The sequence below is a fragment of the Manduca sexta genome, chromosome 4, assembly GCF_014839805.1.
Source record: "Manduca sexta isolate Smith_Timp_Sample1 chromosome 4, JHU_Msex_v1.0, whole genome shotgun sequence".
NCBI classification, from domain to species: domain Eukaryota; kingdom Metazoa; phylum Arthropoda; class Insecta; order Lepidoptera; family Sphingidae; genus Manduca; species Manduca sexta.
Genome location: NC_051118.1, coordinates 3811418 through 3872418, shown reverse-complemented (window position 1 = coordinate 3872418; position 61001 = coordinate 3811418). Strand labels below are relative to the sequence as shown.

At 36.2% G+C, this 61001-nt stretch overlaps 2 protein-coding genes and 1 long non-coding RNA gene across 3 annotated transcripts; 2 read left to right on the top strand and 1 right to left on the bottom strand.

Annotated features, from left to right (window-relative positions):
* Nucleotides 1–12334: 12334 nt before the first annotated feature.
* On the top strand, nucleotides 12335–14544 carry LOC115454785. Its single transcript, XM_030183499.2, has one exon. The coding sequence runs from the start codon at nucleotides 13037–13039 to the stop codon at nucleotides 14216–14218; it is 1182 nt and encodes a 393-aa protein (XP_030039359.2). The 5' UTR covers nucleotides 12335–13036; the 3' UTR covers nucleotides 14219–14544.
* A 467-nt stretch (nucleotides 14545–15011) lies between these two features.
* LOC119190340 lies at nucleotides 15012–17221 on the top strand. The gene is made up of 7 exons (XM_037442098.1): nucleotides 15012–15016; nucleotides 15112–15313; nucleotides 15411–15596; nucleotides 15685–15798; nucleotides 16099–16215; nucleotides 16569–16650; nucleotides 16733–17221. The coding sequence occupies exons 1-7, from the start codon at nucleotides 15012–15014 to the stop codon at nucleotides 16963–16965; spliced, it is 939 nt and encodes a 312-aa protein (XP_037297995.1). The 3' UTR covers nucleotides 16966–17221.
* Nucleotides 17222–20295: 3074 nt separating this feature from the next.
* Nucleotides 20296–25782, bottom strand: LOC119189899. The gene is made up of 2 exons (XR_005112665.1): nucleotides 20489–25782; nucleotides 20296–20385 (listed from the first exon to the last, which is right to left on the bottom strand). It is a non-coding gene; the product is annotated as an uncharacterized LOC119189899 (long non-coding RNA).
* Nucleotides 25783–61001: the final 35219 nt, after the last annotated feature.

Genomic DNA, 61001 nt, shown 5'->3' with positions numbered 1-61001 from the left:
CATCGATGATAACTGCCGAAACTGTCTTATGTGCAATATCCGCAACCTGCAAATCTGCACTAACGGCCGAAATTGCCCTAATTGCAATATCGGCAATCTTCAATTCTGCAATATCTGCGAAATCGGCATCAACCACCACCGCACCTCCGTCGTCAGTTCACGAGCAACATCCGACGCGAGTACAAGCGCGCAAATACGGAACTGAACTCCTATACTAACACCAATCACCATGCTTATAACAATATTCAGTGTGTCTAAACAATTTATTTCAGATACTGGTAGTCACTGATGGTGATTTGTTATGTTTTATTGTGTTTATGTGTTAAAGAAGTGCCGACTCTTACCAGCTGGGTGAAAACACTTGAAGGTTTAAAACTTATTGTTGAATATTTGTGGTCACAAGGAATAAACTCCTTACTTTTAAGAAATATTAATCAAGACCCACGTGAATTTTTTTTTGGTGCAATAGCGCATGTCTATAATAATTTAATGCCCAATGCACAAGCATTTGAAAATGTTTTTAAAACTTTGTTAATTAATAATATAACATCTTCGCATTCGCCTCAAGGAAATTGCGCAAAGGATGACAGCATTTGTCTACATTCATTAAAATCCTTTATTCCGAATGAAGCAACCAGCAGCAATAATGGTAAAGAGATAAGGCACATTAATGAATATCACTTAAATATTCAATTAACAAATATAGAAGAAATTTTAAAAGGTCATTCTCGAGTTGATGAAGGGAAATGCGCTGCTATAGCATATTGCAGTGGGTGGGTGGCCACTAAGGCCAAAAAAATATTTTTTAAAAAATGTATCCATTGCAAAAATAATTATATAAGTGAAACAATAGAGGATTTTCAAAAATATAAATATTAAAAAAAGAATATTGTGGCAAAAAATGGTTGTGGTACCCCACCCGAGCATTATTTGATTTTTTTGCCCATGTAGAACACATAACTTTAGAGGTATTGAAAAATGATGCCAATAGAGAAAATATTGTACAATATATAAATTTAATAGTTTCTGTACACAAAGACTTTAATTTTATTATATACATTGAGCATAAAACTAATTTAAAAAAGTATTTGATGAATAAAAGTGTTGTTTTCTTTGTTATGAATTGGTGTAAAGAAATCAGCAATGTTTTAACTGGCAAGAGCTTTTATAATTTAATTACCTACAGGCTCGAGAACATTACCATAAAAGAAATGGTAATGGTAATGGAAACCCGACCGCTAGCATCCCCATTCCGAAATCCTCACGAAGAAATACATTTTTTTTTCAATTTAGGTCAAGACTTCACTACAAATGGTCCTACACCTGTCTGTTGAGTAGACAATCTTGCAACAGGTGTCTTTTTTATTATACTGGTAGTCATTCCAATACTGAAATAAGAACAAATCAGTTATAGTCTAATTTCATAAAGCTTGGATGGTACATAGAACTGATTAAGTAATATTTTAATAATGATGCACATGGAATGGGTTTGGGATTAAATCGAGGATCGAACCCGAACTCTCCTCATGTACTAGACTTACAGATAATTGTTAAAAACATGTTCACAACTATGAGGCGAGCATTAAAAAAACAGTTAAACCACTTGAAATATTTCTTTCAACAGAACAACGTTATTATTAGGAAATTTTAGCATCAAAATGTACTTTAAAATAACTATCACAATGGGAATTAAGAGAAGTAACCACATTCTCCCATATTCTTTGGTGCATGCGCAGTGACCGTGCCAGTTGGTCGACAGACGTAAAAAGAGGTGCGTGCTTTTATTTTGATATACATATTCAGGTATTTATTAATGTGATAAACACTGATAATCTATCCTCGGAATTTTGATATAAAGCTGCTAATGAAGCAAACGTACTTTGAAGCGTTACCAAGGCATTGAAGAGGTTTCAGTAAGAAAAATGAGCACTGCCTTATGATTTAGAATTAAAACATTACACTTATATTATTGAATTGTTAGAATAAAGTTATAGACTAAACGTTTATCAAACTGGAAAATGTGCATGATCTTAAACTTAAATTATCTTTTAAAGGATGGATTAATTCCGACTTATTTGTAGAATGGTTAAATATTTTTATCACTGCCATACCGTCCGAACGTCCTGTAGTCCTGCTAATAGACAATTTGCACACATTGGAGCACAAGTTCTTAAAGTTGCGAAAGATAATCAAGTTTACGTATTTACTTTCTCAGCTCATTGCACGCATCTATTACAGCCACTTCCTACACACAGCCAAACCTACACCATACATGTCTACGTTGGATTTAGCAGTATATATTGGCAGGTTAAAGTAAAGACGGAAGATAAATATAAGATTGTTTTATTACGCCATTTGGAATATTGTGCTTCAAACGGATGCCGTTTAGCCTTCGGAATACACCACCTACGTTTTCTCGCGCTTCTAAATCTCTAATCGATCGCATCGATTCCGCAAGGAAGTGTTATAGGCTGTCTTTTGTTTTTAATTTATATAAACGATCTTCCAAAAATCTTAGACTGGCCATGTGTCCTATTCGCGGACGATATCTCTCTTCTTACTTCATGTAAATCCCATGGAAACCTAAATGAAAAAATCTGCAATATACTCACAAAGACTGAAAACTGGATGACATCACACAACTTACAACTGAACTACCAAAAAACAAAATTAATCACTTTCCACCCACCACAAAAACAACCACTAAACATTGACATCAGTTACAAGGGTACTACATTAGAATTAGTAAAAAATGCTACACTATTAGGTTTGGACATAGATTCACATATAAATTGGAAGCAACATATTCAAAAAATTAAATCAAAAATTTCAAAATTCGCTTATGCTTTATACGAAATAAAAAAGACAACCGACGTAAAGACTGCTCTGTCTTCTTACTATGCATATGCATATTCGTGGCTCTCTTATGGTGTGATACTATGGGGAAACAGTACTGACGCACAAATTCTCTTCACGCTTCAAAAAAATTTAATCAGAATAATAGTTAATATTAAACAAACTGATAGCTGCAAACCTTATTTTAAAACTCACCGTATCCTCACGCTTACATCCATCTATATATTAGAAATTTCGAAATTCGTACACCAACACCCAAATTTTTTCCCAACAAGAGGGGAAATAAACTCCTCAATGAACTTGCGCTACAAAAACAGACTAAACTTACCATTCTCTAGGTTACACATGCATTCCTCTAGTCCCTATGTTATGGCTATAAAAATATTTAATAAGTTGCCTAAAAGTATTAAAGAAGAAACCAAAACTAGTCTATTTATTAATAAATTAAAAAAATTCCTATATTATAAATGTTATTATAAGATAACTGAATATTTCAATGGTGATAATATATTATAATAATTAGTTATATCACCCATACGATAATATTATAATACAACATAGTAAATAAAACGCTACCAATACAAATATATCTTTTAAAAGAAAAAGTGTAAGTTTGAAAATAATATGTATAATATATTTAATAATAATATTATAGTACACATACACACACGCGCGCACACACACTTACTCACACACACATATATTAAAACACTAAAATTTACATAATCAATAAAAAAGTCTAGTTGTATAAAATATAATAAAAAAAAAAATATATAATAATATGTACATGCATATAACAAATAGCTATTATAAGTATTTAATTATATAGTTTCTCTCTCTCTTGAAACTTTGCCGTGCCCGACAGGGTCCACGATTATGACACGTGTATTAAAATGTAACATCTTATGTATAAAATGATTGTGGAGTGCAATAAACTTTGAATTTGAATTTGAATTAATCTATGCAGTAAGCCGTAATCTTACACCTAGTTTTGAGTTCATCGAAAAATCGAGGAGCTGAGGAAGCAATACCAGAGAAGTAACGGATTCCACGGTTCTGGAACACCTGTGGCGTCCAAGGAGGTACACTCGCATTCAAATTCAAAAAGGCGATTGTAGCCAATAAAATATCAATTAGATTTAACAACATCGAATTTTTCGAAAATCCTAACAAGAAAAAGATAACTAAGAAAAAATCACTCATTGTCGGTCGATATCGAAGAGTGGAGGTATTTTGTACATCAGATCAAAGAGATGGTGTTGGCGACGCGCCGACCCCGTCAGCTGCGTGCCCGGCCCCTTCGATGTGAATAATAGTGACAAGTGCGCGTGAGACATATGGCACGTGTCTACCCTCTCTCGATGATAGGGACATCATACGGACGATATAACTTAGTGAACAGTGTTAGTGAGTAAGGTAATTTGTAAATATTTTGTCTTCTTTTTGTCATAACTTATCGTAGATTTGATGTATAGCGAATATTATAATGTTTTTAGATAGTGCTCATTGTGCCCTTTTAATTGATATATAACATGTACCTGTGTGATTTATATTTAATTAAATAATCGCCGAAAATGCCAAATGCCATAGTAAAAATTGTGTAGAAATTGAGTCAATAGGTCGCGGCTCTCTACGGTATAGCCGCGACCCAGGTTAGCTAAATCGTATAACGGGATTGTTATGGGTTCAAGAAAGCAAAGATCACTGAAAAGTGAAGACTCCTGAAAACTGAAGACTCCTGAAAATTGAAGACTCCTCAAGACGGAAGCATACCCGAGAAGAGTTATAAGGACGGGGTGGTTTAGGGAAAATAGGGTGGCATTTGGCATCGCATTTACGATCTATAATTATTATTTCTTATTTGCCGCCTCCCTATATTACACTGCACCTGCCGCTGTTCAGGTGTTACGTGCAGGCACACACCCACACCTACATACATACAGTTACACGCCTTTAAGAGGCACCACAGCGACTTGGGAAGAAACAACGGGCTGGGCCTAAAAGCCACCGAGTGTTAACATGCAGCTCCCCGAAGGTTTACCCCTTGCAGCCCTCTTTGATGCGCTGACCAACGAGCGCATCAACATTCCCACCAATTCGTGGAACAGCGGCCACAAACTGCAGTCCCTCCAGCCCGGGTCTATCAACGACCACCGGGCGCTAACCAAATTCTTAAATAGCAAAGGCTATCATTACTACACCTTTGCGCTCCCAGACGAGCGCCTTTACAGGTATATCATCAGAGGCATACCTACACAGATGTCAACCGTAGAGGTTCAACAAGGCTTCAAGGCCAAGGGCATTTCAGTCCTAGAAGTCCACCGGATGCACCGTTAATCCTGCGCGTCACGACCGGGCACTGAGTACGAGATGGTCCTGGGAGTACTAGGTTCCCCCGAAGACGTAGTCATTATACGAGATCCGCGATATCTCGGGTCTCAGCGGCTTCACCGTCGAGACACCTCATAAGAAAAATCAGGTAGGGCAGTGTCACAACTGTCAGAAATACGGCCACAATTCGCGTGGCTGTCTTTCTGACAGTTGTGACACTGCTCTGCCTTCCCGCCAGGTGCGTCAAGTGCCTCGGCGAGCACGGCACGTCTGAGTGCCCGCGTCCCAAGGATAGGATCCAGTGCACGGAGCCGCCTTCGTGCACAAACTGCCGGCAATCTGGTCTTCCGGCCAATTACCGGGGGTGCCCACGGGCACCCAAATTCACGTCTCAATTTAAGGCTCATAGAGCCAACCAGGCCCCTCCGGCAAAGGCCCTTCAGGCCGAGAAGTTCGTTTTGGCCCCTGCCCCGGTGCGTAATCCGTGGTTTCCCAAAAAAAAAGCCTCCGACAAAGTGTGGCACAACGGCTTTCTTTTCACGCTTTACACTCTCAATGTGCCCACACAGCTAGTGAACATCATACGAGACTTTTTGTCGAACTCAACTTCATTTCATGACGCATGGTACCTAATAAACGTCTACGAACTGCTGTACTTCTTCATTTTGGATTATTCTGGGTTTTGGTTGGTTTGGATCATAAATGCCTACAATCCATAGTTGCTTTACCAACAATGAGGCATTAGCAACAAACGTTTTCCGGCGTATTTTTACCCAGCGTCGTTACCAACATCTCGCGAGGCCATAGCGTTTCGTCGACGAGGACCCCGTCGTCCAGGCAATGGAATCTACCATTAGCGACAGCACTCCAAGCGTTAATTTAAAATCATTTGAGCGCTTTTTGAAGCGTAATAATACCGACTAAGGGGTCAGATTCTAAAGAGGTATTCTGAGCATGTATGTTAGCATAGCAGGATAAGAAAAGGATTACCACCTTGTCTACCTGGCATGGTTCGGCTACTGGCGCATCTCTTATAGCAATAATATTTATGACACCTCCCCCCCCTTCCCTCGTAATAGAATTTTACGCACTTCAATAACATTTTAAAAAATAAATTAAATCTCTTACAATTGAGGTATACAAAATTAAAACCTAGATTTAACTTTCATGCAGAAACAGCAAAAATATTTTTGAAAAATATAACATTTTGCGGCGGCGGCGGCGATACCTAGTTGGGTGTAGAACGGACTGCCGAGACGAATGTCCGCAGGTTCAAATCCCAAGGGCACACACCTCTGACTTTTCTAAAAAATCATGTGTGTATTCTTTGTGAATTTATCGTTCGCTTTAACGGTGAAGGAAAACATCGTGAGGAAACCTGCACATCTGAGAAGTTCTCTATAGGAATTTCGAAGGTGTGTGAAGTCTACCAATCCGCACTAGGCCAGCGTGGTGGACTAAGGCCTAATCCCTCTCAGTAGTAGAGGAGGCCCGTGCTCAGCAGTGGGCAAGTATATAATACAGGGCTGATATTATTATAACATTTTGAGTACATATGGAAAGTTATTAAAAGAGTCACAATTACTTTTGACTGGTAATTCATTGAGAGGTCGTCGATACACTGACGCAGAAAAAGTCTTTACTTTGTCATTATACAGGGTGCCCAGTAATGAATGGATAACCTTGAAATGTAGTATAGTAGAAACATACGGCCATTCAGGAAAAATACGAAATAAAAAACATCATAAGTAGTATCTGAGATATAATTTTTTTTTAGAGTCGTAATGCGTAGTTGGACAAGTTGAATTTTAAAGTTTTTTTTAGAAAATCCAGTATTTTTTTCTTATAGCTTATATTTTTTGTGATTGTTTAGATTGGATCCAACAACGTCAACCAATATCGTTGCCCACGAACTTGGACATAGCATTGGAAAGTTTGGTTTACAATAAATACTGCCGAATTATATCCGTACCATTACACGCCGGTACACGTTATCGGAGGAGATCCTGTCAGGAGATTGGATTTTTGCAGATTCATGCTCAAAGCGGATTTAGAAGACCCATATTTTTAAAAAATATCTTGTGGACAAATGTGTTGGAGTTCGATAAAGACGATAAAAGAAATTACCACAACGCTCATTACTGGACTCCAAAAAATCGGGGTAATCCCAATAAGAAACGGCAACAAGGATTACAAGGATGATTCAGTTTAAATGTATGGATGGGAATCATATCTAACCATTTGATTAGGCTTTTCTTTCTCCCTGAAAATTAAATCGGAAAAAACTATGAAAACTTTTTAAGACAAGATTTACTCGTAATATTAGAAGACATGCCACTCAACCTCATTCGAGAAATGTGGTATCAACATTACGGGTGCCCTGCACACTACGGGAGAAGTGTCAGAGAATGGTTAGTTAATAGTTTCCCTAACAAGTGGATCGGAAGAGGTGGACCCGTACCGTGGTCAGCAAGGAGTCCAGACTTGACCCCCATGGATTTTTATGTATGGGGGGCATACGAAGACTTTAATCTACAGTGAACCAAACCCAATCGCCACTGTTGATGTATTAAGACAAAGAATTATTGATGCAGCCAAAAAAATGAGACGCACTCAAACAACTCGCTTAGTAAATATAGATTGGATTAAGAAGCAGAATGATAGTATGTGTGCGAAACAGATGTGGAACATGGACTATAGGACGGGGTCCTACCAAAATCCTGTGGACCATCTGGCTCAACAAACGGTATCCTCCGTAATTGTCAAAGTAACTACATGTTTGAACTATGTATAATTACGGTAGAAGTATATTCACTTTTTGGCCGATGACGAAGAACGAAATAGAGGGTCTACTTCGAAACACGAACATCGAAACGTCGTTCCGAAACATAGCATTAACATTTTATTATTAAAATGTTATTGACTCGCCTTCGAGGAATGATCTTTTGCATTGCAAAGACAATTATTGTGTAACAAAATGCATTTTTTTATAATTTGATCTATTATAAAAATAATCATTACTTACAATTAACGTACCGATAATGGTAAGTTAACCGAAAATGTTTTTGACTATTTTCCAAAACATTTCAGCTCAAGATGACTGCCACGAGCGTGCAGATTGAGGCACTTTTAGAGTTTTTGGGTGAAAACTCCTATATCGCTCTAGGGCTAGTGCATAGCCTGGAGGGGCGGGCTAAAGCTAAAGGCTTGTGGAAGACATTAACATCCCAACTTAATAGCAAGGGGGGTGCTGTGAAAATGGTGCAGCAGTGGAAAAAGGTAATATGCTTACTAGAATATCAATAGGATGCACTTTACAATTATTTATTTATTCAAATTTGAAAATATAACAACATAACAGCTAAGCCAAGACAGCGTTATACTAAATTCTAGACTAGTCAACACTTAACAAGATCACAAAATCAATACTTGTAGAAAAATAATTAACCAAATGAAGATTATATCTATTACACTATGTATTGTAATTAATTAATTAAAATCGCAATCTGTCTTTAACACAGTTTTGGGGAACTTCTATGAGTTTAGGCAGGGAATGCATGCATGAACACCCATTGATACCTATCAACATAGCACGTGTATGCATAGCATAACTTAACTGCTTAAGTGTGGACTGACGGAAGTATTTGGCTAAAAAGGCCAACAGTGCGGCTAGGTCAGCTGGTGCCACTGGGGATGGGCCGCCAACTGCAGACTTATTATCGGGTAACGACAAAAAAGTCAATAACGGGGCAGGCTTTTGTGAGCCCTACATACCCACATGTGGAAAGCCAGCTTTTCCTCAGGTAAGGCTTTTGCTTTGTGATTTTAATAATATAATATGCCTTAATTCAGTGAAACTTTGTTTTGGAGTTGTTATAGATTAACTCATTAAAATAAATTCTAATAACAACATGTCTCATTTTGAGACAAACAACCCAGTCATTTACATCACCTAAACAAAATGTGTGTCTACAAATTTACAGCCAGCTGAATAACCTGAGCACCCCACACCTCTATGCACAGAAAGCCCCACACTAAGCTTCCCATACGAAGAGGTAGAGAAAGCACAGGTCAACCTTCAAGCTTCTCCCCCAGTGGTTCCTTCCTGGACCAAGCACCAGCACCAGTTTTCCAGGTAAAATTTATTGAATCTTCGTGTGATTTTTTATTATTTTTCATTCCAGTATTAATAAGAACCATATATGTTGTTTATGTACGCTGTGTTAGGATCTAAACAATTAACATTTTTCTTGTGATTTCATCAAACAGTTTCAAGGAGAGTATGACGACGAGTGCGTCCAGCGACACAGACGGACCTCCGTAATCGCGTTCTTCGCCTTGAAACTGAGGAAAAGGAGGTACTGGAGGGGATGCTGAGCGAGATGAGTGAAATAAATGTAAATTTAAAGAAACTTATAGAAAAATTATATAAATGTAGTTTTATTTTCTGGTGACAAATTATATTTTTACTTGTGGTAGGTGTCTCATATGTGACAGTCCGCGTGGGTGGTACAACCACAATGTCTATTTCTGCTGCCCGCAGTGTATAGTTACTGAATAGTGATTGCGGATCCGTCGTCGAATCCGTCATTGGATCCAGAACACTTCGTAGTAACAAAACGTACGATCCGTCATCCGAAACTACGGATTTCGTTTTTCAAAGTAGACCCTCAGTTCTGCAGGCTGATTGATAATATTGCAACAGTTATCAACAATTATTTAAAAAAAAAACCAGGCACAAATAGTATTAAAAAAGATTTAATAAAAAACTGTGAAAAAATTAATTATGACTGTCTGACGGAGTGTGAAACTCATTGTGAAAGTAATAAAAGAAAGCATTCAAAGCACAATAACAATATGCCTAAAATGGTTTTCATTTTGAAAAATCGAGAGTTTGTTAAGGAAGACTCAAAACAATCACTTCCAAAAAATAAAAAATATTTAAAAATGTTGTTTTATATATCTGTGGTATTTATAAATGAAAACTCCAACAAAAATTGTATAACTATGCGCATTTAATGTGTGAAATTGTGGTTAATGTATAATATAGATTTATATTTCATGGGTATCGTATAGATTCTATATTATGATGCCCATAAAATATAGCATACATAGGAATAGTTTATTTTTTGAAAAACATGGAGTATGGAAATAATTATCAAAATATGAACGATTTTGGAGCTATCGTGTAAACAAACACCACCGATTTTTATTTATGCACATTTTTTATAAGTACCTATTATAGTAGGTAGGAATCACGAATTTTTTATTTCCCGCACTATTTAATACTTAGTTCACAATGGCATAAACTACCGCGCTAGTGTTCACCCGTGTAAGCGCGTTGAATGTATGTAGCTGTCACTCTTCTCGTGAAAGGAGCTAGGAAGTATTTAACATTTTTCAAGCACTTATTGTACTTATAAACTAATAATAACTTTTCGCAGTAGTATAACGCTCATAGATATTATTAATATGAGTAAAACTTCCCTACATTAATAAAACATAAATTTTCATTAGTTACAAAAGTCTTAGAACAAGTATACACAAGAAATAAAAACAAACCGATTTTAATACTTACGGCCTCGGATGACCCAATGGAGAACGCGACCGCGATCGTGGCCTGCGTCCCCCTCGACCTCCACTCTACGGTAGGCAATAACATTTCTAGTTTCTGACGCTAAATTTCGACGACGGGACGAGATCCCCTACATAATGGCGAGAGGGCGAAGGCTCTGCTACAAGCTGGGCAACGCCTACATCCGCTTCTTCGGCAACAAGGGAAGGTTGCAGGAAATGCCAGCCGACCAAGTTGAGACGGCGCCTACATCCGGGACCTCCAGCGACCCCTCCGCTGCAAAGCAGAAGGTGCGCGCTGGGAAGGACCTGGTGATGGCAGCGTCTGTGTCCACGGCTAACCAGCCAAACTCCGCCGAAAGGCAGAGTGCGGTTGGAGGACCAATGGTAACCCTACACTCCTCCGCCGAAAGGCAGAGGCAGGATGGGATGTCAGTTTGCTCGCTGACTACCACCGACGGAGACGCCAGTTATGGCGATCTGGAGGAGGCTGTCGCGCATCTGGCTGACCAGGACATTCCGTTGGGAACGGATGAGGAAGTGAGCAGCCCTCTTCGCTCCTCATCGCCTCACTAACTTAATACAAGCCAACCTCCAGCATAAACAAGCTGCAGCGGCCACCCTGCGTAGAGCATTGGAGGTAAACAACAGGACCATCGCCCTTATCGAGGAGCCGTGGATAAGGAAGGACAGAATCTGCGGTCTGAGCAACATCGGAGGTAAGATCCTACTCGATACCACCGTCAATAACCCACGCACCTGCATCTACGTACCCAAATCAATTGACGCAGTTATAATTAATGAGTTCTGTTCCAGAGACCTGACCACAGTCAGGCTCCGGAGCAGCTGTCCTAGCATCCTGGAGGTAATACTAGCGTCCGCCTATCTTCCGGGCGACGCGGATATACCGACGGTTGAGCTAGTGAACCTAATCAGACACTCCGAAGACAAGAAGCTTGAGCTGTAGTGCTATTCTGTAAAAAACCAAACTCGAATTCGTAACTCATTTAGAATTCACTCTCACTTCGAAAGTCACTTCAAGTGAGAACTTTTTGGTATTCTGTAACATAAAGCGAGCCCGCGTGAAGTGAAGTGAGTTCCGAAATCTCGGGTGAGATCGTGCGATAACAACTATAGTAGGGCCAATTTAATAGATCACATTTGACACTTCATTAAAATTCAACAACGTAACCTTGTAATGAGGGCACACAATATTATTTATTTTTTTAACGTTACAATTTCATAATTGCTTCACTTTTTTTTTGATTAAAAATACACATTTATTGTAATAATGACAAAAAAATACAAATTTACGATTTACTTTGACTGATAAACCAGTCTAAACATAATAAACAATAATTCGTAAACGTAACGGAACGTCGTTACAAGGTTACGTCGGTGAACCCTTTTTCCTTTTAAACACTAGGGATGTATCCAAAGAATCGAATGATTGATCAGGCGATATGTTGAATTGATTCACTGATTAATTGTGAAGGAATATTGAACCAGTAATTATAACCACATTATGATTATAATAAATGTATTATTCTTTTAAAAGAAAATACAAAAATATTAATATAGAAACAAAATCATTTATGTCAATTTTAAATCCGAAAAAAAAAATCAAAATTGTAAATCCTAAATGGGTACCACATTGTTCGGCCAGGTGTTTTTCAGAGCCGCTAGTAGATCAAATGCAGCTACGATCAATGTAGCAAGTGATAGTCTGCTACATTATATGTGAAATTATTACATTGATCGCTGCAAGAAGTTAGATATATTTCGTCAAAATATTTATCACTTTAAAACATATATCAAAAATTATAAACGCCTTAAATTTAAATTGATTTATTAATTAAAATTTTGTGATAGTATTTGAATATTGCGCGAGGACTTTATCGGTGCACAAATAAAAAAATGTTATTATGTACACTGTATATTAGATGACAAAGTATCTTTGTACATTATTTCTGTGGCTAATAAATAAAATAAAATAAACTTTTAGGTCAAAGAACCCGTGGATGTTCTTGGCAACACTGATCTTGTCTTGGCAACATTAATCCTGTTTATGACGCCATGACGCCATTACATGACGCAGTCTTTTGTCATTGTGCGAAGTAACTGTGCGTTTTTGAATTACTCCCTGTTATTTTCTTCTGACCCGGCTTTTCTTATTGGACTGATTACTCTGACGTTTACCTGGCTATAATTTGGACTTCGATTGCTTAACGATTTGTATCGACTGTTATTCTTGTGTTGTTCTACTTGTTTTACGATGTCAAAACGAGGGAAAACGCTTAACAGTCAATCTCGCGAACAAGTGGTGAAATTGTTCGAATATTTCGAACGTGAATCTGTCAACGGTGGACCTCTTTTACCTGTGTCACAACCTAGAGATCGCGTTGCTGAAGCATTAGGAATAGGGAAGAGGACAGTAACCCAAATTCTTAAAGAGAAACATGGATCATCAGGTACTGAAGAAAATACGTTAAGTACGCCGAAGAAAAGAAAGAGAGACAAGAAAGTTGTTGACATTGATAATTTTGATGCCGCGGCAATCCGTAATCACATTTATGGATATTACTCAAGGAAAGAATATCCTACACGGAAAAACCTAATGAGTTCATTAAAAGAGGTGGGCTTATTTTTTGGCGGTAAATCGTCATTATCAAAGATTTTGAGGTCCATTGGATTTAGATATAAAAAATCTGACAAGCGAAAAATCCTGCTGGAACGCTACGACATAATTTTAAAAAGATTAACATTCTTACGTCAAGTAAAAACAATTACAGCTTGGGACAATGTTGTATTTATTGATGAAACATGGTTGAATGCGAACCATACGGTTTCCCAGACATGGACCGATGATACAGCGGCTTCCACCTCAAAAGTTCCGTTAGGAAAAGGAGCCCGTCTTATTATATGTCACGCGGGCTCAGCTTCTCAAGGATTTATTCCAGACTGCCTCCTCGCATTTGCGTCTAAATCTACAAGTGATTACCATGAGGAAATGAACTTTGAGGTTTTTAAAGAGTGGTTTGCAAAACTGCTTGCTAACTTAGAAAACCCATCAACAATTATAATGGATAATGCACCGTATCATTCTGTACAAGTTGATAAACCGCCAACTCAAGCAACTAAAAAGCAAGAAATTGTCTCGTGGCTGGAAAGAAATGGTGTGGAAGCAAACCCAACTTTATTAAAAGTTGAGTTATTGAATTTGGTCAAAGCAACTAAGCCGTCCAAGCCTCGCTATGTAATCGACGAACTAGCCCTAGAGCATGGACACGAAGTAATTCGATTGCCTCCCTACCACTGCCAGTATAACGCTATCGAGCTTATTTGGGCACAAATAAAGGGTCATGCAGCGCGTAATAATACGGAACCACCCTTTAGTACTGCAAAATTACTAACTTTGTTACAAAATGCATGTGCAGAAGTAACCACAGAAGACTGAAGAAAAGTCGTTGAAAAAACTAAGAACACATTTTTAAATGATTTTGAACGAGACGTGAGAATAGACCACATTATTGAAAATGAATTTATAATATCTCTGAGCGAGGACAGTAGCCATAATGATGATAACGCTAGTTATAACTCTAATAGCTCAACTGAATAAATATTTTTTGTTTAAATACGTACTTGTCTTATTTTCATTTCTAAATTTCCGAGAGAAAATAATAATGAGACAGGGATTTGACTGTAATTTTTTTATTTGATTTTCAATGGAACATATTTAAAATAACAGTACCTGTAAGTACTTTTTCACAATAACTACAATCAATTCACAGATGTTTGAAGTTCGTATCGATTCAATTCATTTTATCGATATTTTTAAGCAAGCCATCTCACTAATACTGACAAATGTCAAATGTGATCTATTAAATTGGCCCTACTATAGTGTCGGCCTCTCAACGTTATGCATATTTGTCAACTTTATGGACAGCATTTTTATCATAAATATTGGAAGAACAAATCATTTAATTATATTTTAATGTAAGATATGTATTCATTGTTGTATTTAACATGTATATAAAATTTTACTCTTTCTTTTATAAAATGGGATTTATTACGTTGGCTGACCACAGTCTTCCTTTGCCTGTTTAAAGAAAAAAAGAACCCGTGATTGTGGAGTCCTGTCAAAACAAAGTTTTAAGTACCTAGTTTCAAATTTGAATACATTTCGTTCGCTTGTGTAAAATTTCTGTTGCTGCGATAAATATTATTACATTACTATTTTGATTAATACAATGGAGTAAGTATTGGCTTTATTAATTATTAAATGACTAGAATTCAAATGTAAAGTCTTTAGAATTCATGAAATTAATTTAATTAATGTTATTATTTTAGATCTTTTGGACGTGTTTCGCATCCTTCGTTGGCTCAAGTAGAAGCTCTAGTGCAATATTTAGAAGAAAGACCGCAGTTGGCTAAAGGATTTTTAAGAAACCCGTCTGCCAAGGCTCAAGCCCGTAAAGAATGGGAAATGATTACGTCCAAATTAAACAGTATTGGAGGAGGCACCATCAAAAGTGTACAAAAATGGATAAAGGTATGTAGATTTTTTATACCTTCACTAACCACTTAACATTTTAATCTTTGCTTGGGTTAGCGACCTTTTTTTACACTGAGTTTTTTTCTTTCTCTAGTACTGGGCTGACAAAAAAAGCGCAATAAAAAAAAAAGCTGCACTTAGAGCTGCCGCTAGACGTAGGACTGGTGGTGGAAATGTGGAGGTGCTAGAATTAAATGGAATTGAAGAGAGGATAGTTGCATTAATGGGTGGTGGTGGATTTGCTACTGGAGATGTGCATCTCCAGATACCAGTGTTTGATGTGAGCTAACTTACTTTTGCCTATAAAAATATGTTGTTCATACTTTTAAAAAAAATTATGACTAAGTGTACCTATTATAATATTGCAGGAGCCAACATCCGATGCAGATGACAGTCCTTCAATTTTAGTTGGATTTTCAGAGCAAAATAATGAACCAAATACTAATGTGGCTCATGAATGTCCAAGTACATCATTTAATTTGGTAAAAAAAATAGATACTTAATTAATTACTTATACCTATATTATAATAGGGCTAATGAATTATTATAAGTTAATATAATTATAGTATATAGATATGAAAAATGCAAATTTCATATTCATTAAAATCTAAATTTGTGAATATATTCAAAGGGTTCAAGCAGTATGTTTAAAGTATTCGATCTCGGATCCCAATTTATTATTTTCCACTTCATAAAAACATGTTATATTTTTTTTTGGTGAAGCTACTTATTTTTAATAATACCCATGTGTATTAATTAATATTCACAAATATCTGTTTCAGGATACTCCTGTATATAGCGTAGAAATGCCAAATGTGCACCGGGAATTGTCACCACAGCACTTAGACCAACCACACCATCAACCCGCTGCTGCATCACAAGCATGTGAACTCAGAGAGGTATCTCCCTCATAATATTGATTTTATAATTTTTAAAGGTATGGTTAAATATTGTGCAATGTGATATAAATCTTTTGTTGCCTCCTTGTTAAAATGACAGCTTATATGGGCTGTGCACCAGTGGAGCCTAGATTTTCTGATCACGATGCTTAAAACAGGATCCATCAGACAGTAGATATTAAGCAGGCACGGAAAACTGAGTCAAATTACATTCAAATTATGCTTAAAAAGTATTTTGCCCAATTCAAATATTTGATGTAAGGGAATATGAAATATAAGAAGTTAATATATTGTTATGACAGGTAATCAAAATACATTTACATAATAGAAAAATAATTATATTGCCATTTTAGCTATCAACTAGAGCTCCCGCCAGTCCACTTGCTGCAGGTGATAGGGATAACTTGCCACATAACACTGCCAGTGTAGGTTCAAGTAAGTAACTGCATTTTTATTTTCATCACCAAAAGTGATGATTTTTATCAAATAGGTACCTAATGTAATTCCTTCTTTTCAGCTCCTAGACGACGAAGATTTCGCGTTAGACGGTCACCTCCGTCTCAGCGACGTTCCCAATTTGTTAGTATATCCGAAATTTTTTTGAGGATAGAAGAACAACGAGTGGATCTTGAACGTCGCATAGTGGCGGTATTAGAAAGTCACATTGAGACGGGGCGTTTGATGGCCCAAGCAAATCTTGCTCTAGGAGAAGGACTTAAGGCTGTGGCAGAAATATTAAATAAAAAATGAAAAACATTTTTATCTTATTTTTATTAAAAATACTTTTTATACAATGGTATTGTGGCTGCTTAGGCGGCGTAGTAGTACTATGGTAGCACTGGCGCATAGAGATTTCGGAATCGATCCCCGGTCGAGTAAAGTAAAAGAATGTGTTTTGCCACACAACCATAACAGTGATCCATACTAATGTTAATCATATACTAATATTAAAATACTTGTTATAACACCATACCACAAACACACACATTCACCATACTAATTTATTGCTAATATCTGTTGTAAGTGTTATAAATAATTAATAAAGTTAAGTAGAAGATGTTTTACTGACACAAGTGTTTATTTGGAAGTAAGGTAACTAGGCAAGAAAAACAAATAAATATCTATAAAAATAGAACACAAAAAAATAACAGAGCTACAACAAAGGTTACATTCTACAATATCAATATATGTTTATAAATTAAAATGAAATTATACAGGTTTGCCTGAAATATATTATAGTTTTAAACCCGATAAGTGGCATTGTTGTCAAGATCTAAAAATATTACAGGATCTCTGAAGGCAAGAATTTTTGTACATGTATAGACCATGTGTGAAAGTTAAAAAAGAATTAAACCATTCTACTTTGCCATAATGTATTAATTAAACGAATTCTACAATTGGCGCCTATTGCATGTTCTAACTCTTGATGCAGATTAAAGGGTCTTTCCATATGCATAGACCTCTCCATCTGCACTTCTGCTTCATTTAACATTGGCGAAGGTAATCCTGCACGGTTGCATATGTTATAGAGCACACAACAGGCGATAACAATTTTTGCAACTGTGTCTGGATGATATTGTAAAACACGATGAACCTGAAGACACCTAAAACGGGCTTTTAGAACTCCTATTGTTCTTTCTACGGAATTTCGAGCCGAAGCGTGAAGTTTATTGTAATATGCTTCAGGGGTGTCTTCAGTCACGCCACTGACTGGAGTCATTAAATGGGCACGTTGGGGATAGCCAGAATCTCACGAAAAAAACAAGATAAACTATTATTTTCAATAAAAAAAATAATATATTATTCAGAAGTAACGGTCCATAAAAATATCTTCCGATTTTGCTGCATAATGTTAAACTGTAAGTGTCCAAAATCTTATGTTTATAAACAACATTTAATATAACTTATTTCTTCAATCTATTGTTTAACTCAGTACTCAGCAACGCCAATGTAAGTTTTAATAATTTGATAATTCATGATGGTATTTTTTTAAATTATTATTATTAAGGATATGCTTACCCAATAAATATACTACTTCACCAGAATTTGTTAATGTTTCTAAATGATCCCTTATAACAGAATTATTAAAAATAAAGCTATCGTGACTTGCTCCGCCGAATGTTGCATCTACATGTTGAATGTTGAGGTCGGCGTCATTGATCTGTAAATTTAAATTATGAATCTATTATATTCAAAGTTTGGAACGTAACTGAATGTAATTTTGCTTATTTTTAAGACTAAATTCTTTTCTACAAGTTTGAATAGGTATGTCAAATTATTATAACTAAATAAAAAATAAGATCTCAAATTTTAAGTGTCTTATGTAACACGCTAAAAAAGGTCCTCCAAAACTCCGCGCGAGGCCCCTGTAAACCGAGTCTTCGGGCGGTTGCCCGTTTCGCCACCAATAAGGCTAAGGCTGCTTCTGGATAGAAATGATATAATAAAAGTTTAAAACTTGCCAACATAATATTCCTTGCATGGCAATAGTATCGTTCTTCGTGTTCACGCGGCCTCAACATACAATAAAAGTGCCATCTACGCACCCTATTACACCAGGAATATGGAATTTTTCATAAAACCTGTAATGTATCAAAGTTTACATTTTAGTAAGTTGTTTCAATTACTGAGATTGAAAAGGAAACTTTACAGTTACTTACATACCTTTCAGTTATTTTCTGTCTCTCCGATGAATTTTGAGGAAATCTAATATATTTTTTTACTATAACTGGATGATTCATAGCCTCAACGATTTCCTTGATACACCGGGACACTGATGTTTGAGATAAGAAAGTAGATATACTTAGTCTGGCCATAAATACTGTTACACTTAATTATAAAAAAATATTACATTTGAATTTCGAATCTGTCATTTTTATACGATTGTTCATTGTGTTTTCTCATTTTGGCGCCAATACATTGTAAAATATTTTGCGATATTAAAATGGTGTGGGGTGATAAAGAGAACCGAATCGCTGTGATAGCATTACACAAAGTAGGTATGGAGCCAAATGCAATTTTTAAAACTCTCCATACACTTGGTATTAGTAAAATGTTTGTGTACCGGGCTATTAATAGGTACAATGAGACCTCCTCTGTTTGTGACAGAAAAAGATCTGGCCGTCCACGTAGTGTTCGTACGAAAAAGGTGGTCAAAGCAGTAAGGGAAAGAATTCGAAGAAATCCTGTCCGAAAGCAAAAGATTTTATCTCGGGAAATGAAGATAGCACCTAGAACCATGTCGCGTATTTTAAAAGATGACTTAGGACTTGCAGCCTATAAGAGACGCACTGGCCATTTCTTAACTGATAATTTAAAGAAGAATAGGGTGGTAAAATCGAAACAACTACTGAAGCGGTACGCAAAGGGAGGTCACAGAAAAATTTTGTTTACGGATGAGAAAATTTTTACAATTGAGCAACATTTTAACAAACAAAATGACCGTATTTATGCTCAAAGCTCTAAGGAAGCTTCCCAATTAGTCGACAGAGTGCAACGTGGACATTATCCGACTTCAGTGATGGTTTGGTGGGGTGTTAGCTATGAAGGAGTGACTGAGCCATATTTTTGTGAAAAAGGTATCAAAACATCGGCACAAGTGTATCAAGATACCATTCTTGAGAAGGTAGTTAAGCCCCTTAACATCACCATGTTCAATAACCAAGTATGGTCCTTCCAGCAAGACTCGGCGCCGGGTCATAAAGCTCGGTCCACGCAGTCTTGGTTGGAATCGAACGTTTCGGACTTCATCAGAGCTGAAGACTGGCCGTCGTCTAGTCCCGATCTTAATCCGCTGGATTATGATTTGTGGTCAGTTTTAGAGAGTACAGCTTGCTCTAAACGCCATGATAATTTGGAGTCCCTAAAACAATCTATACGATTGGCAGTGAAGAATTTTCCCATGGAAAGAGTGCGTGCTTCTATTGATAACTGGCCTCATCGTTTAAAGGACTGTATTGCAGCCAATGGAGACCACTTCGAATAAGCTTTTTATATTTTTAATTGTTTTATATTTATGTATTAAACTGACACACTGTAAAAGTAATAAATGTTATTTGCAGTTAACAATTTTCTTTTTTCTTTATTACAATATTTATGGCAAGACTAGGTATTTCTCCCTAATATTTTTTGGTAACTGCCGTTCGCCAAAAACGATAATGTGCAAAGGATCTAAAAAATACAGACTGATATCAAGACCTATATAGTAATTTCTACAAACATTCGAAATTAAAATAAGTTAAAATGTGCTAAGTAAACTTAAGTATCCATTTACCTTGCACCTTATTGTAAGTCCTTTCCCGTGACGCTTAGTTGTGTTTAACAAAGGACTTAGTTCATTTTCTAAACCTTTAATTAAATCCTCCGTTAGTCTATAGATGTGCACAAATTCGTCATCGCGATTTACAAGTGGTAAATTTCTGATAATTTGAGCTTGGCGACGGCTGGTACTCACTTCTAATTCGTGGGCTTCTTTCAACATACTTAACAAAAGAAATGATCGAGCCATCTACAAAGTTAATAAATGTAAAATTTTAAAAATATAGTGCGTGTTATCTTTTTATAGACGTATTCAATAATTTCACTTACATTTTAAGGAAATAACTTATTTAAATTCTTTTTAAAATACCTTAATCACAATTTATATAGTTCTCACTTTTCTTTTCGCTAGCAAATGATTAACTTTTGATTTGACATTTAAATTCTAAAGTGACTATCGAAATCTTTGCTGCCGAATACCGTTTAACGTCAAATAAGTAAGATCTCACTTAAAAATAGTTCACCTCACCGTCATTTTCACCTTGTAACGTTAGTAGTAGATTTCACTCGTGTTGAGACTTCCAAGTAGCGTTTTCACCGCGGATTCAGAAGTGAGTAATACTGTGAGATGTTACAGAATAGCATAGCTGATCATCTCGGCGGACGCGAACGCTCATCATACTATCTGGGGCAGCGGCGCTTCCAATAAAAGTGGTGATGACTTGGTTGAATTTTTATTCTCCACTAATCTTAGGCTTATAAACAGAGGGTCCGAACCCACCTTTGTAACTTCCAGATACCAAACTATTATAGACATAACACTGTCAACGGATAATATTTCGGAAAAAATATCAGATTGGCAGGTATCTAACGAACTATCCAACTCGGATCACAGATGGATAAGATACAAACTGAACGTGGACACTAAGAAGCCCGAACCTTGGCGCAACCCTAAAATAACTGATAGCGTATGGTTCGGAAAACTGGTGTCAGCAAGCCCGAACCTCAAACACGTCCCCGAGGAATATTGCGGGCCGGCTGACATAGAGAAACACGTAAATAAACTGACAGAAACACTAATAGACGCATTTCAAAAAAGCTGTCCGCTCACGGGACACACTCCGAGGACTGCCAATCGCAGCGGCTGGTGGAGTCCTCAACTCGAGAAATTGAGATGCAAACTACGCAAACTGTTTAAAAGAGCAAAAAACACAAGGAAAGCAGAAGACTGGGATGCGTACAAGGCAACCCAGGCAGCATACAAGAAATGCATCCGGGTACGGAAGCGCGAATGCTGGCGAACTTTCCGTACTAACATCGAATCAAACACACAGGCAGTTAGGGTGAGAAAAATCGTATCCAAAGACCCAGATCGCAACCTAGGCTCCCTGAAGAAACCAAATAACAGCTATACAACAACTGACACAGAAATGTGCGAGCTGTTACTTAACACACACTTTCCAGGTTGCTCCGTAACGGAGAACACCACATGGGAGGAGGAGGACCAACAAAAATTTAAACAAGCAACTAGTGACCCCATCTCTACTGCCCAGCGAGTAATCACGTTGGAAAAAGTCCTATGGGCAATAAACAGCTTCTCTGCCTATAAAGCGGCTGGTCTTGACGGCATCTTCCCAGGACTTCTACAGTGGAGCAAAAGCACAATTGCTCCACATCTAGTTAAGATCTACCGAGGATGCCTAATACACTGCTACACCCCCCATAAATGGAGAGAAGTAAAAGTAGTATTTATACCTAAACCAGGTAAGAGCGACTATACACAACCAAAATTGTATAGAGTCATAGACCAATCAGCCTCATTCCTTCCTTCTTAAGGCAATGGAGAGATTATGTGATCGAGATCTCCGAGATGAGGCTCTAACTTACCACCCTCTACATCACCAACAACACGCCTACTCCTCTGGCAAATCAACCGAATCAACGCTTCACAATGTCATTACGACAATAGAGAGCGCACTATCAACTCAATCTTCAGCGCTTGCAGCCTTCATTGACATCGAAGGAGCTTTTGACAAGACGCAGTTTAACAGCATAAGCCGTGCACTGCTCAACTATGGTGCTGACCCATGCACAGTCAACTGGATAGGTAACATGTTAAGGAAAAGAGCGGTGCAGGTGACAGTCAATGGCAGAGTCCGAGCCATTGTATCGAAAGGCTGTCCACAGGGGGGAGTAATATCGCCACTCCTGTGGAACCTCGTAGTGGATGACCTAATTAGGTCACTAAACGAGGCAGGCTTCCACACTGTAGGCTATGCAGACGATGTAGCGATCCTTATTAAGGGAAAATTCGTAGGCGTCCTATGCGATCTCATGAAGGGGCCTAACGGTAAACCCATCGAAAATCGAACTCGTATTGTTCACGAGAAAGCGCACTACAGAAAATTTTCGCTTACCTCAATTACAAGGCACTACGTTATCTCTTACAAAAGAGGTGAAATACCTAGGTGTTATTTTGGATGATAAACTGTTATGGAATAAACATCTGGACCACAAACTAGAAAAGGCCTGTATCACATTCTGGCAGTGTAAAAGACTTCTCGGCAAAACTTAGGGCGTACAACCTAAAATTGCCAGATGGCTATATACTGCGGGGGTACGACCAATCACCACCTATGGAGCTGTAGTCTGGTGGCCCAGAACTAAACCATCCACAGCCAGAAACAAACTGCAGCAATTTCAGAGATTAGCGTGTACAGCTATAACGGGCTGCATGAAAACTACACCCACAGCTGCTTTAGATGTCCTGTTGGGACTGCCGCCCCTGGATCTGTTTATCCAACAAGAGGCAGCCTCAGCAGCAGTCAGGTTAAAGACACTCAACCTCTGGGGTACAGCAATAGGTGCCCACGCCGAAATTCTGGAAGAGGCCATCAACTACAAACCACTGATGGCCGCTCCCAACGACAGGGTACCCAAACAATATATCTTCGGAAAAAACTAACACCGTTAGGCTGACCGAAGAACAGCATGACTGGTCTGGCACACACGAACTGCGAATATACACCGATGGGTCTAAGACCAGGACACGATCGGGGGCAGGTGTGTTCTCACCAGAAATTAACATCAAGATAATAATGGCCTTAGGCGCACACAGTTCCATCTACCAATGTGAATGTGTCGCCATCACGGAGGCAGCCAAAGCAGTGGAAAAGCGGGGCCTTATAGGCCACAAAATACGTATTGTATCCGATAGCGCTGCTGTATTACGAGCCCTTGATAGCAAGACCATTCAATCAGGGCTCATACTAGAGTGCTACCAAACACTGGAGGGTATAGGAAAACATAACTCAGTTACCCTACAGTGGATCAAAGGGCACAGTGGCTCTCTAGGAAATGACGCAGCTGACGAGCTGGCAAAAAGAGAATCGTACCAGACCTTATTGGGTCCCGAACCAATCATGTCGCTCCCCTTTTACCAGCTGAGAACATGGCTGCGTCACAGAAAACATAAACTACACGCGGATCAATGGGCGAGTATCAGTACATGCAGACAATCCCGGGAAACCGTGCCACACCCGGATCCTCGTCTGACTAAGCGCCTTTTATCTTTGGACAGGGCATCCCTACGCATAGTGGTAGGTACCATTACTGGACATTGCCCACTAAAAAAACATTTATATGTTCTAGGTATGACCGACAGCCCCCTATGTAGGGGATGCCTGTCGGCCGACGAAACAGCTTACCACGTCATCCTGGAATGTGAAGGAGTAGCTGCGCAACGGGCAAAAATCCTCGATTCGCCGGGGTCACTCCGAGAAGCCTGTGGAGACACCAGGAGGACCCTGCGCTTCTGGAAGGAGTTAGGCTGGCTTGCTTTGTAGCCGGCATGCACGTCACGCACAATGGCCCGACTTTTTTACGGGCTAAGTGCGGAAAAAGGAGCCCATAACCATACCATACCATACAAAGTATACACAAGAAATAAAAACAAACCGATTTTAATACTTACGGCCTCGGATGACCCAATGGAGAACGCGACCGCGATCGTGGCCTGCGTCCCCCTCGACCTCCACTCTACGGTAGGCAATAACCTTTCAAGTTTCTGACGCTAAATTTTTCAGATACAGATGTCGGTAGGAGTGAGTAGTTTGGTGTCGAGAGACCAAGATCTCGGTTGGTCTTTATACGAATCAGTTAGAGCTAATACTAGAGGCGTGAGATCCATTGTCTTCTTATTTTCAATTTTTGATATTTTTTAGGGGATTTTAGGTTTATCTCTAATTTTGATCTCTGCAACTTTTCTTTGTTTTTTTTTTCTTTCCAGTATACCCTGATAAGTCTCAAATTAATGCATAAAAATATATTTTAACACGCACCCGCACAAGCGACATGTCCGCGACCTGGGCGAAAGTGACGTGCCCACCCGGGTCAAAGAAATCCTCTCCAGTTGCGTCGAGCGACGTCGCGTCGTCGTCTTAGTTGACCCTATTATTATATTACATGTCGTGAAGTGCCAAGCTAATAATATATCTAAACGTTCTCATTTCTTTCTTAACGAACTTGGCAGAATTTTATTTTGCTATTTCATAAATTTATCTAATATTCGTTTGTTGTTGGAATTTCTTTAAGATTTTGTCATAAACTTAAAAGTGGATAGCTATTTTGAGTTGTGTTGGCATTATTTATGATTACAGTTCGGTTTTATCGATCGATCTCAATTCCGAAAGGTCGCATCCCATCTTGATCGCGCGCGGATTATACCATTGATCCAAAATAATGAAGTTAAACATGAAATGAACATTTGTAAAAGAGTGTCTTTCTTATTAAAAAAGAACCACCAATACAGACACCAAAAATACAAAAAGAAAACAAAATGAAACAAATTCTTCTAGCGAAAATGACGATGACAATCTAGCTGACTCGTGTGATAAAGAAAATGATAATTATTTAAAAATAAACCAAGACCGACCTTTACTAAAAAGACAAACTATTTACAGTTCAAATAGTGAAGATGGAAACAATCTAACCATAAAATTAAAGGAAAGAATACTAAAGATTTGCCTGTAAATAAAACTATAAGAGATAGACAGGATAACGCCAAAGATACAAATAAAGATAACTACATTGAATGTTTTGAAAGCTATAAAAATACGAAGTCGCAATCCGACTGTATTCAATGTGTAATGACTGGCTACATGAAACCTGTACACTTTTAAAAAATTATTGCGTGAGATGTGGAAAAATAAAAACACAATCAGGCTAAATTCCAATTAAATTGGAATAACTAATAATTATTATTTGAGATAATTAGAGAATTAGAATAGATAATTAAAAATAGAATAAGTGAAAGAATAAATAAAACATTGAAAATTATAAGTGAATTATTGTGTTCTTTTTAATATAAAAATGTATAATTGTGCAATGTGGATGTTAGCATTTATAATATTAATGTTTTACAACAACAATTTATTAAGAATTGTAATTTTGTTGTAAATTTAATTAAAAAATATGATTATGGATGTTGAAACATAAGAATTTATATTTTAGTTTAACAAGCGTTTTAAATTTTTAATTATGATTACCTATTTGTGTGATATTATAATTATTTTTCAATAATAGCAATTACAAGATTTTAAAAAACATTATATAGGTACTTTTCATTATTATGACTCATGTTCGTTGGAAACAATTGCTGTTTTAAAATTAGAACTACTTAACAATTGGTTTGGTTTTTTCGTCTACTCGGTATAAAGGACACCTATCCTGCTCTGCAGGCATCTATCCTCCTCAGTATTTTCATAGTGGGGCAACTATCCTTATAAGTAGGCAACTATCCTCAAAATCTGTATTTGAATTGTTAAAAAAAAAATAAAAGTTATTCATCACAAAGGATTGAAGCTAGCTAAATAAATAAAAATTATTCGTCATTGTGAATGTTTCCCATTTTTAGACTTAAAAAAACGTTGGGCGACATAGTCATCATAGAACTTGAAGACGACAACGTGACGTCTTCCGACGAATCTGATCTGATCTGCTACTTGGAGTCAAATACGCATGCCGCTTTCGCCCAGGCTGCAGGCATGTCGCCTGTGCGGGTGCGTGGGCATGCTTGTGGTCGTGGCCAGGTACGCGGCCGTGGGCGACGTCGTTCGTCGGGTTGGTGACGAAAGCTTGCAGACAAAACTTCGAGACAACCGGTTCGCCCGTCAATAATAATCAAACTGGGCGGCCACATAGCAGGAGGAGCAAAGCGACCGTGGCGCAAGTAAACGAGTCTGTTAGGGGACACGATCTAAGATTGTCTACGCGATAGCGTTCAGATGCTTTGAAGATACTCCGAACGACTTTGCGTCGAAACAAATACATACGCAGATGAAATCTGAGCTGGTGCAATTGGTCAACCTTTCTGAAGTTAATTAACCTACAACAAAACAGAATTGTTTTACCATACAAATAGATCTAAGTTCCGAGTTGTCTAGCACCATAAATCAATTCATACTTCATTAAATAAAACAAATTAATTAGTACTCCAGCTCACCTCACTCTTAATATACCTCACGATACGGAACATCATGCAATATGAACATATTTATAACCCTATCCACATCAACCATCACTACCGTGTAATGAATAAAAAATAAAAACTCACAGCCTAGTGAAAGGTAGATTAATTAATCGTAATAGATTAAATCCTAGTGCAACTATCCCTCGTAATAGAATTTTACGCACTCCAATAACATTTTAAAAAATAAATTAAATCACTTGCCATTGAGGTATACAAAATTAAAGACTAGATTTGACTTTCATGGAGGCACGACAAAGATGTTTTTGAAAAATATAACATTCTGAGTACATATGGGAAATTATGAAAAGATTCACAATTACTTTTGACTAGTTATTCATTGAAAAGTAGTCGTTACACAGAAGCAGAAAAAGTCTTTGCTTTGTCATTATATAGAGTGCCCAGTAATAAATAGTAGAATATATTATGGCAGTTTAGAAAACAATGCGAAATAAAATATATCACAATGTTGATATATAAGTTTTCGCAATCAAAACAAAAACCAGAGCTTGGGAGGAAGTCCACAAAAAGTAAAATCTTGCCAAGTATTTTTTTTTTCATTTCAACGATCACTTGTCTTGTAATATAATCATCATCATCATCTGTTCGAGGTTTAATGAGTAAAATAGACGACAAAAACGCCCACTCAATCAAATCAACTACAATGGAATCAACTACATCAATCAACTACAATGGAAATCGATGAAAATTCATGCTCTGAAGACAATGAGCTCATTTAAAAAAGAAAGTTACAAAACTGGTGGAGGTGGCAGACCAACAACTCCCAGTGATAAAGTTGTTACAGTAATAATTGATCTATTGATGTATTGTATGTATTTTTTAATTTTTGCTGCTCCATAGTGCCACGCATGTGGAGTTTTTTTTTTTTTTTTTAATAATGAGTTAATACTGTAACATAATATTTTATGTTATCACAGACCAAAACCAAAACAATATATTCCAACATAAAGCTGTACCATACACTGCTGGTGCAGATTGCCGTTTTTTGATATTCAATTTGAACTGCAAAGATTGTGATAATTGTACAAAAGCAGTATTATTTCAGTGGTTTCACAAATTATTCGTTTAAGAGAATATAGTTCTAATGTAGATAAGTTATATTATTGAATAGATGATGCCATCTCAGGGCCGGCCCGCCCTTATAGGCAAACTAGGCAACTGCCTAGGGCGCTCGTATTTGGGGGGCGGCATAGCAATGCGAGCGGCATCACCACTGAGCACGCGGATCGATCAAAAATGGTTCAATCAATCGTACGTACGCGCGACAGACGTGCGGCGCGACGCGCATCGCAACTCGCGGAGCGCGCCGCCGCCGTCCCGTTCCCCGCCGCACCCCACGCATGCCATCGCCGCCAGGCGCCAGTCGCCGCCGCGCCGCCCGCGCACTCTTAACTATCTCATGTGTTCTCCGTCAACTCTATGCGCTAAGTGAATTCCTCGGACTCTCATTGTGAATAATAATAATTGCAATCACCTACAGGCTACAAGTAAGTAATTCGTGAAGGTATTATTTTATTTAGAATAATAATTAAGTTTTTATTAATATAATTTATGTCTAATGTCCATACAGTAGGCATGCATTTTTCGAGTGTAATGACATCTGAAAGATGTATTCGCTTAGCGAGTATTATGAAATCTTTAGATCCTACATCTTGAGTGGAGAGAGTTTAAATTGAACCTACTTAGATGGGTTACACACGTTATCACACGTACCACTTCCAAAAAGTGCAGTGCTTAAATGAAACGGACGGTGTAGTCGGGGTGGGTTTTTTAATTAAATGCGCTTTTGTATCACGGTAAAATTTTTTATTTTTCGCTTAACACAAGTAACATAACTGTAGGTACTTCAAAACTCTCCATTACTCTTACGTCAATCTCTCAGCCAATCACAGATTGGTTATGGCCGGCGCATTTCGGATACGCGCTACGGTGAATAACGCGTAGGCGGGACACCTCGGCCTTTGCGCTCATGGCGCCTAGATGTATCCGGTATAACGGATAATTGTTGAAACTGATATTACACAAATGTCTTTTTTTTTCTGTTCCAGTCATTTCTTGAGACATGGCAGATGACAAAAAAAAAATGTCTGGAGCACAATTTCGTAAGAGAAAATTAGAGAAACAATTATCGTTAGCAAAGCAAGCAGACTCGTTCAAGAAGTATCTTCGTCCAAATCTTCAAGAACCGCAACCATCAGGCAGCAATACAAATGATGATATGAAAGAAGACATAACCAATCCCACCACAGGAAGCTGTACTACAGAAGGTCCCGCTTTATTTTCAGCAAAATAAAATACTCCACAACAGCGTGAAATAACCAAACAACCACAACCATGCAAAAGTACAAATGATGATATGGGAGAAGACACTAATAATCCTCCCACAGAAAGTTGTCTCATTTTAAACTTCAGTGACCCTGCAACATGGGATGTCTCTACTGATCATCTGCGGCAAATCCTCGTCAAACACGGGCCAGATCAAGTGAAAAATATCGAGTTCCCATTAGATAACCAGCGAAGAAAGTTTTCTACAGTGTATTATAAGAGAAAACTAGTCAATGGTGAACGTGTGCCTCGTTCATGGCTGCAATATTCAGCTTCAAAGGATTCTGTGTTCTGTTTCTGTTGTAAGCTATTTTCTACAGATGAAAAATCCGCTCTATGCAACAAAGGTGCGAATGACTGGAAGAATATTTCATATATATTATCAAATCACGAGAAAAGTAGTAGCCATTTAGCAAACTACCAACAGTGGAAAGAGTTAGAGCTTCGGTTGAGGACTAATAAAACAATCGATGAGGAAAATTTACGTTTGATAAGGGACGAGGAAAAATACTGGCAACAGGTTCTCGAAAGGTTGATTGCTTTAGTGAGAGTTCTAGGAAGCCAAAACTTACCTTTTCGTGGAACGCATGATGAACTATTTACTCCTGGCAATGGATTTTTTTGAAAATGGTTGAATATCTAGCTTTATTTGATCCTATAATGAATGAACATCTTAGAAAAGCGAGTAACAAAGATATTCATGTTCATTACCTCGGAAAAAATATCCAAAATGAACTGATCAGTGTTTTGGCTAAAGCTGTCCAGGAGAAAATACTGGCGTATATTAACTCAGCTAAATATTATTCAATAATTCTAGATTGTACACCTGACGTTAGTCATGTTGAACAAATGACCATCATCGTTCGAATTGTCAAATTGATTACTGATGAACGTAAATGTGAAATCAAAGAATATTTTTTAGGATTTGTCCCTCTTGCAGACACCACCGGTGCTGGCTTAACTGAAAAAATTCTTGATCAGTTAAATGAGATGTCTCTCTCATTAGAAAATTTACGTGGGCAAGGGTATGACAACGGAAGTAACATGAAAGGTAAGCACAGTGGTGTTCAAAAAGGATTTTAGATATAAATCCACGTGCTTTTTTTTTGTACCCCTGCAGTTCACACACGCTAAATCTTGTTGTGAATGATGCTGCAAAATGTTGTCTGGCAGCGACATCCTTTTTCAACTTGGTCGAAAAAATATATGTATATTTCTCTGCCTCAACCCATCGTTGGGAAGTCCTATTGCGTCATGTGCCTAGTTTGACACTGAAACCATTGAGCGATACAAGATGGGAAAGTAGGATTGATGCATTGCGTCCATTACGTTACCAATTAGCTGATGTGCATGATGCACTTGTGGACATTTATGAAGATCATACTCTGATTGGTGCATCTGGAAATCAAACTCGAATTGAGGCTCAGTCTATTGCTAAAAAAATTGCGGATTTTAAGTTTGTTGCTTCATTTGTCGTGTGGTATAATATTTTGTTCGAAATTAATTTGACTAGCAAAGTTCTTCAATCCCAGGAATCTAACCTTTACAAATGCTCTTCTAAAAACGAAAACATTTCTTGAAAGCTGCAGAAGTGATTTGGGATTAGAAAAAATGCTAGTAGAAGCTAAACAAATATCAGAAGAAATGAATATTGAAGCATCATTCGCATCAGAAACGAAGCCAGTGCGCCTAAGAAAAAAGAAAAGACAGTTAAGCTATGAAGCGGAAGATGAGCCAATATGTGATGCGAAAGACCAGTTCAAAATAAATTTTTATTTTGCTGTGCTAGATACCGCAGTAAATTCAGTTGATGAGAGATTTAATCAGCTAAAAAATATTAGTCATGTGTTTGGATTTCTCTACAACGTTCATGAGATGCAAAATAAAACTTCCAAAGTTGTTCTGGAACACTGCATAAAGTTGGAAGAATCTCTTAGTGATGGAAACTCTAAGGATGTTGATGCAACTGAGTTATGCAGTGAATTACAAGCTATTGCAAGAAGAGTACCAAATAACACTGCGCCACAAGACGTTTTAAATTATATTTGTGCAAATGGGCTTCTAGATAGCGTACCTAATTTAGTAACAGCAATAAGGGTATTGCTCACACTTCCCGTGTCTGTGGCCAGTGGAGAGCGCAGTTTTTCTAAACTTAAACTGATTAAAACATATCTACGGTCCACAATGACTCAAGAAAGGCTTGTGGGGTTATCGACTCTATCTATAGAGCAAGAAATTGCTGAAACAATTGATTTAAAAGAAATGGTTTCTACATTTGCAAGAATGAAGGCAAGAAAAATTCATTTTTCATAAATTAATGTCTACAGCCTAGCAACAGAATCGTGTCATAAGACTATGCTCTAATTATTTGATTAAAAAATACACTTATAATCTGCTTTGCTTTAATTACCTGAACCCATGCCAGTACCTAGTAAAAATGTTTTTTGATCTTTGAATATGCTATTTCCGGGTTATTCAAAAGTACAGAATTCGCAGTTTTGTTTCTGCGGAGTTTTGTTTTGTCACTCTTTAATCGGTGTACCTAGTATTTTTTTTGTTGTGTTTTTTATGGGCGTCGTTCCAATGTTTTGCCTAGGGCGCCAAGTTTCGTTGAGCCGGCGCTGTGCCATCTACTTGCAGTGTTAATGTTTATTCTGATTTAATAGGTGATTTAAACAAGTAAATTGATACTACTTGGAACAATTGTAATATTCACAAAACAGCTCTTATTAAAGCTTTTTGGTAATACATAATTAGAATGCAATAAGATGTAACGTATTGCCGAATGTTTTCATATAAATCTAGAACACTTAAGGCTTAACTTATACAGGGTGTCCAGTTATTCAGGTCCAGGTTTTCAGTCATTTTAATAATTATTCGTTTAAGAGAACATAGTTCTAAATTAATAAAAATAGGTAAATCACGTAGAACTTCTATAGTGACTCACCTGTATAATTGCTTTTCCCGTAATAATCTTTTTCTGTAAAATGCACAGCTCATAATCGTGCTGAGCTACTAGCTTTGAAATTTTTTATAAGTAACGCAGATTCCCGTTGCTTTTTACGTTTACTTTCCTTTGGAAATAAATGTACTCCCGTGTTTTTACAATTCAATGCACTGCATTGAGCCATTTTCAACAAAAGTATATATATTAAGAAGCACAAATATAAATTGTTTATATATTTCCATACGATTTGACGTTTGTTTTGTCAAGCCAAGGTACATTCGATAATGCGCACTCTGTCGTAATAAAAAGTTAGTGATTCTCCTCATTGTACAAAAGCACTATTTTTCAGTCATTTAAAGAATTATTCGTTTAAGAGAATATAGTTCTAATGTAGATGAGTTATATTATCATTCCAATAATCTTATTTATATGGTCTAGCTGAGTATTTATATTATTGACTAGACGATGCCACCTATTTGCAATGTTAATGTTTATTCTGATTCAATAAGTGATTTAAAAAGGGTATATTATATTGACACTACTTGGAACACTTGTAATATACATAAAACAGCTCTTATTAAAGCTTTTTGGTCATACATAATTAGAATGCAATATGATATAAGGTATGACCGGATGTTTTCGTATAAATCTGTAGCACTTAAGGGTTAATTTATATAACCTTGAATGTCTATAATACAACATACAGCTGTCCAGAACAAAATACGAAATAAAATATATCATAAGTAATACATACCTAAGATATGTATTGTTTTTTAAAAAGTCGTAAATTGTCTAATTTTACTTTCTTGTACGCTACGACCAGAATTGGAGGAAATTCGTCGGTGTTTTTTTTTTATTATTATACGCTGACTATGCTAATAGAAAGATAGTCAATAGTTGACTATGCATCTAGAAAAAAAACAAAACCTTTTATTTTTAAATTAGCAAAATATTTTTTAAACAAAGCCTAAATATTTTGGGGTATAAAAAATTACATAAGTGACCAATATTAAAGAGACCGCGAAATAGACCGCGCACAATGTTTTAAAAAAGAATAGTTTCCACCATTACCATGTCGCGCGCATACAAAATCTCCAACCAAGAGATTATAATACAAGATTGAGTTTTTGCCGACAAATGCTGGCATCGATGGAAGACCTGCCATTTTTCAATGAAATTTTGTGGATGCTAAACGATCGATCGATACTCAAAGGAGTAGTTGACAACTACAAAATCCTCATCTTATGCGTAAAAGCAGATGACAGTAACAATTAAAATAAATTATTGGACATTAAATTGATAAATAATTAGCCCATTTGGGTTACCGGAGAATCTAACTAGGCAAAGTTATTTGGAATTTCTTCAAAATGATCTGCCGGCTTCATTATAAGTATCGGAGGAGCTGAGGGAATCTTATAATACTAAATTAGAATAATATCAGCCCTGTATTATACTGTTTCTATGCTGTGCACGGACCTCCTGTATTACTGAGAGGGATTAGGCCTTAGTCCACCACGCTGGCCTAGTACGTATCAGTAGACTTCACATACCCCCAAAATTCCTACAGAGAATTGTTATTTCTTTACATAAACTTTACTACAATGTAATTTAAAAATATAGTATCTTGCCCTACAAACGGTTAAATAATTATTAAACCTTTGATATAGAAACCCAGTCGATGATTGATCCTGAATGGGTTAAAGAGTTGGAGAAGTGCAAAGTTGAAGCTGAGGTCAGACTTGCCAACGCTGGAAGAGTTGTGACCGAGAAGCTTCTTGCATACAAGCAGAAACCTCGGCCAAAGCTACTAGTATTATGACAGAAGCTTTTCGCGTGCTAGCAGAAGCCTCTAAAATGCAAGCAGAACCCACTAAAATGTAGGCAGAAAGCCTTATTAATGTTCAAAGATATGCCCACACAAATGTTGGGGGTATTCATTTTTATCTCTAATAAATTACATTTAAGGTTAATAAAAATAAACAAAATATGAACCGAAGAAGAGGAGCAAAAACAAACATATCACAGATGGAAGCAAACAAGACAAAAATATCGGAGCTGCAATTGTCAGACTACACGTCACCAAAACAATAACTTAAAAACTTACTAGCTAGCTACACGGAAGCTGCTTCATATTCCAGACAGAACTAACCCCTAACTACCAGGAAATATGAATCGATAAAAAATGTCAACACACACCGAGTTAAGAAGTGTCATAAACGAAATCAGCAACCCGAAACAGTACAAACCCCTTCGTGGTAAACATACACGAAGTTCATCAACTGAGGCAGCATACTAACAAACATCGTATGGGTTGGAATGAAAAGGAATAAGCTGGCAGACGCCGCGAAATCGCCAGCCCATTCACACCAAGTCTTCAACAAACCTAAATTCCCCAAAACCAACGTTAAACTACAGATCAGAAAATAAAACTACGACGTCAACTTAATATGTACCAAAAGCACGCAGGGCGCTCATACAACACTGAAGACATGAACAAATTCAGAGACAAAATAGACATCAGTTTTGCATGAGCCCAAATACTAACCAGTTACGGATACCACAAACAATACCTAAACAAATATATATATATTTTTTTTTTAATAGCTGGAAGGCAGAAAGAAGAAAGGAAAGCAGGAATTGATTATAAGCATCAAATTATGTTCGGTGTTAACTTTAGCCGCACGCAATACGGCAACAAAAAAAATGGCTTGAACATGGTCACTTGAGAAATACACTACATTGAGTCTAATTCCACAGTAAATAAATAACCAATTTAATTACTTATACACTCCCATAGGCGTAACATTATTGATAAAATGTCACTCAAAACAATACCATGGTTGACGTTGTATACTGTTTATTTTCAATACTTTTGGGTCCTATTTTTTATGACTTCAGTCAATAGTTTATGCACACTATTATTTATTCTTCTGGTATGAATTAATCACTTAACATTTTTTTATTAAACGCCGTATGAACCAAACCTGGGATATATCTTCAGGTATATCAAGAAATATTTCTCAAAAATTTAACCAACAATTTAATTAACAAACCTTTTTTTTTAATTTCAGAGAACAATACCTTAACTTAAGAAATGCTGAGATAATTATAAACAAGAAGAAAGCACTTCTACGGTCATATAAGCCGACCTCAGGACTTTCAAAGGAAGATACGCTAATAGATGAAGTCTTTTTGTCCACAACTAATGTAGAAATACAATATTTAGTAAATAGTGACCATTTACCAGAAGACGTAGTCGTTAGGAATTGGTAAAGGCTACCATACCATTACCACAAACAAAATATTATTTGAATATTTTATTTCGTTTTGATTCATATTTTTGTGTTTTTTATTAATAATATTTATTTTCCTTCAATACAACGTTTTGGAACATTTATATTTCGTATTTTTTTTCAAATTACATATATATAAAAAGTGCTGAACCGATGTTCACGATATTGCCGTTTAATTCAGAACTCAAATATCAAACTTTAAAAAAACATATATTACATATTAAATAATATTTTTGATAAATCTAATATAAATGTGAAGTTAGAGGGCGACTTGATTCAGTTACTCGCGGGGGGTTTTGATTCATATTTCCTGTCTGTCTTTACACAGCTTTGAATCATTAGTAAAATTTCGTAAAAATATAAGCTAAATCTTTTGGTGCCGTCAACATTTTATGCTTTTAATTTATTAAATTCAAATTGGAAGGCAGAAAAAAACGTTCTAAAAATATGTTTAAATCCAGAAGACAAATTTAAAAAATAACATTTCTAATTGGGTGAAAATAAGTTTTTTTTTTTTTGTAATCTTGCCCATATAATTAAAAATGCTTTTGAACAATTAATCAATCGAAAGCAGAAGTTCAAGTGCACAATTTTATATGAAAGTCCAAAATTTACCTGTTGTACTTAATTTCAGAAGGAGCGGTGCAGGCTCTGTCACCCACAGGGTGGTCTGTTAATTTACCAGCCTCTGCACACAACCTACAGAACGGTGGAGCACTACACTCAACAGCTTTATGACCAAATTGACTGCACCGGAAACACATGTTGCTGCAATCTATCCCTTCCGTGCAACTCAACCGATTGTGCCCTGCTTTCATGCACATTGAACATCTTATCGGTTTTGGAGGTAATATCTTAATTGGCACAATAAACCCACAAACATTCAAATGCCGATCTTGAGCTACTATTGAAGCTACAAAGGCCGGCATGGTCACAAACACACTATCCATTACTATTCCCTGTTTAATATATTTAACATTATCACTACATATTATCAGCTCTGGCTGACATTCTGCTTTTGCAGCGATGGCAGTAACAACATCATCTTTTGTTACGCTGAATACAATCTTCCAGATACGCAGATCAACCCAGTCAGATGTCTCAAAATGACTTACGTTCAATGTTTTTTTGGGGTAAGTATATATCGGAACGTCCCACGTAACGTCTCTAGTTACGGTAGGTGTATTTGAATATGAACAGCCTGGGCGGGGAAGTTCCGGCCATTCTTGGCTGTTCTCTAATTTAGGAATGACACCTTGGAGCTGAGGGGCTTCCTTTTTTGTCGACGACCCCTCTTCTGAGCTACGTTTTCTCAATGCGCAACTTACATCTATAATTGAGCCCGCTGCGATCAAAAGAGCCAATCGGCAATTACTGCCACTGACCATTTTAGACGAATCAGCGGTGCGGAAAATAGCATTCACAGCATTCTCAATTTTTTTGTGTAATTCAGAATCTGTTTTTGGCTCCGCTGATTTCTCCATAGTGGAGTTAATAGACAGAGACTTGGCTTTTCGACTCAAGTCTTCAATTTCATGATTTTCAGTGCCGACAAGCCTCCGTTTCGCCTTTACCATTTTACGGTTGCGGAATGTTGTCCCGCTACCTATATTAGAAGCGCATGATTTGGTTCCTAAACCCGAGGTAGAAGGCTCCGCAAGTGTATTCACTTTTACAACATCTTTTAATTCAGTTTTATCATTACTCATTATAAATCCCACGAGTACGGGGGAACCACGGGTCCGCCCAGACAGAGCCCCCTATGTCTGGGTAAGCCTAACGTATCCCGCCAAAGGGTCGGCCGGTACTCGGGCGGGGGTCGCACTAGAGACTGAATTTCCCGTCAGCCATGCGTCCCTTCACGGTGCGCCGCCGCTTGGGATTCGGGGTAACTTTTTATAGAGGTTTTCTCCCTCGCGGTCCGGGCGATTAAGCCAAGACCCTCGGTCCGAACAGAACCGCGAGACATGACCACACTTCTGTCGGGTTACGAGAACAGCGATAGCATAACTGCTATCATATTGTTTAATATTTAATGGGATTTTAGTGCGCCCGTATACCTTTCATTAACAAAGCATAAATAAATAAAAAATTTACTAATATGACAAATAATTAAAATTCAAAGGTTTGTAATGATATTGATGAATTTTCCCTTTGCAGAAACGAGACTACCCCACTAAAAACGTCAAACTTACTTTCAAAGACAAAATGCCATAAATGTGAATCCCAATGAATATTTCATATTTTTTAAATGAACGAGCTTAATTTTAAATATATAGACAGGCAACGTTGGGTTCGGCGATTGGAAGTGTCCAAGGATATGTACAAATCAGCCAAATTAACGCTAGTACACTTTCATACAAATATTATTTGAACGATCTACAATGTCCCGAGATACATATACGCCCATATCTTACAAGTTACAAACGTTTCGAAGATGTACAAAAGGAATAACAGATAAGTCTTATTGTTTGCACTAAAAATTGTTTTGCTAATTGACAACACGCACACATTTGCGTGGTATCATTTCGTTCACAATAATTTATTTGTTTACGGACTCCGAAAATTAGCTTAGTCTTATCGTAGTTTAACGCTCGTTTCCTGTGCTTGCTCGCTGATTTGTGCTGTGACTAATGGACCCAATTGAATTGCTGAACAATGAACCGCAATTTGTGTCATGAGGAACGAGTAAAATTTTGTTTATAGGCTCCGTCACTGACCAAACTAATGCGCATCCTAACGACTAAGCGTGTCGCACACGTGATAAATACCTACCAGCAAGAGCCGAGAAGTTCTCTATAGGAATTTCGAAGGTGTGTGAAGTCTACCAATCCGCACTAGGCCAGCGTGGTGGACTAAGGCCTAATCCCTCTCAGTAGTAGAGGAGGCCCGTGCTCAGCAGTGGGCAAGTATATAATACAGGGCTGATATTATTATTATTATTATTAAGAGCCTTTCACTAAAACATCAACAGATGCGCTACAATACGATTGCAGCAGGCAGGCCATAAGGAATGTCCGTTTATCGTGCTCAAGTGGATCACCGATAAGTATAACCGGCAAAAAAGTTATTTTGGGACTGGCACAAACAGAGGCCAAGGTACGGGTTCGCTCGTAAAATTGACCACCTCATATTTTCTGACGAAAACTCGTCCAAATCAAGCGAACACCGTCGTCAAAATATATGGCGTGTCAATAATACCAGATAGAAGCCAAACAATATCGATTCGATTAATCTATCTGGTCGCATTGTAGTTAATATGTGGGTGTAAATGATTGTGGATGGGTCAGGGGAGTTGGTTTATATTAACGGAAGGGCAAATGGCTAGGCACATGCCAACTTACTGGAGGAAGTCACGCTGCCGACAGTGCGCACGCTGTCCAAGGCAACAATTGCCTGTTTTGCTTTTTTTAAGACAATTATCCAATACCCCGTGTGCAGTCAAAATTGGCATTTTCAGCATCTCGAAGTAAAAACTGTCTACTGGCCGTTCCAGTACCCGGACTTAAATCCAAATAAAAATTTATGGGCCATAATGCCTCAAATATGGGATTTTGAAAACGAACGAACGAGAGCAGCGCTCGCAACCCACTGTGATCGGGTGTGGGATTCCTTTCGAGGCTCCGATCTGTGCAATGTATTCATGCAATCTATGTATGCGGCAATGTTAATGACGGCGGAGCACTTACTAAATATATATTTTATTTCTTTTAAGACGCTGCTTATTTTGAATTTCGATGTAAGTCTCGAAAAGATAAATATCTATTTTTCTAGAAACCCAATAAGGTGGGTAAAAAGGATAGAGAGAGAGGAACCCTTAAAAGGGTGGAAGCAGATTTGCGTTTAATTTAATAAAACTGATGAAAAAGACACCATAATTCTTACATGTTTTGGTAGAATTTAGTTCCCCTGGAAAGCAGTTACGATAACAAGATAAAATTACAACCATCCATAAAAAAAAATCGACAAATATGTGTGACTAATACACAGGAAAATTACTATCGTGAACAACCAATACTATTCCTGAATATATATCGTGAATAATTATCGATATAAATGTGGGTTTGTTAACTGGCGAAGACATTTTATGTTTTGTTCGACTTCACATGCAACTTAAAACGTAACTGGAAGCCAGTTAACACAACACATTTTTTTAAAAAAGATCGCCGACTGATCAGGAAATCAAATGACTAGCTTACATAAAATTGAATAATGATTGCTTTAGAAATGAGGAGCTTGCACCATCTATTAGTATAGTACATGAGGATGCACCAGCAAGTGTTGACACTAATCGCAACTGTTTCATCAACGGAATTCGCTGCGCCCCATTCAGTGTCTGTCTCGACATCAACTGCAGCATTTAATCCGCGAAATGATTTTTCAGAACTAAGTCTTCTCCAAAAGAAAATATGATATGAAGTTAATGACTTTGACACCGTAGCTTACGCGTTGGCAAAAAAAGCTGGTGAAAATAGAAATCTGACCAACTTTCCTGATTTACTGTTGGTTACTGTTAAAAGAATTCTAACATTGGAAGCTCCAATTTAATTTTTATCAATAAATAGTAATTTCACGGTGTATCTCGACACAGCAATTACAAACAAAAACTGGACAGTGATTCCAGGATCTTCATTGTGTTCATTTGTTCCAATGAAACTAACAAGAGATGACAGTGATGAAATGGTATGAGAAAATCCGAAAGCAGTTTCAACGTTTTATTATCAGCCAATTTATTTCAAATCTGCTAAAGAAAATTATTTGAATATTAAGGAAGAAATGGCTTTAATAGAGAGGGAACGGCCAACTTTGGTTGAAACTCTAAGTATCTACCACACATTACATATGACCATGATTGACGGCAAAATAACCTCCCATCTTTCCTCTTTTTTTATAAACCATAGACTAAACATGAATGCAAATATCAAACATTTTAACGTTATAATTATCAGGATTCAAAAAGTTGAAGTGAAATAATATGTAGGAATCAACAAAGAAATATAAATTATTGACTTGTCCCAGAACATTACTAGTGTAGATGATCCGAGAACGTCGTCAACGTAATTTGGTGAACTATATCTTTCTCATCAAGAGTATACGCTCTTATGCATTACTTTTACGGTTAAGCAAGAGGAAACGCTTCTGAAACAGTCAAATCGTACAGAGAGCATGTATACCTACTCGTAAAATGGAGGTGCACCTCATCCCGAAATCTGCCCTGATCATCGCTTGGTTTTGAGGGTCCATAACTGTTACATGTACGAGTAAGAACCCCTACCGGGCAGAAGAACCAGACGTCCATCTCAAATGCATGACCCAGATACTATCAAATTGGAGACAAGTGGATCGGTAAGGGCGGGCTCATAGCGTGGCCGCGACGTATTGAACCCAATTGTATTTTTTTTCTAGTAATATTATTCAGAATTAGTTTACTTCAAGGACATCATTAGGAACGTAGCTGAACTACGGACAAAATTGACACAAGCAGGAGGAACAGTAAAAAAAACAACAGAATAGTGTTCATACGATTTTTTAGGCGATGTAGAATTTGCATCGAGCATGAAGGTCGACAATTTGAAAACTTTATAATTAAATATTAACAATTAATTATTTAAAAATTTTCGTTCTATTTACTTAATTTCAATTAATTTAAAAGAAATTATAAATAAAATTTTAAAAATAAAATTTTGTCATTTTTAGTTAGTTAAAAAACTATTAACCTTTGGAATGATAAGAGAAAACAATAAATTTGAATCTGATGGCAAAGTTAAAAAAAATCCACCTCACTGACTTTGAAGGCTGAGTTAGGCAAAGTCGCCCATTAAGGGGTACCTTCGTTTAATGATTATGAATTTTGGAAGTCTGGGGAATTTTCAGAGCCACCTTGGGCTCACGAAATCACCTGTTTTAAGTTTTTAATTAAAAACTCTTAAAGTGATAATAATAATTCATAGAAGGAAAGTTTACACTTAATATTTACTGAATTTAATGTCTATTCATTTTATAAAATTTTATGGAAAAATGATGTCATTTTATGCACTTCACCTTGACCACAAGTTTTTAAATTGGTATTTTGTATAAATAGGAAAAATTTTAAATAAGATTTTTGATTCATTGGGTATGAGAGTCTGAGGAATCATTTCATATTGTTTTTGTTAGTTTGAAAACCTCTGTTCTTGACCATTATCTTACTTACAATGTTGGATACAATTTTAGGGGACTTAAGATTTATCTCTGATTTACATCTTTGCAATTTTTATTATTCATTGTTAAAATAAAGAATATAGCTCTTAACACAGCATAATAAAGTTCAAGTTTTAGAAAAAGTGACAAGAGAAAACTGTAACCATCAACAATTTTCTGTTTACATATTGCCACCGTCCAGCACTCACCTATTCCAAGTTAAAATTGATTTAACTTATACACAAGCAAAGGAGCATATTTATAAGGAAAATACAGTATTAATAACCCAAGAAAATGTATAAGTATATAAAGAAGACAGAATGACCCAACTTAGCATATTATATTAGTACCTAGTGTGAAGTACTGTTTGCAATGCAATTTACTTTTTAAAAAATAGTCAAATTTATGTATTAAAAAAAACTACAGAACTGGAATTAAGTTTAGTTTCCTTGGAATTTATAAACTAAGACTATGGAATAACATTTGGCGATATTTGCCATAAATTAATACAATGATGACCAAAATTTGGAGAATCAGACCAATCTCATCAATCATCAATGCAAAGTTATTAACAGCTTATGAAACAATATGGTTTGACTGTATTCAATTCTGTATTATCCAACAATTTGTATTTATGCATAATGCAACATACGGAAAGTGATTAATAAAATGAAAGGCAAACTCGGTTCAATCAACAGAATCATATCTCACATTCTCTAAAGACATGGCATAATTGCAAGATTCTGGAGAAATTGTCTCTTGACTGGAAAAAGTTAAACAGACTTAACTGACTGTTGTAACTTGACTGGAAAAAGTTAAATAACCCATTTGAAAACAATTGGCATGAAATTAAACACCTTCAGAACAAAATGCTTCAAAAAAAAAATAGGATTTTGTTTCAGTTGATGAAATACAGGTTAAGACATGTAATTAAGGCAGGGGCATACTCATAATCAATAATTGTTTATACAATTTATTGTAATATGCATTAAAGCATTGTTACAAATAAAAAAAAATAATATTACATGGGATGTATGTATAATACACTAAGATATGAATTCACAAGTAAGTAATGTTGCTTTAATTTGCCACTCCCAAGGGCTTACTGACACAGCACTAAAATATCTTCCTGAATTGCAATAAATTACTTTCAACCGAAACAAGCCAAAAATTTGTTCACACTAGCTTTTCAATATGTGCAAAACATTTGTCAATGTCCTTATGAATATGATTCTCATATCTTCTCTTCCATCATATTGAAATTGCAATTCATTAGGGATAGACTGCCACAAAAAACTGCAAAACGCCGATGACGAAAAAACACCCTTAAAACGAATTTATGGAGTTTCCAAAACAGGAAATACTGCAAGAGCAAAAACGCTTCAAGGAAAAGACAAACCTGAACGAACAAAAGAATTACAACTCACGAACACTATGTGAATTGTAGTGTTTTTGGATTACAGTTCACAAAAATTTGAAAATGAACTGCAATTGCCGACCTATAGGATAAAATAACTCTGTCCATAATTTCACGACCGGTCAAGCCGGTATGGTATATTCGGACAGAATAAAACAAGGAAAACTGTATCTCCTAAATTCACGATAATAAGTTGCTCTTAAAATGGTATCTCGTAGTTAGAACGTTGATTCCAAAGACGCCACTGAGGGGCGAGGGCCACCAAGTATTGACATAGAATCTGTCTATTGATCTAGAATCTACCGATAAATGCATGGCGCCGCCTATGACCATAGCCACGATTAATATAAAATATTTGACTTGTTTGCACTATGAATTATATGGGCTCTTGAGTCTCGTTCACTGTGCTGTTTATACCTCCGTTGCGTTATGCGCACCAAGGTCCAACCAGACACCAATAAACTAGATGGGTCCAACGGCACAAGTGCCGAAAATCGATATGCCACTCAGAAGCAGTGTTGCCAGGGCCCTTGAGTCGTAAGTTATGTTTCGTTTCCAGAAATGTTACATTTTTGCTACAAAAGTTACAGTATTGTTTTTTTTATTTACGTGTTTTCGATGTTGAATCAAACAGTAATACATGAAAACATTTTTATGGCTCTAAAAATAGCCCTAAATTTTTTTGGGCCCTGCAAAAAGCCCACTACACTTATTTTAGCCCTAAATTTTGGGCTAAAAGCCCTAAGTTGGCAAGCCTGGGAGTAAAATACTTTTTAGACCCTCCATTTTTAGATGCGTTAAATTGAAATGCGTTCGTAAATTGTTTACAATAAAAAATTTAGTATTACACATCTCGTTGTTCTAAAAAGTTACGAAAATTGCCTTAAATATAAAAATTACTTACATGTTACGCAAGGGGGTTAAAAGTAACGAAAAATGTAAGAAATGTAATCTGGCAACGCTGTTCAGAGGCAAATAGCCGTTACCAATTACTCTGCAAATCCATAGTCTATGACGGTATTGGCAAAGAAAAATAAACATTTAAAAAAAAAATAAGATTATAAAATAGTAACTGTATCCTTTGATCAATATTTTACATATAACGAGATTTACTCAGTTAATATTTTGATTGGATTTAGATTCAAGATGCCATTCCGGATGTAGGACTTCAAATATACAGGGTTTATCTAACGTATATTCCCTTTGGGTTTACCATTTTGTGGAAAATAGTGTGGATGAGGGTATTTTTAAGTATAAAATGTTTGTAGGTGCCATTTTCATTTTTTTTTTATTTTATTTTTGCAATCATATTTATATGTTGAGCTAGTGGAGAAGTGACAGTAGAATTCTTGTTTATTAAAAATCAGGACAGGATTTAAATAAAAACGCAAATCTTACCAATTTTACTTTAGAAATAGCTATTATTTTAATAAACTAGCTGACTAAGCGAACTTCGTACCACCTAACCAGACACCTAACAGACAAGATTTTTTTTAATACTTTATTCTGCTATTCGAGACACCGGGTCAGCTAGTAAGATAAAAAAGAAATTAAGACAACAATTCATTATGTCAAAAAATAAAAATTATAAAATACTTAAAATTCTTTCCATCGTTTCATTTAAACTTCACTCATTTGTTTGGCCTTCCCAGAACCCCTCTACTAACACTTAAACTTTTTGATATGTTATTAAAGTTCAAATTGACTTTTTAAGTATTATTACGAATCTTTTGTATGGGAACATAGAAAACTATTTACTTTCGTCTATGTTCAGAATTCGATTATTCTTATTTGTACGTATAAAAGAAGATAGATTAGGCTGTATGGCTGAAAGCCTTTGACTTCTCCAGTAAAACAGTTCCTTTTCTTCTTGAGTAAAAAGTAAATCAAATAAAAAAAAAATGATTCTTGTTTGTTTAGTTTTTTTATTGGTGTTACACCAAAAACCCCTATCAAATCGACTATAATGTTTTTTCCTCATTTTTCATACCCAAATATTTGCTTGAAAAGTAAGAATCAGAAGAAAACGGTTAGTCAAGCAAATTTAACGATTTTGGAGTTATTTTGATTTGTATATAGCGTTATATGTAAATATTTTTGGAAATTGGTGACCCTGTCAGCGTATATTCAGTATAACATTTATGTATGCGTCTGAAGGACTGGTATCCTTATACAAGAATAAAAAAAGTATACAGCATAAACCCGGCCTTTTCATCTATATTACTTTACTCTATGCCCGGCCTCGACCATTACGGTGTCAAATGTCAAAGAATGTAACCTAATATTTGTATAGATAAATTTTGCATATTAAAGTTTATTTTTAAAGTATTCAAAATGACACAGTGTTGTGTTAAAATATGTAAGGCAAATTGTCGCTAGAACAACCTCGCAATATTATTGTATAGGTTAGTGTTTGTTATCACCAAATAATGACCAATACGTTTTAAATTTGTAATTTTAATTATATTATCGTGTAAATCTTGTTTGATAACCTTAAGACACTACTTTTATTTACACACAAACTTAGTAGGGGAAAGTGGTCACCCTTCGTTCATTTTTTGGATTTTTGTGATTCTGTTTATGACTAACCAAGTAAATTATCAAGCTTATGTACCTAAGTGTAATAAATATATCGTATAGTTAATTACAAAAAGTCGGAATTTATTATGTTTTCAAAACTAAAAAATGTATTCGTCATAAAATGAACTAAATAATATTTAACTTTACTAATAGTTAACTTAAATATTTGCATGCCTGGCGGCAATAGCCTAGTATGTACCGGCAGTCCCTTCCATAGCCAACTAGGCTATTGCTGCCACAAATTTAAATGAAATGAAATGGTGTGATTCTAAATATATATATGTGTGTGATATATATATATATATATATATATATATATATATATATATATATATATATATGTGATGATATATATATATATGTGTGTGTGTATGTGTATTTCGGAATGTGTTTTAATACCGAGACAAATATATTTGTATTTATCCATCCACTTCTTTTTGCAACTCCGATGCTTCCTTCAGGTGCACTTTCAAGAAAGTGGTCTCTGTAGTCCACATGTGGAAATATAAATAGCACCAAAAAGCAACCTCTTTCAGATGAAACTGTTTGCCCAATTTGTTTCTGTGATTTAGGAGCTAAAACTTTAGGAGTATCTAAAACAGTAGATACACCGGACTCATCAAAATTAAATATCCTGACAGCAGTAAAATTATGTCCTGCAAGACTTCGGACAAATTATTATAGAACTCTATAATTGCAGTTTTATTAAAAGTGAATGACCATGCAGCACTGGTGTTTTTGGTGCAAACTGAGATTTGAATTTCATTCCTTGTATTTACGCATCCATTCTAAACCAGGCATTTTATTTTCGTCCCATTTCGCTGGATACTTTAAATTCAATGCTTTCGCATATTAATAAGCCAGTTTCTGAATTTGTACTGTTGTGATCCCATAATGCATCTTGCAGCAATTAATAATGTAGTCATTTAAACATATCTCTCCTTCCAAGGAGAAGACTTGCAGACTTGTGAATTTGTATTGAAAAGTACATGAGGGTTTATCTTTGTTAACTGCATCTCTAAATTTCTTCACTTGACTTTCCAACGTTGATGTTTTAATATTATATTTCAACGTGGCTTTTCTATAACACGAACATTCTTGTACTACTTCCTCAACTGCTAAATTTATGGACTTCTCTACTTCGGTTCGCGTAACTTTTTTTTTATATTTCCGCACCATGATTCTGCAAATATTTCAATTCAAAATTCAAGAATAAAAATATACAATTAATAAAAATTGAAATATTTCCGACCGATTTACATAAACGCTACTTCGTATTATAATATTATTATTTTTTTATATTAAATTTTTAAACGGAAGTATATTTTATCACTACATAGTATTCAACAAAGTCGCTTTCTCTGTCCCTATGTCCCTTTATATGCTTAAATCTTTAAAACTACGCAACGGATTTTGATGCGGTTTTTTTTTTATAGATAGAGTGATTCAGGAGGAAGGTTTATATGTATAATAACTCAATAATAGTACTCTATTCAGTATTACCCTCTAAATGTACAGTATTATGAAGATAATAACAGGAAAATAAATTGAAGTTCCATGAAAAGAGAGCTCAAATAGAATTTTACAGTGTCTATGATAAGCTTTTACAACTCAAGAGGTGTCTGGTAGAGTAGAAATTAGAATGCAACTTTCTGTTGTACGAAAATGTTACAGCAACAATTTAATATAATATGAATCCTGTAATCACATCATTTTGCTATCGTTTTCAAACATGTTTTGTTATCACTTTTATTAAAGGAATCCTCAGGAAAAATCCAATCAAGGCTACCGTTAGGCTAAAAAGCTAGGTTTTGCAAGTGACCCAGTACCAAAAATATTTACTTATTATTTCTAATGACTGTCAGTAAAAATAAGACGCTGCTAGTGAGTGATGAAAATACTGTTCTATAGTAAAATCACATCCATTAAATAGTGGAGAAATACTGTTATTTTGTTATGTTATACCCGTGCGAAGCCAGAGCGGGCCGCTATGTTTTTATATACAACGTTCACAGTTTTTCTGTAGTGTATTTAGTATTAGCATTGCACCCGTGCGAAGCCGGGGCGGGTCGCTAGTTATATATAAATCAATATTTTTTATATTTCCACGGTAATTTGTATAAATATAATCTTAGGAGAGCATTCGTACGCGTACGAATGTGTCTCCCCTAGCACTGTCCGAATGTACCCCAGGCCTTGCAAAACATTTAATTATCCATAATATAAAAATAAGTGATGTGAGGACAGGTTATCCCCGATTAAACCTTTTTTTCCTTCTTTTCCTCTGAAATATGGCAGAATAATAGTTTTTATCCAGTCTTCAAAAATGTTTGCATCGAACCACCCACTTTAAGAACGATTGTATCGTGTACCGGGTGGTCTTTTTTCAGTCCAGGTGTCGTAAAGGTTTTGGGCCTTGTAAACCACGTAGGGGGGCAGTACTTCTCCCGTGGCTGTCGCACAGATCATGATGGACACAGAAGCTTTAGAATTCATAACCCTTTCTGGGTATTTTGTTCCACGTTTGTTAAAATTTTTTTTCGGCCTGGGTCATCACATAAATTTGTCTCATCATAATTTACAAATTTTTCGGATCAACAGCACTCAGAGAAATTTCTAATTCTTTAAATTATTTTTGATAGACTCGGGAGATACTGTTGCCCTTTTCCTTCTTATTATTTGAAAATTTCTTTGTGTGATCTCATTTTTATTACGTTTAAGGAAATTTGCTACAAGGTCAGGCCCCAGTAAATTTTCTTTAAATTTTAAAACAGGTCTTCCTATTTTGTCTAAATAATTTTTAATAAAGTATCTAAAATCCAGAGAGTCAAGAGGATACCCCCAATCAGCACAGATATTGATATATTTAATCATATGTCTGTCCACTTCTAATGAAAAAACTGTTTGCCCCCCCTGTTTTTTCATGGTTTTAGTACAGTGCCTATGTAACACCGATTTATTAATCCCATATTATCACCGATTATTTTTAAGGATATTGTTTTTTTATTCTTTTTCATTTGGTATTCGTGAACAGCTGCGTTGAGGATGTTAGGGTTTATGTATGCGAGGACAGAGAAACGCTCATATATGAGTAACCTTTTATTATATCTTAATCTTAACTACAGCACAACGCTTACTTATTGAGTGGCCAGTTTAAACAGTACCAATAGAGATGGGCAATGCCAACACTAGTGATGCCCACATTGTCATCTATTAACACCCTTCCTCAATGTGAACATCACTCAATCAAAAATCTAAACTCTAACTTCTAGTCTAACTCTATGAAAACAACATTTCTTTCAATTTGGTAAACCTAACTTTACCCAATCCTTTAGTACATATATCAGCAAGCTGATTCTCTGAAGGTACATACTTTAACTCTTGATAACGTGAGTCCTTTAAACTGACAGCTGTCACGAAAGCCCAGCGGCTGTATGTGTCGGCGCGTAAAAAACGCGCGATTGCCACCTTTATAGACGATATGCGCCATAAACAATGTAATAAATCATAAATCTTTATTCCGTAAACGGTGTTATATTCATAAAAAGATTGTGAATATGGATACCTACAATATATAAATTTGATATTACGACTTCAGTATTTAGATATAATTATTACTAGTTTTAGGTACCCGAGCTCGACACTAAATGTCGAATAATATAAAATCCAAACAATATTTTGTATGATCGTTACACTCAATACAATTTAAAAGAACTAAAGTATCAGCAAAACATCACATCGAAGGTACCTGAGACCGAAATGTTTATATTAGCCACTTGAAACTATAAACAAAAATTGCTTGCGTCATCTGTTTATACTTCACATTCCAAGCCTCGGTTTTTTGTTTTCTTAGGACGTAAGTGTTGAATGATGCTTGTTATAAAAAAACAAAACATTCTTCGACCCATTTTTTTGGATTGACCCTCATTTCACTATGCCGAAACTTATCAAATTATATTATAATTGAAAGGTCAATTTTCAAGGTCTCGAATGGTTACAAGTTTTATTTAGCTAACCACTATTTCCCTTAAAATCTATATATTTTGTGTTTCCTGGAAATTAGATAACATTCCAAGTTGAAGATATCAACAATTGTAAAAAAAACATTCTGTTGTTCCATTGTATGTATTGTTTGTGCTGTAGTGTTGATCCGCTAACTTTTCGACAATATTATTGACTATTATCGATAATTGTCCGAACCATGTCTTTACAATAGTAATTGTAAATCACAAAATAAAAAAACTATAGCCAATTTGTATTGTTTTATTGCATGATAAGTTATAATAAAACATAATTCCCAATTTGGTATATGTAATAGTAACAAACATATTATTACACTTTACATCGCGTACGTACATATTATCTTTTCATAGAACTAAACAATCGAGACTCTATTTTCATTACACAATAAATAAAAGTATACAAAAAGTATATGATAAAAAATGGTAAAATAAAATTGATATAAACACAATACCATAACGTATAAAGTTTGAAATACAAAATATTATAAGGGCAATTACGAAAGAAATGAGAACGTTTAGATATATTATTAGCTTGGCACTTCACGACATGAAATATAATAATAGGGTCAACAAAGACGACGACGGGAGCATATGAGAAAGTCTAAACGCTGGAAATGCACCTGACAGGTCAGCCGCATGTTTTTATGCAGATGATCGTCATTGTTGGGTCATCCGAGGGCGTAAGTATTAAAATCGGTTTGTTTTTATATCTTGTGTATACTTGTTCTATGACTTTTGTAACTAATGAAAATAATATCTACGAGCGTTACACTACTGCGAGAAGTTATTATTAGTTTATAAGTACAATACGCAGAATTTTCAAGTACAATGGAGTCAACAAAACACTCCGCGACATTTTTTAGAGTGTACTTTGATTTAAATTTTCTTTCTACCTTCACCATTTTATGCCTTCTGAGTTAGACTCATTAGAAGGTTATACATCATTTCTTTGCCAGTTGATCATTCTGCGGCTGAGCTCCGTAGTACTTTTTTTCTTTTCTTTTTTTTTTGTTTATTGCCTCGACGGCCCGAAGCCCCGCTGACGGGGCCTCCAGCGTGAGACGCCGGATTCCTGCCCGCTCCTGGACGCCTCCTCCCTCCAATGAAATGCATTGGAGAGAGCTTTGGCGTCCAGATCCCGGGGCAGCAATCCAGCCAAAAGTCAAGCCGCCTCGTCCGGGGACGGGGCCTCCAGCCTGAGACGCCGGATTCCTGCCCGCTCCTGGACGCCTCCTCCCTCCAATGAAATGCATTGGAGAGAGCTATGGCGTCCAGATCCCAGGGCAGGAATCCGGCCGAAAATGAGTTTTCTCTGGAAAGATAATATTATAAAAAAAGATAAAATCAAGGATTCGAAGGTGTGTGCGCTGCCCGCTCCTGGACGCCTCCTCCCTCCAATGAAATGCATTGGAGAGAGCTTTGGCGTCCAGATCCAGATGGAGGGGGACGTAGGCCACGGCCTACGTCCCCCTCAACCGCCGCTCTACTGTACGCAATAACATTTCCCGTTTCTGACGCCAAATTTTCTAAAGATACCGCAGCCCCTTGATGAGTTGGTGGGCCCTACCGCTATCACTGGAGGTTCGGTAGCCTCCAGCTAGGCGGTCTTAGGGCCCGAGAGGACGAAGGGATGGGATAGAGGGAAGGAAGAGAAGGAGAAGGAAGAGGAGTTATTAGGATGGTTGGAAGGAAGGGAAGGGAAATGTTCACGAACCCTTAGACAGACCTCAATGTGAATTTAGCAACCAAGAGGCATACGCACGAGCTGTGCGCCTAGGGTGGCGGCAAATGTGCCCCCGTGCATGGACGTGCATTTGGTGTGGAGACCAAGCGCACAAGAATTGCCTCGGGGGAGTCGATACCAAATTAGCCTCACAAATATTATCTGTATCTTTAGAAAATTTTGCGTATTAGAAATGTTATTGCCTACAGTAGAGTGGAGGTCGAGGAGGACGTAGGCCACGATCGCGCTCGCGTTCTCTATTGGGTCAACCAAAAACAAAGGTCAACAAAATCTCTAAATCCTCTTTATTGAGTCTAGTAATATGCTTATTCTGCCTGGACCATTGTTTTTGGAAAATAATTAAAAAAATTAAAAGACAAGAGTGTTGCCATTTTTAAACTTTCTCCTAAAATAGTATTATTTGCAGATACCAAAACTATGTGAATAGGTGATCGCAAACAAAGCTATCGACTTATGGCAGTACTACGGAGCTCAGCCGCAGAATGATCAACTGGCAAAGAAATGATGTATGAACTTCTAATGAGTCTAAGTCATTAGAAGGTCATACAAGCTATTGCCATCGTTTATCAAAGTTGGATTTGGACATTTTAATAAAGTACTATGGATGAAGATTATGGGCAAGACCCAGAAAATCACAAACGCAGAATTGAGAATTCTGCGTCTGCGATTGGGATCTGTATCTTTAGAAAATTTGGCGTCAGAAACGTAAAAGTTTATTTACTACAAAAGAGAGGAGGTCGAGGGAGAGTCCACCACGCTAGCCTAGTGCGGATTGTTAGACTTCACCACCCTCGAATATCCTTGATTTTATCTTTTTACATAATGTGCATGAAAAGCTCTTCCAAGAGAAAACTCTTGTATTAGATCTAAATCAAGTGAAAATTTATTTGGCAAAATATTTGGAAAATGTCCGTGGACAAAAAATGGACGTGGCCGGGGACCCAGCCGTGGACGCGGACGTGGTGGAAGGCGGGGAGTGGGAAGTCGTTGTCGGGTTGATGACCACGGATTTTCCCGGATTGAAAGAAAAAGATATAGTGGAGATCTATCACCCAGATATAATAATTAAATATGGGCAAGATCCAGCTTAAACGCAGACGCAGAATTCCAAATTCTGCGTCTGCGTTTGGGATCTGTATCTTTAGAAAATTTGGCGTCAGAAACGTAAAAGTTTATTTACTACAGAAGAGTGGAGGTCGAGGGAGAGTCCACCACGCTAGCCTAGTGCGGATTGTTAGACTTCACCACCCTCGAATATCCTTGATTTTATCTTTTTACATAATGTGCATGAAAAGGCTCTTCCAAGAGAAAACTCTTGTATTAGATCTAAATCAAGTGAAAATTTATTTGGCAAAATATTTGGAAAATGTCCGTGGACAAAAAATGGATGTGGCCGGGGACCCAGCCGTGGACGCGGACGTGGTGGAAGGCGGGGAGTGGGAAGTCGTTGTCGGGTTGATGACCACGGATTATCCCGGATTGAAAGAAAAGATATAGTGGAGATCTATCACCCAGATATAATAATTAAATATGGGCAAGATCCAGAAAATACCCAAACGCAGACGCAGAATTCTCAATTCTGCGTCTGCGTTTGGGATCTGTATGTTTAGAAAATTTGGCGTCAGAAACGTAAAAGTTTATTTACTACAGAAGAGTGAAGGTCGAGGGAGAGTCCACCACGCTAGCCTAGTGCGGATTGTTAGACTTCACCACCCTCGAATCTCCTTGATTTTATCTTTTTTCATAATAAATGTGCATGAAAAAGCTCTTCCAAGAGAAAACTCTTGTATTAGATCTAAATCAAGTGAAAATTTATTTGGCAAAATATTTGGAAAATGTCCGTGGACAAAAAATGGACGTGGCCGGGGACCCAGCCGTGGACGCGGACGTGGTGGAAGGCGGGGAGTGGGAAGTCGTTGTCGGGTTGATGACCACGGATTATCCCGGATTGAAAGAAAAAGATATAGTGGAGATCTATCACCCAGATATAATAATTAAATATGGTCAAGATCCAGAAAATACCTAAACGCAGACGCAGAATTCCAAATTCTGCGTCTGCGTTTGGGATCTGTATCTTTAGAAAATTTGGCGTCAGAAACGTAAAAGTTTATTTACTACAGAAGAGTGGAGGTCGAGGGAGAGTCCACCACGCTAGCCTAGTGCGGATTGTTAGACTTCACCGCCCTCGAATATCCTTGATTTTATCTTTTTACATAATGTGCATGAAAAAGCTCTTCCAAGTGTCATGATTGCCGGATTTTGATAGCTTGCACATTCATAAAATAACAATATTATCGAGGGTAGTTATATTTAATGACTAAGAACAAAAGGTATAAAAGGCGGTGCAAGCTGTCAAAGCGGCAGTCTACTTCGTGCCGTTGAGCTGTCAACACCAAAATGATGAACTGTATACTGGAAGTGTTATTGAATGTACAATATTAAATTAAAGAGGTGATTTAGAGCAAAGATATATTAATTACTGTTTGTTGAAAGTGGTGGAAGTGATTTATTAAAGTGGTGATCTCGAGAAAAGGTGTATTTTTCATTATACAAGAGAAAACTCTTGTATTAGATCTAAATCAAGTGAAAATTTATTTGGAAAATGTCCGTGAACAAAAAATGGACGTGGCCGGGGACCCAGCCGTGGACGCGGACGTGGTGGAAGGCGGGGAGTGGGAAGTCGTTGTCGGGTTGATGACCACGGATTTTCCCGGATTGAAAGAAAAAGATATAGTGGAGATCTATCACCCAGATATAATAATTAAATATGGGCAAGATCCAGGTATTAAACGCAGACGCAGAATTCCAAATTCTGCGTCTGCGTTTGGGATCTGTATCTTTAGAAAATTTGGCGTCAGAAACGTAAAAGTTTATTTACTACAGAAGAGTGGAGGTCGAGGGAGAGTCCACCACGCTAGCCTAGTTCATAATAAATGTGCATGAAAAAGCTCTTCCAAGAGAAAACTCTTGTATTAGATCTAAATCAAGTGAAAATTTATTTGGCAAAATATTTGGAACTAAAGTAGATGCTAATCATTATTTAGAGTATACCTTCGTAACTTGTAGAAGCAAACGTGGATAGTAATTTTCTGGGTGAAGACAATACACAAACGCAGACGCAGAATTAAGAATTCTGCGTCTGCGTTTGTGTATTTTCTGTATCTTGCCCATATTCTTCATTAAATTGTACAAATCCAACTTTGATCAACGATGGCAATAGCCACTTGCCAGTTACTATGTACTAAAGTTTTTGTAGCGTTATTTTAACCTGTCAGGTGCATTTGCACCGTTTAGAGTTTATAATATGCTCCAGGTAGAATTAGCAGATTACTAGACTCAATCAAGAGGATTTAGAGATTTTGTTATGACCTTTGTTTTTAGAAAATTAAAAGCATTGGAACTGCATTTCTTATTATACATACAATTTTATTGTCAACTTTATATCATACAAAATGATACGTAATATCAATATGTTTGAGACGTTTATGGTATTCTGGGTTTTAGCAACATGAATTGCAGACTGATTATCTATATTTATAATAAAGTTGTTACAACAAATATCTATTTCTTTTAATAAATTTCTTATCCAACAACCCTCTGCAATTCCCCTTCCTAATGCTACATATTCTGATTCTGTACTTGATAAAGATACACACTGTTGTTTGTTACAAGACCATGACACTTATATATATGTATATGTATATGTATTACCATAAACTTTCATGATATACCCTGATGTAGATTTCCTATCTCCTTGATCTCCTGCCCAATCTGCATCTGTGTACCCTTCTAATATCACATCTACTCCTTTTCTATAAATTAATTTTAAACCTAAAGTCCCCTTAATATACCTTAAAATTCTCTTTAATGCCTTCCATAAGCCCTCATTAGCACAACTTTGAAACCGACTTAAGTAACTGAATGCATAGCACAAATCAGGATGTGTTCCTAACATAGCATACATGAGGCTGCCTATTAACTGTCTGCATCTTTTGATCAGTTCTTTATCTGTAGTTACTTCCTTTTCTAAAGCTACACTTTGTTCTATGGGTGTTGTTACAGCTTTACATGCTTCCATATTGTACTCCCTTAATAAATATTTTAAATATTGCTCTTGGTCACACTCAATCACATCATTCTTCTTGATTATATTAATTCCTAGATATTTTAGATTACCCCCTAAATCTTTCATCTCAAATTTCTTATGTAATGCTTCTTTTAATCTATTTATCTCTTGTTTGTCTTCACACAGTAAAATTAAGTCATCTACATATAATAGTACATAAAACCTTTTATCCCTTTTATAATATAAACAGTAATCACACTGGTTCCTTAAAAACCCTTCCTGAATCATAAATTGATTAAACGTTTTATTCCAATATTTTGGGGATTTCTTCAATCCATACAATGAACATTGCAATTTCAATACTTTGCCATCTTTCTTCATTCCTTTTGGTTTTTCTATAAAGACTTCTTCTTTTATGTTCCCATACAAAAATGCACTCTTGACATCCATCTGCTGAATATCCATATTAAATCTAGTCGCTATTGCTAGTAAAATTCGCAATGTAGGTATTTTAGCTACTGGAGTATAAATATCTGAATGATTAAACTTATCTTCTTGTTTAAAGCCTCTAACAACTAGTCGTGCTTTATACAAGTTTTTATTTATTTCTTTCTTTATCTTAAAAACCCACTTGGTATCAATTAATTTCTTTCCTTCTGGTAAACTGACTTCTGTCCTTGTATTATTTTTATTTAGTGCTTCTAGCTCTGCTTGTATTGTCTGCAGCCATTCCTCTTTGTGTTTTCCACTTATAGCTTCCTCATACGTTAATTGTTCTTCTTCTTGTGCGATCAATGCCATCTCATAGTCCTTTGGCCACACTGGCTTCTTCACTTGTCGTTTACTTCGAGAATTATTCTCGTTGTTATCCTGTATATTTTCTTCTGCATCTAAGAATTCCTCTTCTAAGTACTCTTCCATCGTGTCAACTTCACTTGAACTCTCACATCTTCTGCAATAGTTATTTCTTTTTCATGTAAATCTACTTCTTGGTGCAAATCAATTTCTTCTTTCTGTACATCAACTTCTTCTTGATGTAAATCAACTTCTTCTTGGTTTACATCTACATCTAGCTGCTCAACTTCTTTACATTCTTCTATCTCGACTCTTGTATCTTCTTGATTCACTTCTTTTCCATTATTTTCATCCTCTATTAATTAACTGCTACAATTTATACTCTTTTGTTTCTCTTTCTCCTCTTTGAAAAATACAACATCTCTATGAGTGTCTACTCGATTTGTATTTGGATGCCACACCCTATATCCTTTTGTACAATCTCCATAACCTACAAAAATTCCTACTTTACTCTTGGAATCCCACTTTAATCTATGCTGCTTTGGTACATGTGTACATACCTTAACACCAAATTCTTTTAATATAGTAACATCAAAATTCTAATGTACAACAACTCATATGGTGTTTTCCCACTCACTTTACTTTTACCCGTTCTATTTATTGTAAAAACTGCTGTATTTACTGCCTCAGCCCAAAGCTCTTTTCCTAAACCTGATTGGATAATCATTGTTCTCGCAGACTCTACTACAGTACGCATTTCACGTTCAATTCTACCATTTTGTTCAGGTGTGTAACTCACTGTTAACTCATGTAATATACATTTCCTTTTAAATATTTTTTCTACAGCTCTATTAACAAATTCAGTCCCATTATCTGTACGAAATCTTTTTATTTTTCTATTAAACTCATTTTCAAACTGTTCTGTAAAATCTTCAATTTTCTCTATGTTAGGTTTAAGGAAACACAATATTTTAACAGATATGCATGTTTATTCAGCTTTGTAGCTGACAGTGACAGTTGCAAGTTTCTACCCACTTCCGTCACACTTTTTAATAAGAAGTGCTAAGGAAATGGGTAAACATCCTTATGCTACAATACACAACACTCTAGTCTCATATTTATTTTTAATAAAATACACAAATCTGTAACTACTGTAATCATCTTTCAATAAAAGAAAATAATAAGAACCACCTAAAGATACCTCCTCCATTGGACCACTTAGATCCATGTGTATGAGTTCACCTGGTTGACTTGTCCTACTACTACTCTTATGAAAAGGTAATCTATGCTGTTTTCCCTGGATACACGGTCAGCACTGATCAGTTTGCTCTTTATATTTTATACCTTTTGCATCTAAATACTCCTTTACATAGTGATAATTTTGGTGTGCAAACCTACTATGCCAATCTGCCAGTCACTAAAGCTACATCATTAAATTTAAATCTCATTACATACATATTATCACTTTTATCTGCTATACCTGTTACAGAATCATTTTTATAAAACTTACATCCATTAGAATCTGACAACATCTTGTGTACTTTGTTAATAGCGGACCCTAGAGAAAACAAATCAACATTTAATTTTGGCACATACAACACATTATATAAAGTACAGGGAGTAGTAGTATACTCTGAATCATTATGGGCATACACATCAACAGTTCCAATACCTAATACCTCTAAATTTTTACCATCACCAATTGTAACAAACCTTTTATTTTTAATTTCACAAAACTCGGTAATCATCTCTTTAATATAACACATATCGCTGCTTGAATTCAAAACTACCACAAATGAAAATTATACTTTTTTACAGGAGAGCTAATTAAAGAAAAAAAAATCATTTTATCTAATTTTTTGTTATTTTATAAAATATATAGTATGAATATTATATATACTTAGAAGCGTATTTTTTTGCTGCATTAAATGTTTTAAGTGGTTTTGTGATCTACTGAATGCTAGAGGAGATATAAGCATATAAGTTACCTTTGAATATAAAAAAAATATTGAAATATACTAAATATGGAATAAAATAACCACAAGTTGAAAAAAATATTGTATTAATCATGTTTATCTATAAAACTTTAAAGGAACACAATAAAAATCGTCATGCAATTAATTAAAATAACTAAAATGCTATCTAAAACTTAAAACAAATCAAAGTTTTCGTTTTAATAACAAAATAAAATCTTCGAAACTGTTTAAAAATAATCAATAAATATATTTGAAGTTGTATTCAAACAATGAAAACATAAAAAGTTTATTATATAATCCGCCAGAATAATTATCATAAGTAATGAGACTTTCAAAACTTGAAAAAAAAATAAACAAAATCTTTATAAACATTGATAAAATGTTTAAAACTTTTTAACAAAATTCCTTGCCATATTCTTAGTTTTAAACCACCAATATTATTATTTAAAAGTTATCTTATAACTATAATAATAGATTGAATGCAATTAGAAACATATATGAGATCACAAAATCACAACCAAATTTGTAAATATAAACCTAGTTAAAGTACTTTCAAGTTGCTTAACCTATGTGAGCACTCAATGCTCACTGCGTTTCTCGTAATATAAATATCAGCCTTACAGATTTGCAAAGAACGATTCATAATATTTTGGAATGATATTTCTATTAATAAGATTAAGAATACCCTGTTTCTTTGCTTGCGTAATATTTAATTTTTGGTTATAAAGCTTTTTTGGTTTACTAATATTTTCACATTGATTCATTTTCTGATGCCTGCCCTTATTTAGTGTGGACACTGATTTAAATTCTTTATCTTGATATGAAGTCTTATATAAGAACTTGTTTTTCACGTATTTATCTATTTTTATTATTTTTATATCTGACCATTTAACCTTTTCTTTAGTAGTATAGTTACCGGATGCGAAAGGTTTTAAATCAACGAAACTATCATGGGTAAGTTCTTTAACTATATAAGGTGAGCCTTTCATTTTTGCAGCCTTAATTAGCGTGATGTGTTGATCAGGTACATAAATGGGCGATGATTTTAAAGCTCGAGTTATATTTTTTTGATAGTAGAATGAACTGCATCACCTTCGTTTTGGGTGTGGCCTTTAATTAAAAACTTATGCGTAACACTTCTTAGGTTTGCTAATGTACTTGTGGCGTATTGGTACATCGCTACCATAAATTTATTTTTCTGCTGGCCGCAGCAATTGTCACTGTAAAATATCACATCAAATTGCTCAGTAGCTATGTTATTCAAATGTTCTAAATACATAAGCACACATGATCCAATTTCGTTTACTCCTCTAGCTCCTACTCCTTCGTGCCATACAAAACAAGTTGTCTTTTTAGAGCCCAGTTCATTGATAGTAAAATTAAGTACATTTATTTTTGATACATAGTAAAAACTCGATACCTCACCCCGTGGACAAAGTAATGCCTTGTCCTTGCCTTGAAACTTGCATTTATCAGAACAAACCGACCCTATTTTCTTTTCTTCTATGTTTCTTTTTGTTTTCGACATCGAAGTATATGCTTTGCCACTGTTTCTTAACAGTTTGGACATATTTTTCTTCCATGAATTTGGATTGGCTTTTCGTCTTCGACCTCTTTTTTCAATATTTTCGTCTTCAACATAAGGAGAGGTCGTTTCAATACTTGATATACCAACGCTGGGTACCTGCATGTTGTCGTTGTCTGATTGTAAGTAACTTGGTCCAGCATCAATAGTTTCCGATTCTAGTCTCATAGGGACATCGTCAAAAAAAATGTCTTCTATTGGATTTATATGTCTAAATTCTTCAGTTTCTTTGTATAAACCAGAAGGTCCAGGTTCAGGAAATAATTGTTGTAGGCTACTTTTCGACAGAAGGTTTATATTTTTAATACTGTCGTCATCTAAATCTGAATCACTTATAGCTAAATCTTCTCTAATTTTAAAATCTGGATCTTTTACACTATCGTTTTATACTATCGTATCGAAGAGAAATCTGAACTAGAACTCGGCGAACTTGTAGACTCAGAAGTATCGCTATCATAATCACTTTGTGGGATAACTACGTTTGGTTTCCTTTTTAAACATTCACCATCAAGTAGAGACAAACTGAGATCGTGCTGACTATCAGGAATAGACTTAGTATCAAAAGACTCATTCAGAGGTACGTCTGGGTCTTCCAACATTGGACAGTCAGTTTGCGGTTGTTTTTCCAAGACTTCAACATTTCCGCTATTACTTCTGTGGAGCTCATGGGTTATCGTATTCTCCACGTTTAATAAAACCTTGTGTTCGATTTTATAATGTTTATTAATCCGTCACAACCAGAGTCACAACACAGAAAACTATTTTTATTTACATCCGTCATTCCAAATGTCACTACTTGAAATATATGTCACGCGGGGTTCTCACGCAGCTCGAGCCTACGCCGAGCGCCTATGTGTGCGCGGCGCAGGCTTGGGCGCGTGATTTGAATTGGTGATCGCCACACCACCCCCCTACGGAGACAATTACTTTTTTTTGCGAAAAAATGTAATATTACATGGAAACAAGGAGAAAAAGTATCGTGTTGCATGTGGCCACACGGGAAATTGAAAAAAAGTAACATGTTATACATGACAAATGAATGAAAAAGGGTA

Coding starts and splice junctions, on each gene's coding strand:
- LOC115454785 (XM_030183499.2), top strand. CDS start 13,037: ATGTCAAAACGAGGGAAAACGCTTAACAGTCAATCTCGCGAACAAGTG.
- LOC119190340 (XM_037442098.1), top strand. Junction 15,314..15,410: donor GTGTACAAAAATGGATAAAG/GTATGTAGATTT, acceptor TTCTTTCTCTAG/TACTGGGCTGACAAAAAAAG. Junction 16,651..16,732: donor CACTGCCAGTGTAGGTTCAA/GTAAGTAACTGC, acceptor CCTTCTTTTCAG/CTCCTAGACGACGAAGATTT.